At 37.8% G+C, this 72,089-nt stretch overlaps 1 protein-coding gene across 1 annotated transcript; it reads left to right on the forward strand.

The window, feature by feature from the left end:
• The first annotated feature begins 20,261 nt into the window (after nucleotides 1-20,261).
• On the forward strand, nucleotides 20,262-55,093 carry LMNTD1 (lamin tail domain containing 1). The gene is made up of 7 exons (XM_032646967.1): nucleotides 20,262-20,350; nucleotides 29,739-29,974; nucleotides 32,688-32,886; nucleotides 51,209-51,395; nucleotides 51,935-52,054; nucleotides 53,824-54,038; nucleotides 54,641-55,093. Exons 1-7 carry the CDS (start codon nucleotides 20,262-20,264, stop codon nucleotides 54,813-54,815), a joined length of 1,221 nt encoding a protein of 406 aa, XP_032502858.1. The 3' UTR covers nucleotides 54,816-55,093.
• Nucleotides 55,094-72,089: the final 16,996 nt, after the last annotated feature.

Genomic DNA, 72,089 nt, shown 5'->3' on the forward strand with positions numbered 1-72,089 from the left:
TCTTACTTAGATTTTTGATCATTTGAACTAATTTTTGTAATTTAGTTCATACCTGTTTCTTGCTGAAGCTGACAATGAGATTATTCTTAATTATAGAATCTTTTAAGTAAGTGATTGTTGTGATTTTTTTATAGGTTCCTGAGCAATATTGTCATTTGGAGACCGGCCTCCCTAAAGTGAATTATGTCTTTGTATGCAATCTACTGATGAACAGGTATGAAAATAACAGCTGATTTAAGTTAACTGTTAAATTGTAGAATGATAAGTTTGAAAGTAAACTTTGCACATCAACTTGACCATCTTCTGTTGATACAGATATATAGACTGGGCTATTTAGATCTGAATAAATTGTGAAGCAGACAGTACTTAAAGGTGAAGGGAGGAAACCACCAAGTTTTTTGGCCACTCTAGCATCCTTATTAAGTCTTAAAAAACGCGGAGCTAACATATAATCTCCTTTTCCTCAGTAAGGAAACATTTCATATTTGTTGGCTACGGGGCCCATGATGCCAGGGTTTTTATATCTTCACATGGACAAGGAGGGATAAAAGTAGGGTAGCCAAAGAGATCGGGGGAAATAAAAATAAACACATTATCCAACCTAGATTTAATCCTTTTTAATATCAATTATTCCTATCTGTCAATTTTCCATGTTAGAAGTAGATGCCTAGGATAATAGAATTTAATCAAAAGAGTTTGGAACAATTTTTGTTTTCTACTAAACTTTGTGACTTAGAGGTATTCAACATTTCTTTGTCTCAGAATCACCCTTCCTAGTTCTAATAGGTTCAGGGGTCAGAGAAATAAAATAACTATGATTACATTACCAACCTTGACAGTTGACTTACCAACTGCACTACCTAGTTGCTCCTCACATTTCATCAGCAAAAGAGATGCCTCCATTGGAAATGAATTCAGATGTTTCAAAACCAGATTCTTTAGGGATAAAAAATATATATAGTAGTTCCTGTTTTGACAAAGAGAAAGCTGTCTTTGGCCTTTAATTTACCCCTAGTACATAACACCAGCCATATGATTATTTCTCAGCTGCATAATCAGAACTGGGTCAGTAACAGGCATGTCGTCCATCGTGACAGCTTATGTACAGCTTCTCTGGGATGCTACCAGGGAAACTGTACCCCATATGCCTTTTCTTGCTCTTTTTCTGGTTGGAGAGGTTAGTATTCAAAATAGAAAATTTATCTACTAACTTAAATTAGTTCCAAGGAGACCAAAGTTCACTGTTCATGCCGGATTATATCCCATGTCCTTAAATACATGATCTCACCGAGTTCTTGTAACAACTTTGTAAAGGAGGTATCCATTTTCTGTTTTTGAAGAAGAGGAAATAGATCTCAGTTAAGTAGCTAACCAAAGTCACATAGTTTGTGAGAGACAGCTCTCAATTCAGTTTGAGGTTTGTCTGATTCCAAAGGCCAGGCTTTTCCAACCTAGTTTCAAGAAGGAAAAGGCCCGAGGGTACCCAAACCACTTGTTAGAATTGGCCCCTGAACAGATCAAATCCATAGTGTAACTTCGATCATAAAAGAGGTTGATGATCAGTTGGGTATAAATCAGGCAAACTTCATAGTTATTAAGATAAAAGTAATCTATTTTTCAACGAATTACTATAAAGACTAACTGTCTACATATTATTAATCTCACCAAGCATACAGGGCACATCTGTGGTATTATGCCAGTCCCTGGAGATATGAGGATAAATAAGATAGCCCATACCCTTTATCTCACAGCGTCATGATAGAGATAGATCTGAAATAATGTCTATAATCAGGAGTGTCATTCAAGCTGTTTACTAACTATACTGAAAAAGCACTGGCTATCTATAGCTAGTATGGCTGAAGTGCATACTTATTGCCTATCAGCTTTGCCTTTAATAATGTAATTGATACTCAAATAGAGAAATGTAGAGCATAGATGGAGAGGGATGGAAGGCAGGGATGAAAGTGGTCATGTACAACTACAAATGATCTGAACCTTGAAGGATAAGTGGGAGTTTCCGTTGGACAAAAGAGGACAGGACATTTTAGGCAGAGGAAACAACTATAATAAACAAAGGCTGCATATGAGGTATCTAAAACAGTGAAATGTATAGAATCAGAGTGGAATAGTGGTTGCCAGGGCTGGGGAGAGGGGGATGGGGAGTTACTAATCAACAAGCATAAAGTTTCAGTTAAACAAAATGGGTGTGTTCTCAAGATCTGCTGTACAACGTTGTACCTATAGTCAACAATTGTTGACTCTATTATACACTTAATTTGTTAAGAGGGTAGATCTCATGTTAAGTGTATCACAATAAAATAAAATTAAATATAAATAAACAAACAAGCAAACAAACCAAGGATGGGCAGCACTGAAAAATATCTAGTAACCTGCTGTGGTTAGATTATGGGGCTTGTGGGGAGTAATGGCTAGAGATGATGGTGGAGAGTCATTTAGGCCAAATCATGAACTAAGCTAAGGATTTTTTACTTTCTTCCCTGGGCATCAGAGAATTCAAACAATTACATCTCTGCTTCAGACAGTTTTGGTGATATTGTAGAGAATCTACTAGAGGGAGATCATTTAGAGGCTATTTCAACAGTTTAGGGGAAATAGGATGTGAGTCTATAATGGTATTGTTGCAAAGAGAAGGGGATGGAGACAAGAGACATTTTTGACTATCTGCAATGGCTGATTGAGTATACTGAGGTGGAGAAGAAACAATCAAGGAGTCCAAAGCACTTGGCTTGAGCAATGTTATTGATTTTACTTGCGATACTACAGGCAGATGGAGATAAGATCTCCAGTATGTTTGGAAAGTGAGCGAGATAATTATCTTGGTTCTGTACATAGCATGTCATGTGGAACACCCAGATGGTGAAATGAAATAGGCAATTGGAAATACAGATGACGGACAGTACCTGTTCTACACCACATGGATGGGTATCCATATATATCCATATATATATGCATATGCATATTTTTTTAACTTAATAGATGACTCACAGCCTAAGGAGGAAACACTTTAAAACTAAGATATGTAGTTTTACGGTTTGAGTCAATTTATAAATCGCATATCATAATTTGTAAATATCAAAAGTATTCAAAAACTAAGTTTGGCTTATTTGGATATCTCATTGAGCTAACAAGTCCAAGGTTAGATCTTGATTACCTTACAGGTGAGTTTGATTAGCAAATATTCCTGAGACAAGTCTTTGAAAAGTCTTTTTACTATTTTGCTCTAGTGAATTTCAAGATTGCGTGTTGTCATATAGTAACAGATGGCACATAAAACTCCAGTACTCAAAAAAAAAAAAAAAACAGCCTCCAGTACTGACTCAGCAAATGACAACCACGGGAATTGCTCAATATTGATGCATGGTCTGGATCAGCTCTAGTCGACTCCAATGGTAGTGAGTCTTCATTGGAGTATTAAACAGCTTCCTCCTTTACATGGTTTGGCATTAAACCAATTCACATATACATGTAATAGGTTGTGTGATTAGTATCTCTAGTCATACGGAAAGCGTATTCTATTTGTATTTGGTTACCTGTCCTCACGAGGCTCCCCAAGGAGAAAAACTACAGAGCTGAGCAGTTTGTTTTCAGCACATTCTCACCTACCAGTGTCACTGCTTTCCCAACCTTTAGGCTCCTAAGTCCTCAAACTTACTGTGCTTGCCCAAAGGCACCACTAAAGTATTTCACTCAAACCTGCCCTTCCCATGTGCCCGGACCACCTTTCCTCATCCTCTCTGGTGTAATTTAAACTCCCATTTAAGGAAAAATCATGTTTTAGGGATTTAGGTTTATTCACAGTAGTATAAAAATGATCAGCTAATCGTCCCAGTGTGTGTGTGTGTGTGTGTGTGTGTGTGTGTGTGTGTGTGTGTGTGTACATGTACACAGGTGTGGCCCATGATGTAAAATGTCTGCTTGCATAAATGACCTGCTTCCTGTTGGGCTCTGTGTGATGGGGGAAGGAAGACAACTAAGCAGGTGGACAATCAGGCAGGTGAACAAAGCAAGAAGCCTCTCAGCGGAGTGAAGTTGAGGCCCTAGTGGGTAGAAGGAGTCAGTTCACTGGGACTAGAGAATGGGTTTTCACCATCCCCTCCCCAACCCCAAATAGTCTCCCACCATGGGCTTTATAAGACAGGACAATGAGACCAGCAGAGACCCTGAAATGCCCTACCCTCTCGGAATCTATTTTCTGAATGCAGGGGTACTTCCTAATGGGTCTCTGGAAGAGAAGCAATTGGTCCTGGTCAAAATGTCAAAGAAAGAGAGGTTTGGTTTTACTTCCTATCTCCTTCACTGAGTTATTTGCAGACCTTCTCAATACTTAATGGAAACAATGTATTACATCAATTCTACGATGATACTTTTTCACAATTTAACGCCTCTGAAATTGAGATGCATCGTATGATCAATGGCAGTCTATGACATTGGTGTTGCCTGGATTGAATTTCTTATATAAACATTTATTTCCAACAGTTACCTAGGGCCACTACCAACCTGAGACCACTTTAAATTTAATTACCTTCCTGAGTTCTTTTTACAGTACATTGGTGGTGTGAATGCAGACCTCATACCTATGTGAGTAATGGCTGTGGTTCAGAATCTCAGGGGAGAGTTTTCTTTTCTCTCTTACCAGGCTAAGGTTGAAAAATTCAAGATGTCCCTTGGGGATCCCAGCTTTATGCCAGGGTCTTTTATTAGATTCGCTATCTTGGATTTTTTTCTTAGTGGTAGATAAAATAATGGTATATCTTATAGCCAAAAGAATTGAAGAAATTTGATATTGGAATTGAAAAGGTTCACCAGGGACAAACATTCTTCCCAGTTTCTGACCTATGAACAGCAACATTGCCTTCTTCAGATCTTCACTTGTCTTTCAGAGCTGCCAACACCTCCCAGAAAGAACCGGGTAATCACCCTCCGGATGAATGATTCACTGTGCAATTTGTAGGTATAATGGGATTTGTTAATTTGTAATTTCATCAAGATGTAATTTGTGAGTAAAGATGGTGATAAAGCTATAATTACCACTGTGGTGAATCGTTCATTGCTTTTGCAGATACTTATAAGGTATCTATTCTGTCCACTGGAGAAGGAGCAAAGATGCCCAAGAAATGGCCCCTGACCTCGGGGAGCTTAGAGCCTATTATGATTGGATAAGGCATGTGCTAAACAACTGATGTAATGTAATGTAATGTAGAATGTGATAATGCCATGGGAAAGAAATGGAAAACCTATCCCATGGATATTCAGGAGAGAAAGAAATCATTTTTAGTTTGGGAGAATGAAAAAATACTTTATGGAAGATATGGGTAATAAATATTAAGAATAAAAATAATGACCATTTATTATTTTATTAAAAATAATAACCATTTAAAATGCTTTACTTACATTATTTTATGTAGTTATCTATGAAATAGATGTTAATTCCATTTTACGGCTGAGAAAACTAGTTTTGAAGACTGAATAGATTTTTAGAGGCAGAAGCAGTGTTGGGAAGGGTGATACTTATCAGTGGGAATAGTCAGAACAAAGGCATGGATGGGGGAAGGCCAGGGGCACATACAAAGATACTACATAGATCAATTTGATTGGAGCATCAGATGAGTAAAGGCAGGTGATAAGAGAGCTAAAACTGAGTATTTTGTTTTAGCTGGGTAATGGAGGAATCTATGAGAGCTGTCATGGAGGTAGAATAAAATAAACTGATAGGTGATTTATTGAATTCTAACAAAGTAGGAATATTTGTCAAAGATGAGGAAGTGATCCAGAGATTGAGTGTCTGGGTGAAAGTAATACTAGGAGAAGAAATAGTGAGCACAAGAGAATACGGGACATCAAGGTCCTGTCCCAATGAGTTCAATTATAAATGTCCTAATACTGTCTGTGCCAATAGAGTAAGAGCTTAGCGGGGAGGGCTAAGCAAGGTGTGGGATGTAATCAGTGGTGGTAGGGTTTATAAAGTCCTGAACATCAAGGCTAATGTCCATGGAAGGATAATCTTAACCAGAGTGCTTCAAACTCAAATCCAGTTCAGGGAGGTACCATGATGTACCCAAAGTGATCCTCATAGCATGGACCTTGGTGACTCATGAAGTAGGTGAAGACTGACTCTCATCAGGGAAGACTTTCAGTGCCCAGTGAGAGAAGCTGAGAGCAAAACTGAGCCACAAGGAAAAGGACTGATTTATGCTAAAAGGGTTGATTAAAGCCACTTCTGCCCCACTTCTAGTTACCGATTTCCTAGTGTACAAGGTTGACCTTTAACGAGGATACTCTGCATTCTAACATCTGGTAAACTGGCATAAAAATTGGACATCAGAGACCTAAGCAGAAGGACCAGCCAAAAAGCCTTCTTGCTGGGGCTTGTGGTCTTTCAATGAAAGACTGAAATGTTATGCTCTCCACCTATTTATGGATCTGTTAATTTCAAAGCACCCTGACCTCAGGCACGAGGAAGTCAAGAATTACATTATTTCTAGACCTTGTTTGTTCACAGGGAAGGTAGCTGTTTTCTCCTGCCATCCTGAGTTCTCATTAATTCTAGGACTGGGTTGAGCTCTATTTCCATCCAGGAGGTCCTTAACAATTAGGGACAACTGAGTAGGGTTGGAAAAATCTGAAACTTGCAGTAGGCAGTTGAAATTGCTGGATTAGTTTAAGAGGAGAGCATAAACTAGAGATTTTAGAGTCATAAAGATAAAATGGTTGCAGGTATATAAAATAAAAAGGTGAAATTGTTGAAGGAAATAGGAAAGGGAAAAAGCAAAGGGAGGGAGGGCCAAAGACTGACACAAGGTGATCCTCTGAACTTGGAGAAAAAGAGGAGGAAGGGGAGTTGGACAAGAATTTGGAGGAAAAGAGGCCAAGAGAGAATGACATCATATAGAAACAGAGCAGGATTAAAGCCGTTAGATGGGTCTACTAGGAGGTCATTGTGATCCCTAAGAGCAGGCATGATTTATCCATGAAGGAACAAATCATATCACAGTGGATTTAACGTGAGTAAGCAGTAAGGAAATGAAAGCAATATAGCTTTTTCCCCCAAGAGATATTTGGCTGTGGAAGGAAAGAGGGAGGGAGGGAGGGAAGGAGAAATATGCCAGCATAGTAGCTCAGAGTTGAGAGAAGTTTTTCTTTTTGATTTTCAAATCTTTGAAATTTTGTCTTTGAAAATAATTTTCTCAAATTTTCATTGTCTTACTGCTTCTATTTCATGCCATGGGATTAGATTCATAGGGTCCTGGATTCAGTCCCTGCTGCCATGTACTAGCTTTACCTTTTCTATTAAGCACAAGCTGTATGATTTTGACAAGTTACTTAATCATACATGTTTCATGTGCAGATGAACCGTTTCACTTTGTTTACTTTGTGATCCTTCTTCCCAGGAGAAGATCTGAATAAATCAGTTGTCATCATTCAGTACAGAACAATACTTCTTTGGTGGGCCAAATGGCCCACCAAAACCTTCTCAGAGGCGCTAAAATATGTATACGAGGTTTTTACAAGAGAAACGATGATGAATCTAGAATAGTAACACCACCTTATACGTGTATTATTCTTTATACATTTACAAAGACCTTTCACAGGTATTTTCTTATTAAATTTGCATAACACACCGTGAAAGGAGGAGAAGAGTGAAGTAGCCATAAAAAAGCTAGATAATGAGGCCAAATAAAAATTGCCAAGTAACAAAATAAATTTGAATCTCATCTTAAATTTGTCATAGAACATACAGGCTATAGGACCAGCTCTTTTGTCTAAGCACAATACTAAAGAGAATATTTCTTTTATTGACTGACGACACCAATATAGCAAATAGATGAACTAAAAGGCATAGAAATATTTTATTTAAACAATATGAGGATAAGGATTTAGTAAGGGCTGCCCAGGTAATTTGAACTAATTCTCCTACTGAAAGCAAAGAGAAAAGCTGAGAAAATGTAACAGAACTAAAGACACCAGAAAACTATCAAGTCAGTCAAGCATCATGATTCCAAGACCCAGAAGAATGAAAAGACCCAGAAAGATAACCCATCTTTACAGCCATATTTGCCCTAAATTTGTCAGGTTATTTAGGAAGAATTGGTTGAGGAAATGAACAGAGATTTTACAGATTTATGGATATGGCGGACAAAAGTTGAAGTTCAAGGTCCAACAAAGAGTAGAAGCACTGGTAACACCTCCCTCCAGACTTCTGGTTGGAACCTTGAAAGTCAAACCGTTGGAACCTTAAAAGTCAAGCCCTAGGAGTAAGAATAAACCAGACATAGATTGGCCTTCACAGAAACTGAAACCCAGCTTCAAATTGTCTTAACCCCTGACTGAACTGATTTAGTTAATATGGACTTTCTAGTTTCCCTAGCTGCCTAATAGATACTCTCTAAAGGAATGTAGCACTTTAGGCCTAAATTACATCTATAATTTTTTCATAAACTATGTTTGTTACTCAATGAAAAATACTCAAGGGCTTCCGTGGTAGCACAGTGGTTAAGAATCCGTCTGCCAATGCAGGGGACACGGGTTCAAGCCCTAGTCCGGGAAGATCCCACATGCCGCGGAGCAAGTAAGCCCACAAGCCACAACTACTGAGCCCGTGTGCCACAACTACTGAAGCCCACTTACCTAGAGCCCGTGCTCCGCAACAAGAGAAGCCACTGCAGTGAGAAGACCACGCACCACAACGAAGAGTAGACCCCTCTTGCCGCAGCTGGGAAAAGCCTGCGTGCAGCAACGAAGACACAATGCAGCCAAAAATAAATAAATAAAATAAATAAATTTATTAAAAAAAAAATAAGAATACTCAAAAATATGAGGAAACAAGACAGGTGCCTGAACACAGCCAGAAATAATAGATATAAGGAACTTATACTACTCAATAGCAAAAAATATATATATAAAATAATCTGGTAAAAAAAATGGGCAAAGGACCTGAATAAACATTTTCCCAAAGAAGACATACAGATGGCCAATAGGTACACGAAGAGGTGCTCAACATCACTAATTATCAGACAAATGCAAATCAAAATCACAATGAGATGTCACCTCACATTGGCTAGGATGACTTTCATCAAAAAGACAAGCAATAACAAGTGTTGGTGAAGATGTAGGGAAAAGGGAATCCTTGTGCACTTGTGGTAGAAATGTAAAATACAGACAAAATTTGCAAAAAAAATGATGAATTTTCATATACTTCTCTCTGCAATTTTTATAATCAGTAGGGAAAATTGGTAAGGATAAAAATAATTTGAATAACACAATTATTGCAATTAGTCTAACTGAGACATATAAAACACTGTACTCAGCAAATTCAAAGTATGCACTCTTTTCAAAAATACAGAAACCTTTCTACCAAAATGGACCGTATGCTTGCCATGAGGTAAGCTCAACAAAATTTCAAAGAGCTTAAATTATTCAGAGTATGTACTCTGAGCACAGAGGAATTTAGTTAAAAATCACTAACAAAAAAATAACCTGAAAATCTTCATATGTTTGGAAATTAAGCAATAGAGATCTAAAAGATTGTGTAAATTTAAAAAATATATTTAAAGAAATGTTAATTAAAATACTACATAGTAAAATTTATGGAATAAAGCTAAAGCCATGCTTAGTGGGAAATGCCATTAAGCCTTAACTGCCTATATTAGAAAATAAAAATAGGCTGTAAAGTAATTATCTAAATAGCCATCTCAAGTATTCACAGAAATAATAGCAAACTGAACCCAAAGAAAGTTTTAGAACGTATAATAAAGAGGATCAAAAGCCAGTGCTTGGTTCTTTAAAAAGACTGATTAAATTAACAAAGAGGAAAATATATAGAAGAGGCAAATAACCAATATCAGTAATGAAAAGGGAGAAAACATCACAGATTCCTTTTGAAAAAATTTTGGTTAAAATTTTGGTAAAAACACAGCCGACCAGAAATCAACAAAGAAGAAACAAAATATAATCAGTCCTAAAACTGTAATTGAATTTTTCAAACTAAAATTGAATTTTAAAACTACCCAGAAAGTAAAGTCCAGAACCAGAATGTTTCACCAGTAAATTCTGCCCCAGATATAAAGAAGTAATAATGCCAATCTTGCACAATTCCTTCCAGATAATGGAAAAAGAGAAAACACTTACCAACTTGTTTTATGAAACCAGCATGGTCTTTCATTCTTTCTGTTTTTTATTTTTTATGAGGTAATGGCTATAATTCCCTGTGCTATTCAATATATTTTTGTTGCTTATCTATTTTATACATAGCAGTTTTTATCTCTATATCCCATCCCCCTAACTTGCCCCTTCCTCTTCCCTCTCCCCACCGGTAATCACTAGTTTTTTTCCTGTATCTGTGAGTCTGTTTTCTGTTTTACTACATACATTCATTTGTATTATTTTTTAGATTCCACATATAAGTAATATTATACACTATTTGTCTTTCTCTGTCTTTTTTCACTAAGCACAATATTCTCCACATCCATGCATATTGCTGCAAATGACAGAATTTCATTTTTTTATGGCTGAGTAATATTCTATTGTGTATATATACCACATCTTCTTTATCTATTCATCTGTTCCTGGACACTCGAGTTACTTCCATATCTTGGCTATTGTAAATAGTGCTGCTATGAACATTGGGGTGCATATATCCTTACAAATCAATATTTTCATTTTTTTCCAGATATGTACCCAGGAGTGGAATTGCTGGATCATATGGTAGTTCTATTTTTAGTTTTTTGACCATAACGTTTTCCACAGTGGCTGCACCAATTTACATTCCCACCAACAGTGTACAAGTGTTCCCTTTTCTCCACATCCTTCCCAACATTTCTTATCTGTAAACATTTTGATGATAACCATTCTGACAGGTGTGAGGCAATAGCTCATTGTTGCTTTGATTTGCATTTCTCTAATAATTAGCAATGTTGAACATCTTTTCACGGGACTGTTAGCCATCTCTATGTGTTCTTTGGGGAAATATCTATTCAGGTCTTCTGCCCATTCCCTTATTGTGTTATTTGTTTTTTTGATATTGAATTGTATGAGCTGTTTATATATTTTGGATATAAACACCTTGTTGGTTGTCATCTGTGAATATTTTCTCCCATTCTGTAGGTTGTATTTTCATTTTGTTGATGGCTTCCTTTGCTGTGCAAAAGCTTTTAAGTTTAATTAGGTTCCATTTATTTATTTTTGCTTTTATTTCAGAGCCCAGCATAATCTTCATACCCAAACCTGACAAGAATATTACCAGAAAGCAAGATTAGAGATAATCCATTCTTTCCAAATTGATCCGTAGATTCAGTGCAATCCCAAACAAAATATAAGCTGGTATTTTTTTTTAATTGACAAGATGATTCTAAAAATTCACATGGAAATCAAAGAACCTAGAATAGTCATGATAGTATTGAACAAATTTTTTGAAAGACCTATATACTATACTATAAAATTACCCTAATTATGACAGTACAGTAATGGCACAAGGATAGACAAATAAATTAATAGAACATAATAGAGACCCAAACACATATGGCCACATGATTTACAACTGAGGTACTCTTGTCTTTCAATGGGAGGGATGCTGTCTTCTCAGTAAAGAGTGCAGGGTCTACTGGATAACTCTGTGAATAAAAGAACTAAACCTTGAATCCTTCTGCGTATTATGCACAAAAATTAATTTAAGGTGGTTCATAAATATTAAAGGTACAAAAGTAAAACTTCCAGGAGAAAAAATAGTCTAATATTTCCTCAATTTAAATAAATATTTCTTACATAGGACACAAAGTCATTAAGAGAAAAGATTGATAAATTGGACTTCATTAAAGTCAAGAATCTCTAGTCATAAAATGCACCTTTCAGAGAGTAAAAAGACAAATTACAATCTGAGAGAATATATTTGTAATACATAAATCCAGCAAAGAACTTTGATCTGGATTAAATAAAGAACTCTTATAAATCCAAAAACAAAAGGAAAAGAAAAACATACACACACACTCTTACATACAAATAGAAGCAAGAAACTCCTGAAATATCCAGTAATTAATATAATTATTGAGCCATTAGGAACAAGTAAATGGCTAGCTAATGCATACTGAGAATATATTCTACTCCTTGGCCTGGTTCACAGCCCTCCCTGATCTGGTCTCCCCTATCTATCTGACTCTACCTAGGACTGCACACCCAGGCCATCTCTCTGCCTCAGCCATTAATATGCCTACCCCATGTCTACCCCTGGATTTTGATGCTCGCCAGAAAAGTACATTCAACACTGTCTAGTCACAATAGACAATTAATATGTATTTGTTGAGTGAACACATGCATGAAAATATAAGATAATAAATGCCTTCCTTCCTGTTTCTCTGCTTTTCCAAATCCTATCTATCCTTTGAGGTCCACACATATCTCATCTCTTCTGTGAAGTCTTTTCTAACCACAACAGCAAAAGTACTAATTCTTCCCTGAGTTCTTCTAGTTAACAGAACTATCCTTTGATTTTTATCACATTCTGTCATGCATTATTTTTTCATATTCACAGATACTACTGCCCCATCAAAACAATAAATTTCAGAAGAGCAAGGAACATGGCTGTCACCTATTTATATCATTATAGAGTGTTTGTCCAATAGTCTTTTTTTTTTTTCTGCGGTACGCGGGCCTCTCACTGTTGTGGCCTCTCCTGTTGCGGAGCACAGGCTCCGGACGCGCAGGTTTAGTGGCCATGATTCACGGGCCCAGCCGCTGCGCGGCATGTGGGATCTTGCCGGACCGGGGCACGGAACCTGCATCCCTTGCATCGGCAGGCGGACTCTCAACCACTGCGCCACCAGGGAAGCCCTGTCCATAGTCTTTTAAACAGTGGTGCTCTGTATTTTTCAGAGAATGATGGAGTATAATGATGAAGAATACAATCTCTAGAGTCAGACAGACCTGAACTCTGGCCCTGGTTCTGCCACTTCATAGCTGTGTGACTCTGGGCAATTATCTGACTGCTATAAGTGTCAGTTTCATCATCTGTGAAAGACGGATAATTACACATCCTTAAAAGGATGAAATGAAATAATATACATAGAGTACTTAACACAAGTAGGAAATATATGTTAAATGATAGCTAGTAGTAGTAGTATTCACTATTGATTATGGCTCTGAATTGTAAAAGCATTTACTCAGAAAATAAGGGAGAAACAAACATGAACACAGAATAACAACAAAACTAAGGATAATAGAACAGCCAATGAAAATCTCCAGTGTATAAAAATGTCCAGCTTGTCTTTCTTCTCCTACAAACTACTCTACATGTGGCCAAAGGTTAGAGAGTTCCGTTCCCTCACACTGCATGAATTTTCTCGTTCCATCTCAGATGTCTGGTTTCTCGCCTCTTTCTAACAGGCAGGGTCTCAAACAAATGACACAGGGTAATTTCAGGTACAGTATTATCCACCCTGATAATTTATTTTCTGTTCCTAGTGAAGGTTAGAGGTGTCCTTTTCTTGCAAAAGACGTAACGTGAACCTCGGGGTCCTTAATATCCTTAGGAGCCTCTCAGTTTCTTCTGTTCTCTCATGTGCACATGAGGAGAAAAGCTGCTAGCCAACTTAAATTTAATTTACCAGTTTAAATTTGCTTGTACTTCACACTGTCGGGAGAATAATGAAAGCAGCTTCATTTATGTAGACAGAACTATCGGGGGGGGTCTCAAGAGTAACGAATCCACCCTTAGTGAACTGTACCCCTCATTGCCACCTATTGCCATCATCAGTCATGAATAATGCTGGCAGTAACTACAACTGATCAAATTTGTTACGTGTGCCCTAACCAGGGAAGAAGGGTTGAGGCAGGGTTGAGGCCCCTCCTTGCCTGGGTGTGCTTCCACAGTGAGCTGGGGCCAGGCTCCATTCAGTCTTCTATTTGTGCCTGATGCCATGGGTAGGGCTCACATTCAGGCTTCTAATAACTCTCTTTCATATTCCTTTAATCCACTGCTGCTCGTACTTGTTCCCACGGGGCACTAGTGTTCCATAAGCTGTAGAGAGGGAGCGTTCGACTGTAATATTGAGTAATGATCGCCTTTACCCTGTGTGCAAAAGAAAAAAAGTTAATGGATCGCATGTTCTCAATTGAAATTGTTCTCCAATCCTTTTTTACAAGTCTTTGGCTCCAGACACCACTTTTCTGCTTAAGGTTGCCAGTCGATGAGAGAAGAAACTGAAACTGCAAATTCATATCCACAGGAAAACTCAAAACCAATCGTTTATTCCTGGCTCAGCAGTTTGTTGGGTGTTTTATTTTGTTTTAAAATGTGTGAGCCGGTGGTTATGAGTTTACATGGTATCCAAATAATATGAAGTGCATTTCTTGTTGCTAGTAAAAATATATAAAAACGGTGTGTAGATGAAGTAAAAAATATATTGATTTGTATTTTTTTAAGTATTTTACAGGAAAATGGTGTTCTGCAAATAAGAGCGTGTGTTCTGGATCTCGGCCTTTCTGAAAAAGTCTGAGATGCCCTGTCTTAGAATAAGTATTTTATTCCTCTAAAGAACATGTGTAGAAATGATTCGTGGATAAAGGCTGAGCCTCAGTACATGTACCCTGTGTGTGAAGTAACCATGCAGTTATTTATGAACCATCGCTAAAACTGGTACGTATGTCTGAGGATTCAAACCACTGTTTGACGTTTAGTATCATGTTTGCAGACGTTCTTAGTGCTGTTTGGCAATAGAATTTTGTGATTGGGAAGGGCCATGAAGGTATTTGAGCAAGCTATCTGAAACTCGAACCTCCCAATAAGTGGTCCTTTATCCTCTCTGTGAACACGTCCTGTAGGACCTTCACATGACCCTGACGTCAAGGTGAAATAATAGCATCTCTGTTCAAGGCTGTGTTATTTACACGTGGTTCTGTGTGAAGGAAATGAAGAAATACAGTATATTTTTAGACTAGTAAGATGCTTCACAATAGGAATTTATACTATAATATGGGTGCAAATATGAAACTGTATTCCTATATATACAAACTCTTTGAATCTTAGTGGAACATGTCATGTTTTAAATTGTAATCTTCAATTGCATATTACTCAGTTTGGAAATTTCCATCCATGGCCTGAGAGAGGAAGAAAATTCTCTTTATATATACAACCTTCATTCACACAAGACATTTTATTTATATTACTGATTTAATAAAAAAAATCCCCTACTGTGCAAATGTTCTCCATATGTGGAGACAGAGGTCCAGGATGCATAAAGCCAGTTCTTTGTGTTTTTCAACTTTTAAAAAATTATGGACATAATATTTTGGGGGTTTTTTTGATTACTGAATATGTTGGTATTTTGCCACTTTTAATTTTTTCTTAAGGTAAAAGCTCATAATATAAAACTCAGTTTTCATCATCTTATTTTGCCCTATATCTACTCTTATGGGGCTTCAATTTCTCATGCAAAATTCTGGTGTTTTCCCAATAGAGGATAAGGCCAAAGAGAAATGACACAGAGTCCGGAAGTTGGGAGAGAGTGATTTGAGACCAGTGCAAAGAGAAAGAAAGGGACAAAGCTGGTTCGGGAGTAGGTAAATGGTTAGGCGGTTAACATGGAAGGAGCTAGGAAGACATTGGACAGGAATTACAGCAGAGAAACAGGGAGTATAGTGAAGGGGATTTTTTTTTTTTTTCTTTCGGTACGCGGGCCTCTCACCGCTGCGGCCTCTCCCGTCGCGGAGCACAGGCTCCGGACGCGCAGGCTCAGCGGCCATGGCTCACGGGCCCAGCCGCTCCGCGGCATGTGGGACCCTCCTTGACCGGGGCACGAACCCAGGTGCCCTGCGAACCCGTATGCCCTACATTGACAAGCGGACTCTCAACCACTGCGCCACCAGGGAAGCCCCGTTTTTTTTGCGGTACGCGGGCTTCTCACTGTCGTGACATCTCCCGTTGCGGAGCACAGGCTCCGGACGCGCAGGCTCAGCGGCCATGGCTCACGGGCCCAGCCGCTCCGCGGCGTGTGGGATCCTCCCAGACCGGGGCATGAACCCGTGTCCCCTGAATCGGCATGCGGGCTCTGAACCACTGCGCCACCAGGGAAGCCCGTGAAGGGGATTTTGTAACAAATGGATGTGAGACCAAATCCCGGCTCTGCCATCTATTGACCATATAACCTTGGAAGAGGTATTCATCTCTCTGAACTTCCACTTCCTCATTTGGGAAAACGGGGAGACTCCCATCTTCCAGAGCTGTGGTGGAAGAACCTGTGTGAAGGCTACTGAACCTCATAAACAGTAAGTGTTTCTGCTTTTCTGCTTTCAGCTCTATCTTGTTTTTTTTTTTTTTTTTCTTTAGCAGTACGCGGGTCTCTTACCGCTGCGGCCTCTCCCGTTTCGGAGCACAGGCCCGGACGCGCAGGCTCAGCGGCCATGGCTCACGGGCCCAGCCGCGGGTGGGATCCTCCCGGACCGGGGCGCAAACCCGCGTCCCCCGCATCAGCAGGCAGACTCCCAACCACTGCGCCACCAGGGAAGCCCTTTAGCTCTATCTTGACTCTGTCCTTCCTGAATTAGAGACAGCCATGAAGATGATGCTATCAATGTGTGGAGTCTACACATTCCCAAATGATCCTCCGTTTTTTTTTTAAAGAAGATGTTGGGGGTAAGAGTTTATTAATTTATTTATTTTTGCTGTGTTGGGTCTTCGCTTCTGTGCGAGGGCTTTCTCTAGTTGTGGCAAGCAGGGGCCACTCCTCATTGCGGTGCGCAGGCCTCTCACTGTCGTAGCCTTTCCTGTTGCAGAGCACAGGCTCCAGATGCACAGGCTCAGTAGTTGTAGCTCTCGGGCGTACCTGCTCCGCGGCATGTAGGATCCTCCCAGACCAGGGCTCGAACCCGTGTGCCTTTGCATCAGCAGGCAGATTCTCAACCACTGCGCCACCAGGGAAGCCCTGATCCTCCCTTTTTACAACAGAGAATTTCAGACATTTATAGAAAAAATAAACATGATGTATAACAAACCTCCAGTACCCATTATCTAGCTTCAACTATTACAAGTCAATTCCATCATTTTCATCCACAACTCCATCCACTCCCTACCCTCTGTATTATTTTGAAGCAAATCTAGACATCGTATCATTTTATCTCTAAATGTTTCAGTATGTATTTCTAAACAACAAGGAATCTTGTTTAAAAAATACAATCATAATACCGTAATACACCTTAAATATTTAACATTTATTCCTAATATCATTGAATATCCAGAGTACTTAAATTTCCAATGTCACGCACGTTTTACAGTTTGCTTGAATTAGGTTATAAATTATATCCACAAATGACAAAGGGTGTCTTTTAAATCTCTTGATCTATTAGCTAACGTGCTTTTCTGTTCTCTGTATTTTATGTAAGTTAGAGGATTCATCAGATTCAGGTTGATTTTGTTATTGTTGCTACGGTTATTACCTATATCAGATGTTATAACAGCCACATGAATACACCGAGTGGTATTGCCATTGATGATGTAATTTTTCCAAACTGATGAAAAATTATTGGAAAAGGTCTGAACAAACCAATCTATAATCTTCCCTCAATGTAAGTAATTGTGTACAAAATAATTAAAAGTGTACAAAAATATTTTGCATTTATATTTAATATGGAGCTAGGCTTTAGGCTCAAATAATTATAAACTATTTTTCATCTACATGAATGTCTGGCAAGTCATGTGGTATGTGGGAAAATTCTTTGCCAAGTAGGATTATCTGCCACATTTCAGAAAATCTAGCATTTCTGGATCCTGTCTGCTAAATGCCAGTTAACACCCCAGCAAATCTTTATGACTACTATTAATGTCCCTTCATATTTACAAAATTCCCCCTATGATTCACTTCAACTCCTTTTGAAAACCACTGGCTTAGTTTGAGAAGCAGTAAAAGAGGAAATTGATTTTAATTGCATATATGCTCTAATTTGGAGAAGGGAAATAAGGAAAATATCCTGTATGGGAAATAACTATTGAAACGTTCACAATTTCAAAGCTTTTCAAAGTTTTTCTCAGTTGACAGAATTTTGTTTCTCCAAACTATGCTGGAAAATATGGATAGGTGCTCTGATAAAACAAATGAGGTCATAATGACATCATGCTAACATATGTGGTTCAAGTACAGAAATTTTTACAGCTAGGAAACCATCCAGACAGGTAGATTTAGGGAAACTGGGACAGTGGCACAAAATTATAAATCCATTTTTAATTCTTTTCTAAACATAAGTATAAATTTATAAATCTCTTTATGCTGTATTTATGCAATTGGCCTATAATACTGATAAGGAATTTCTCTTTATCTCTGAGATGAAGAAAATAGTCAAATGTTTACTCTCCTCTCATTTACTTGCCTCATTATGTGATATACTTCTTGCCTTTTTCTTTTATTAAAAGTTACTTTATTCATTGTCCTTTGTATTTAAATACTGTTCATCATTCCAAGATGGAAGCCATTTTCCTTTTTTTTTAAGATATACATCTATATATTTTATGGGTTTTTTAAAACATCTTTATTGGAGTATAATTGCTTTACAATGGTGTGTTAGTTTCTGCTTTATAACAAAGTGAATCAGCCATACATATACATATATCTCCATATCTCCTCCCTCTTGCGTCTCCCTCCCACCCTGCCTATCCCACCCCTCTAGGTGATCACAAAGCACCGAGCTGATCTCCCTGTGCTACGTGGCTGTTTCCCACTAGCTATCTGTTTTACATTTGGTAGTGTATATATGTCCATGCCACTCTTTCACTTCGTCCCGGCTTACCCTTCCCCCTCCCCGTGTCCTCAAGTCCATTCTCCAGTAGGTCTGCGTCTTTACTCCTGCCCTTAGGTTCTCCATGACCTTTTTTTTTTTTTTTTTAGATTCCATATATATGTGTTAGCATATGGTATTTGTTTTTCTCTATATGACTTACTTCACTCTGTATTACAGACTCTAGGTTCATCCACCTCACTGCAAATAACTCGATTTCGTTTCTTTTTATGGCTGAGTAATATTCCATTGTATATGTATGCCACACCTTCTTTATCCATTCATCTGTCGAGGGACACTTAGGTTGCTTCCATGTCCTGGCTATTGTAAATATAGCTGCAATGAACATTGTGGTACATGACTCTTTTTGAGTTATGGTTTTCTCAGGGTATATGCCCAGTAGAGGGATTGCTGTGTCATATGGTAGATCTGTTTTTAGTTTTTTGGAAGCCATTTTCTAATCTAAATTGGAAGATATTTTATCATTATTCCTTGAAGTGGGAATTATTTGTTCATAGTAACTTGCTGGTTCCTGGTGCACAGTAGATGCTTATTTAAATATTTATTGAATGAACTTACTCATCCAGTAATCATCATCATTCTATATCTTATTACTGTGTACAATCATTGACTTTCATACGGGTTAATTTTATTCCCATGCCATTATTATCATGACACATTGTGTGGATCTTTTACTCAAGATAGAATCTGAATTAAGTGATTTCTTCTAAATCATATTGCTGGTGTAACTAGAAGAATTTAGAACTCCTGGCTTTGATTTCATTGTTTCTACCAATAGGTTTCTTTTCGCCTTAAAATATACAAGTTTTCTGTTCCTGTTGCCTAGCTGTTGCCATGTGCTCAAAGAGCATTTGTCAAAACAAAACAAACAAAAAGACAAAAAACAGTGATTAACTCCCCCAGTATTTGCATACTGGCCTTAATCCTAAGAAATCCAAAATAGTGTATCAAACATTTTGATGGCACAGTTTGTCTGGTAGGATAAACAGCTCTCTTAAAAGCAAGTTACTCTTATTTGATGTCTGCAAACTGCAAAGCAGGTGCAGCATTAACATAGTAATTGTTCAGAGACCGGAACTTTGTAACTATGGAGACATTACTTCACAGTGTTCTAACAGGCAGTGTTGGCCAGATGTAAAAGTTGTAATCATAAAGGTAGCTTTGCTGGCTTACTGCGCTGCCTCTTGAGTTGCTTCCAGTGAGTGCTACACACCTCATCTTGATTTGTTTAATATTTTTAGCCAATATCAGTATTGGCTATATCAGTGCTTACATATTCATATTAGAATCCTGGTTCTGGCCCCAGCTTGGTTAAGAAATCATGAAGTCTGGCAGGTGCTTTAAGGTAGTTAGATTAACAAGTGAGGTCACTCAAAAAAGAAAATCTGCCTTGAAACTCAGCTCTATTCACTGACTAATGTCATGATTTGTTTTCCCAGAAAAGAAAAGAGACTTCTCTTCCAGCCAAGATGAAAGACACACAAGCCACTCAGGAAATTTCGGCGGTCCTGCAGAGTGAAGTCCATGAGCAGGAAGATAAAATGGAAAATCAAGCACAGTAAGAAAGGCACAAATGAGTTTTAGAAGTTGAGGTTGGAGTATTTGACCTCTTTGTTTCAAAACAGCTTATAAAAAGTTAGAACTAGAATCAAGTCTACAAATTTCCTAAAATTAGTTAATGATAACATACAATTTCCCCAACCACCGTTTTATAAGGTATAGTCTTTGAGTAATGTAAAAATTCACCTAGACAGATCTCCATCATATCAGACCTGGTTGAGATTCCAAAGCTCATATCTAGCATGTTAATTGTTTCTTTAAGGTAATTGGCAGACAGTTTCTTTAAAACTACTTTATTAACCTGGGGACAGAGAACTGCTAGAGAATTTTGGTTTGGGAAATGTCCGTGAGGATGTTAAATAAAAGCTACAACTCTTTTTTTACTACTAATGTAAATCATTCTATCAAATAAAGCATTAGCATTTGTTTTCCAATGTTTTCTAGAAAATGATCTCTAATATTGAATATACACAGTTTAAGGCTAATGTTACTTTAGATCTAGATGCCCTGTGTTTACTGATCAGTTCAAGTCTATTTTTTTTTTTTTTTTTTTTTTTGCGGTACACGGGCCTCTCACTGTTGTGGCCTCTCCCGTTGCGGAGCACAGGCTCCGGACGCGCAGGTTCAGCAGCCATGGCTCACGGGCCCAGCCGCTCCACGGCATGTGGGATCTTCCTGGACCGGGGCATGAACCCGTGTCCCCTGCATTGGCAGGCGGACTCTCAACCACTGCGCCACCAGGGAAGCTCTCAAGTCTATTTTTTTAAAGTGTTTTTATTAGTTATCTGTTTTACACATATTAGTGTATATATGTCAATCCCAGTCTCCCAATTCATCTCACCACCATCACAATCCCCACCCCCCGCTTTCCCCCCTGGGTGTCCATGCATTTGTTCTCTACATCTGTGTTTCTATTTCTGCCTTGCAAACCAGTTCATCTGTACCATTTTTCTAGATTCCACATATATGCGTTAATATACAATATTTGTTTTTCTCTTTCTGACTTACTTCACTCTATATGACAGTCTCTAGGTCCAACCACGTCTCTACAAATGACTGAATTTCATTCCTTTTTATGGCTGAGTAATATTCTATTGTATATGTGTGCCACATCTTTATCCATTCATCTGTCGATGGGCATTTAGGTTGTTTCCATGACCTAGCTATTGTAAATAGCTGTGCATTGAACATTGGGGTGTCTTTTTGAATTATGGTTTTCTCTGGGTATATGCCCAGTAGTGGGATTGCTGGGTTGTATGGTAATTATAATTTTAGTTTTTTAAGGAACCTCCATACTGTTCTCCATAGTGGCTGTATCAGTTTACATTCCTACCAACAGTGCAAGAGTGTTCCCTTTTCTCCACATCCTCTCCAGCATTTGTTGTTTGTAGATTTTCTGGTGATACCCATTCTAACCAGTGTGAGGTGATACCTCATTGTAGTTCTGACTTGCATTTCTCTAATAATTAGTGATGTTGAGCAGCTTTTCATGTGCCTATTGGCCATCTGTATATCTTCTTTGGAGAAATGTCTATTTAGGCCTTCTGCCCATTTTTTGACTGGGTTGTTTGTTGTTTTTAATATTGGGTTCCATGAGCTATTTATATATTTTGGAGATTAATCCTCTGTCTGTTGATACGTTTGCAAATATTTTCTCCCACTCTGAGGGTTGGCTTTTCATCTTGTTTATAGTTTCCTTTGCTGTCCAAACGCTTTTAAGTTTCATTAGGTCCCATTTGTTTATTTTTGTTTTCATTTCCATTACTCTAGGAGGTGGGTCAAAAAAGATGTTGGTGTGATTTATGTCAAAGAGTGTTCTTCCTATGTTGTCCTCTAAGAGTTTTATAGTGTCTGATCTTACATTTAGGTCTTTAAGCCATTTGGAGTTTGTTTTGTGTATGGTGTTAGGGAGTGTTATAACTGCATTCTTTTACATGTAACTGTCCAGTTTTCCCAGCAGCACTTATTGAAGAGACCATCTTTTCTCCATTGTATATCCTTGCCTCTTTGTCATAGATTAGTTGACCATAGGTGTGTGGGTTTATCTCTGGGTTTTCTACCCTGTTCTATTGATCTCTATTTGTGTTTTTCTGCCAGTACCATATTGTCTTGATTACTGTAGTTTTGTAGTATAGTCTGAAGTCAGGGAGACTGATACTTCCAGCTCCATTTTTTTTTCTCAAGATTGCTTTAGCTATACGGGGTCTTTTGTGTCTAGAAGATGTTTTGTTCTAGTTCTGTAAAAAATGCCAGTGGTAATTTGATAGGGAGTGCATTGACTCTGAAGATTGCTTTGGGTAGTATAGTCATTTTCACTATATTGATCCTTCCAATCCACGAACATGGTATATCTCCATATGTTTGTGTAATCTTTGGTTTTATCATCAGTGTCTTATAATTTTCTGAGAACAGGTCTTTTACTGCCTTAGGTAGGTTTATTCCTAGGTATCTTATTCTTTTTGTAGCAATGGTGAATGGGATTGTTTCCTTAATTTCTCTTTCTGATCTTTCGTTGTTAGTGTATAGGAATGCAAGATATTTCTGTGCATTAATTTTGTATCCTGCAACTTTACCAAATTCATTGATTAGCTCTAGTAGTTTTCTGGTGGCATCTTTAGGATACTATGTATATAGTATCATGTCATCTGCAAACAGTGACAGTTTTACTTCTTCTTTTCCAGTTTGTATTCTTTTTATTTCCTTTTCCTCTCTGATTTCCATGGCTAGGACTTCCAAAACTATGTTGAATAATAGTGGCAAGAGGGGATGCCCTTGTGTTGTTCCTGATCTTAGAGAAAATGCTTTCAGTTTTTCACCATTGAGAATGATGTTTGCTGTGGGTTTGTCATAAATAGCCTTTATTATATTGAGGTAGGTTCCCTCTATGCAAACTTTCTGGAGAGTTTTTATCATAAATCGGTGTTGAATTTTGTCAAAAGCTTATTCTGCATCTATGGAGATGATCATATGGTTTTTATTCTTCTATTTGTTAATATGGTGTATCACATTGATTCATCTGAGTATATTGAAGGATCCTTGCCTCCCTTGGATAAATCCCACTTGACCATGGTGTATGATCCTGTTCATGTGTCATTGGACTCTGTTTGCTACTATTTTGCTGAGGATTTTTGCATCTATATTCATCAGTGATATTGGTCTGTAATTTTCTTTTTTGTAGTATATTTGTCTGGTTTCGGTATCAGAGTGATGGTGGCCTTGTAGAATGAGTTTGGGAGTGTTGCTTCTTCTGCAAATTTTGGAAGAGTTTGAGAAGCATTGGTGTTAGCTCTTCTCTAAATGTTTGACAGAATTCACCTGTGAAGCTTTCTGGTACTGGACTTTGGTTTGTTGGAAGATTTTTAATCACAGTTTCAATTTCATTACTTGTGATTTGTCTGTTCATATTTTTTATTTCTTCCTGGTTCAGTCTTGGAAAGTTATACCTTTCTAAGAATTTGTCCGTTTCTTCCAGGTTGTCCATTTTATTGGCATAGAGTTGCTTGTCATAGTCTCTTATGATATTTTGTATTTCTGTGGTGTCTGTTGTAACTTCTTATAATTTCTAATTTTATTGGTTTCAGTCCTATCCCTCTGTTTCTTGATGAGTCTGGCTAAAGTTTTATCAATCTTGTTTATCTTCTCAGAGAACCAGCTTTTAGTTTTATTGATCTTTGCTATTGTTTTCTTTGTTTCTATTTCACTTATTTCTGCTCTGATCTTTATGATTTCTTTCCTTCTACTAACTTTGAGTTTTGTTTGTTCTTCTTTCTCTAGTTCCTTTAGGTGTAAGTTCAGATTGTTTATTTGAGATGTTTCTTGTTTCTTGAGGTAGGCTTTTATTGCTATAAACTTCCCTGTTAGAACTGCTTTTGCTGCATCCCACAGGTTTTGTTTTTTTTTTTTTTTTTTTTTTTTTTTTGCGGTACGCGGGCCTCTCACTGTTGTGGCCTCTCCCGTTGCAGAGCACAGGCTCAGCGGCCATGGCTCACAGGCCCAGCCGCTCTGTGGCACGTGGGATCCTCCCAAACCGGGGAACGAACCTGCGTCCCCTACATCGGCAGGCGGACTCCCAACCACTGAGCCACCAGGGAAGCCCTTTCCCATAGGTTTTGGATCATCGTGTTTTCGTTGTCATTTGTCTCTAGGTATTTTTTGATTTCCTCTTTGATTTCTTCAGTGATCTCTTGGTTATTTAGTAATGTATTGTTTAGCCTCCATGTGTTTGTGTTTTTTATGTTTTTTCCCTGTAATTGATTTCTAATCTCATAGCGTTTTGGTTGGAAAAGATGCTTGATATGATATCAATTTTCTTAAATTTACCAAGGCCTGATTTGTGACCCAAGATGTGATTTATCCTGGAGAATGTTCCATGTGCACTTGAGAAGAAAGTGTCATCTGCTGTTTTTGGATGGAATGTCCTATAAATATCAATTAAATCTATCTGGTTTATTGTGTCATTTACAGCTTGTGTTTCCTTATTAAGTTTCTGTTTGGATGATCTGTCCACTGGTGTAATGAGGTGTTAAAGTCCCCCACTATTATTGTGTTACTGTCAATTTCTTCTTTTATAGCTGGTAGAGTTTGCCTTATGTACTAGGGTGCTCCTATGTTGGGTGCATATATATTTATAACTTTTATATCTACTTCTTCGATTGATCCCTTGATCATTATGTGTGTCCTTCCTTGTCTCTTGTAACATTCTTTATTTTAAAGTCTATTTTATCTGATACAAGTATTGCTACTCCAGCTTTCTTTTGATTTCCATTTGCATGGAATATCTTTATCCATCCCCTCAATTTCAGTCTGTATGTGTCCCTAGGTCTGAAGTGGGTCTCTTGTAGACAGCATATAGATGGGTCTTGGTTTTGTATCCATTCAGCAAGCCTATGTCTTCTGGTTGGAACATTTAATCCATTCATATTTAAGGTAATTATTGCTATGTATGTTCCTATTCCCATTTTCTTAATTGTTTTGGGTTTCTTTTTGTAGGTCCTTTTCTTCTCTTGTGTTTCCCACTTAGAGAAGTTCCTTTAGCATTTGTTGTAGAGCTGGTTTGGTGGTGCTGAATTCTCTTAGCTTTTGCTTGTTTGTAAAGCTTTTGATTTCTCTATTGAGTCTGAATTGAGATCCTCGCCAGGTATAGTAATCTTGGTTGTAAGTTCTTCCCTTTCATCACCTTAAATATATCATGCCACTCCCTTCTGGCTTGCAGAGTTTCTGCTGATAAATCACCTATTAACCTTATGGGTGTTCCCTTGTATGTTATTTGTCATTTTTCCCTTGTTGCTTTTAATAATTTTTCTTTGTCTTTAATTTTTGTCAGTTTGATTACTATGTGTCTCAGCATGTTTCTCCTTGGCTTTATCCTGCCTCAGACTCTCTGTGCTTCCTGGACTTGGGTGGTTATTTCTTTTCCCATGTTAGGGAAGTTTTCGACTATAATCTCTTCAAGTGTCTTCTTGGGTCCTTTCTCTCTCTCTTCTCTTTCTGGGACCCCTATAATGTGAATTTTGGTGCATTTAATGTTGTCCCAGAGGTCTCTTACGCTGTCTTCATTTCTTTTCATTCTTTTTTCTTTATTCTGTTCCTCAGCAGTGAATTCCACCATTCTATCCTCCAGGTCACTTATCCATTTTTCTGCCTCAGTTATTCTGCTATTGTTTACTTCTAGTGTATTTTTCATTTCAGTTATTGTATTGTTCATCTCTCTTTGTTCTTTAATTCTTCTAGGTCTTTGTTAAACATTTCTTGCATCTTCTCGATCTTTGCCTCCATTCTTTTCTGAGGTCCTGGATCTTCTTCACTATCATTATTCTGAATTGTTTTTCTGGCAGGTTGCCTATCTCCACTTCCTTTAGCTGTTTTTCTGGGGTTTTATCTTGTTCCTTCATCTGGTCCATAGCCCTCTGCCTTTTCATCTTGTCTATCTTTCTGTGAATGTGGTTTTTGTTCCACAGGCTGCAGAACTGTAGTTCTTATTGCTTCTGCTGTCTGCCCTCTGGTGGATGAGGCTATCTAAGAGGCTTGTGCAAGTTTCCTCATGGGAAGGACTGGTGGTGGGTAGAGCTGGGTGTTGCTGTGGTAGGCAGAGCTCAGTAAAATTTTAATCCCCTTGTCTGCTGATGGGTAGGGCTGTTGGTTCGCTTCCTGTTGGTTGTTTGGCCTGAGGCGACCCAGCACTGGAGCCGACCCAGGCTCTTTGTTGGGGCTAATGGTGGACTCTGGGAGGGCTCATGCCAAGGAGTACTTCCCAGAACTTCTGCTGCCAGTGTCCTTGTCCCCATGGTGAGCCACAGCCAACCCCTGCCTCTGCAGTACACCCTCCAACACTAGCAGGTTGGTCTGCTTCAGTCTCCTATGGGGTCACCTCTCCTTCTCCCTGGGTCCTGATGTGCACACTACTTTGTGTGTGTCCTCCAAGAGTGGAGTCTCTGTTTCCCACAGTCCTGTCCAAGTCCTGCAATCAAATCCCACTCGCCTTCAATGTCTGATTCTCTGGGAATTCCTCCTCCCATTGCCAGACCCCCAGGTTGGGAAGCCTGACTTGGTGCTCAGAACCTTCACTCCAGTGGATGGACTCCGGTGGTGTAAGTGTCCTCCAGTCTGTGAGTCACCCACCCAGTGGTTATGGATTTTGATTTTATTGTGATTACAGCCCTCCTACTGTCTCACTGAGGCTTCTCCTTTGTCTTTGGATGTGGGGTGTCTTTTTTGGTGAGTTCCACTGTCTTCCTGTCGATGATTTTTCAGCAGTTAGTTATGATTCCAGTGCTCTCGCAAGAGGGAGTGAGCTCATGTCCTTCTACTCTGCCATCTTGAACCAATCTCCCTCAAGTCTATTTTTTAAATATTTGTTCTTAGAGGTCATCTGAGAAATAACTGTTGTCAGTATTACCAATGCAGCGTTGAAATAACATTGAAATGCTGGAATTGAACTTTTATAACTGCCTCTGGTTTAGTGCTAATCAATTACAGAGGGAGCAAAATACCAAGTAAGGGCTTGGAAAATTCCACATGGGAAAGGGAAACCTCACTAAGCACTAGGAAGAAAATCTCTCATCTTCCAAAAGGAGTCTAATAGGTGGGTGAGTGCAGGGCTCAGACAATGGGCTACATCACGCTTATCTCTTCCTGAAATGTTTCAGCTCTTCCAACGGTGTGTGCTGCCATTAGAAATTTCTTATTCGACTATAAAAACAAGAATCCCCTGTGGCCCTAAACTGAAGTTCTTTGATCACAACATTTGCAAAGGCTTATTGGGAATCTTTTGTGGAATTAAATTTATTTGGAAATGCTATTGTTTTACCAGTGGAAGAAAAAAATTCAGAGCTTATAAAATGAACATGCTGAAAAGATGTAGCCAGTTGTCTGTAATGAAACCCAGATGTAAGGAACTTTGAAAGAGAAAGGTCCTTTTCCTGCTTATTCTAGACAGTATCAGGGAAAAATTATGTCATATGATCTGTATCAGTTTAGACAGAGATGAAATATTTGTCATTTGACAATAGACCTCTGTAGTCTCCTTTTCGTTACCACCACAGTCATTCTCAAGAGCATATCTTCATGGGTTAGAGGTTTTTGACAGAGATGAGTGGTTGGGTAGTCAGTAGAATGGCACGTGCTCAAGCTTGATAAGCTCTGGGCTAATAATAATGCCGTTTCCAAAGCCAATGCCATTTAATTATTTTTTAAAATTGCCTGAGATATCTGTGCCTTGTGAGAGGCACACTTAGAGAATTCTGATTTTGAATACAGAGCTCTCCAGATATAATATTTCTGATGAAGGAACTTACAAATTATAGAACAAAACGATTGTGAATACCTCCTGGTAAACAAAGAGATTGAGAGTAACATCAGCAAGATGGCAGATTAGGAAGCTTCAGGCCCTTGTTCCGTTATGGAAAGATTTGGAAAAACAAAAACAAAGAACAGAAGACTGGCTAAAATAACATTATAGGAACTCTGGAAAACAAAGAGATCAAAATAGAGACAGTGCTTGGAGGCAAAACACTTAGTTCCTGACTTATAGTGGATAGACGTTTGGACCCCAGGAAGGCAGGGCTTGGGCTGGCCAAGTGTCTGGTTTTTCAGAGAGCTAAAGGGTTGGACCCCAGGACTTTGTTCACAATTCAAGCATTAAACACACACACATTCACACACACATGGAGTGCTTTGAAGTTACTGAGAAGAGCCTCAGTGTGACTCATAAAATGCAGTTGTCATAAGCCTTTTCATGAGCTACTCCGTGAGAATATTGTTTTACTTGTAAAATAAGTGTACTGTAGTTTAGGGATTTTGTTTAAATGATTGCACACTATACTTTTACATTTATAAAAAAGAAAGAAAGGAAAATCTTTATTCATATAGTAGGATTTACTTACAAAAATAATACTTGGAAAGTAAGTCTTTCTTCTCCCTCTTTTGTGCTAGTCCCTTCAGCATTCAGACATACACATACACAGATACACACAAACATACACATGTGAGCTGTATTTATAGTTATTAATTTGTAAAGTGCATTCGAAAGCACACATTAACTCTAGAATCTTTATAAATACAGGAAAATTAGTTAAGCAGCAGGAGAAATTAAAGGAAAAAGTATAGTAAACCATTACATATTAAACAGGAATGATAATCATGGTTTTCATGTTAATGGAAAGGGGAAATATAATAAGTGATAAAAGTGGGTTATAAATGGTTTATAGAGTCTCAGTTTTGAGTGAAAAAAATGCATTAGGGCTTCCCTGGTGGCGCAGTGGTTGAGAGTCCGCCTGCCGATGCAGGGGACACGGGTTCGTGCCCCGGTCCGGGAAGATCCCACATGCCGCGGAGCGGCTGGGCCCGTGAGCCATGGCCGCTGAGCCTGTGTGTCCGGAGCCTGTGCTCTGCAACGGGAGAGGCCACAGCAAGGAGAGGCCCACGTACCGCAAAAAAAAAAAAAAAAAAACAATGCATTAAAAGGCCTGGAAGGAAAAAATACTGAATCACTATGTTGTACACCTGAAATTAATATAATATTGTAAATCACTATATTTCAATTAAAAAAATTTAATAAAATATAAAAAGCATGGCAGGAAATGGTAAAAGTTTTAGTTGGTGGAATATAGTAATTTTTATTTTCTTCTTTCAGCATTTACACTTTTGAAAAACTATCTGAAGTAGGAGTTTATTGATTTTTAAATAGAAAAGAGAAAGCATGACCTGACACTAAAGGGTTTTATTTAGATTGTTAAAACTAGAAATATAAGACGTTCTTGCGCTTGTGTTAGATGCATAATATCTTTGAAAAGCAAAACCCTGAGTAATAATGATAATTAATGCTTCTTGTGCTCACAGTCTATCATTTTGACTTTCTCACTGTTTATAATACTAATTTTTGTACACAGAATTGAAGACACATGTGACAATCTCCCAGAGACACAGCGATCTTTAGTACATTTTTTTCCAACGTCAACGGATTCAGATACCACTACACTGCCATGTTCATGGTCATTATCCAATGAAATACCTCTCAGTTACTATCTGTCCAGCCCTCAGGTTAGTGGAGTAACTTTTTCAACAACTGGACCAAAGCCTCTTAAACCTGCTCTAGTGAGCCATTCCCAATCAGAAGACAGCTTGGGTAAGCAAAACATGTACCAAGTTTTTTAGACTACTTTTAAAGCATATAGTTCAATAGTCTTTATGTGCCTAGAAGCCAGAATGATGTTTTATTATTTGTCTCCAATAATACTAATTTATTAATGTCATATGCAGAATAACTTGACTCTGCCCATCATTGATTCTAGCACTGGAGTCATATTCAAGTCACGTAAACATATGTGGCCAAGTACATCATCTCTGTGATTAAAATATCTTGAGTTATCATAATAATTCATGGGTTGACCACTTAGATGCTCTAGAATTGCTAAATGATTAAAAATTCTAATGTATAGCATTAATTGCTCTTCCTCTGAATGCTACCAGAAAGATTAACAATGTCTTATGTATGTTATGCTTTAGGAGACTATGGCTTAAGTAAGGAAAGACGGGTAGATAAGAGAAAGAAGAAACATAAAGTAGGTAATAAAATGGTGGAGAGAAAAGGGAAAAACAATGAAGAATTTGGAGAAGAGGAAAATGAAAACAGCAGTAAAGTTTTGACAGTTGCCAACAATGCACTCAGCAGTGCTCACACTATGAGGTGTATGTTCCTCACCATGTTTAGGGAACTCTGAGGGTATATTATCAAGGTTTACTGAAAAGAGCACTGCCCTTGGAAACAGAGGACCTAGGTTCAAACCCCCTTTCTAGTCCCAATAACATGGGACATTAAGTAAGGTATTTAGCATCTCTGAGTCCCATTTTCCACACCTACAAAATGGGGATTAAAATATCAACTTCACAGGGCTATCCTAAGAATTAAATGAGATATTTATGAAAATCACCTAGCACATAGTAAGTGTGCTCAATAAAATTAGTTGTGAATCCGAATGTATCTCTAAGTACCTTCTCATAGAATGGGCTAGATTTGGGGTCTGTATTACCAGTCAACTAACAGGTTTCAAAATTGTTAACACGAATACACCCATGACTACCTGATGTCTTCATTTTCCTCTACCATTCTGTGGACATTTACAGCCTTGCTCCTTCCTATCTACATTTCATTTTGTTCCTGGTATTTTCCTAAGCCTTTGACACAGTGTTATGTAGGATTTTGATCTACTGCCATTATTGTCATATTCCCTGTGCTTCATTGTTTGTATGCTTAAGATACATTTTTTGAAGAAGCCTCCTAAATTCACAATGACCTTTAGCAATGACCAAAATGTATATGCTTAAAAGTGAAAATACACATTTTATATCTAAGGAGGTAATATTTCTCATCCTTTGGCACTGTATCATCACGGTATATGTTCTATATTTGAGTTGAACTGTGAAAGCTCCTAGTATTTGGGGGGGGGGTAACAAATATACTGGTTTCACCTTGCAAGATGAGAGTTGTGCTGGGATGAAGTCTTCTTCAGTTACTGTAGGTTCTGACTCTGTAGATAGATGGCTGAGTCTACCAAGACTTGTTGCATTTGGTTCATTTCATTTCTAGATGAGATAATAACTGGAACTAAAATCAATGTGTCTTCTTTCCTTTTAGAATACAAAGATTTTCATCCCTCAGGATGAGCTATTAAGGATGCTATATATTCTCTTCCCCCAAAGGAATTTAAAGATTAAGGAAATACTCACTTGAATGGGAATGAACTAACTTAATTCCAAATATTTCTTCTAAACAAAATACTCTGAGGAATCCTCTTTAGGAACTATATGTTTATTTTTTTCCACTTTTCACATTGCTTTGGCTTTGTTAAAGACATAAGAAGATAAAGCACACTCTAGATTGTCTTAATCCTTTGATGATTTTGGATTCAGGGTCACATTGACCAAAGTCCCTGTGCTACAATAATAGCTATCATTTATTGAGTACCTGCTAAATGCCAGATACTGTGCTAGACACTTACCTATATTATCTTCAATTCTCACATCGCCTCACACAAAGTAGTATTATCCTTATTTTATTTTCAGGAAAACTGAGAATTGGAAGGTTTAAATCATTTGGCTTAGTAAGTGACAGAGCTGGGGTACAGATGTGTCTAAATCCAAGACACATTGCTCTATCTATTTCATCATGATGCCTGTCTGTACTGTTACTCTCTCTTTGCAGATACATAATTAGATTTATCCAGCATGATTCTTTCTATGCAAAGTCTTGAAACTTATTTTGTATTTGAATCTTACTACTGAGAATTTTAAAAGAGTAAGAGGTTACAAGAATCTGATTAAGCATTATTTTATCTTTTTAATAAAGTATTTTAGTTAATTAGAGGAAATTTAAGTCTTTACCTGGCCAAATACAAACCATTGGTAGGAAAGGACTCATTTGAGACTTTAATTTATGAGTAGCAATTTGGGGAGAAAAGCTAATACAAAATAGAATAAAGTTGTACTTACATATAATGTACCAAATTTGAGAGACTCAAATGTTTTACCTACTCAAAAACTTATGATGCTCGTAGTACTACTTAATCAGCTAAATTGTAATTATGCTGATGATACAATTGATAGTTTAAGATAGCTGCAATAATCTCTAGGAATTGAGTGTCACTAAAAATAATCACTTACTGGTGATTTTATAGACTGGTTTAAAGCTTCGAACTATCCTCACTTAGTTTGACTGTGACAGTAAAATGTATAAAGAATATCATTTTGTAGAAGCAAAGAATAAAGATAGTAGCTTTGGTTTCTTTTAATCTTTTATTTACTTCTCTCTGTATTGTTTCCTTCTTTGGTTTCTTCGAAAGGACTCAACAACTTCAAACTTCCAAAGAAACACACTATGCCGGTGCTTGCTTCTCAGCCAGCTGTGGTTGGGGAAGGGGAGGATTATTTCCTGTCTTTGTTTGGTGATTCAGAGAAACTTGTCGTGCACTCATTCCACACCAAGAAAACGTGGAAGCACTTTTCTATGATTCTTGAAGAAGTGGGCCAATCTAGATCCAGGTAAATACTCTATTTGAATTATTTAATATCTTCTATTGGGGTAGGAGTAATAAATTAGTAGGAAATAAAAGTTCTAAACTGTTGTTAGATCCATGATCTCCTCTAAGACCCTAAGCAATCCATTAAAATATAACTGTTTCATATTCTGGGCAGTTAAAAGGAATCAATATAACTTTCTAGGGAACCAAACAAGGAAAGTTAATTCTTCAAAGCACTACATAAGGCTTACCAATAAAGTTAACTCAATTATTCAAGATAATTTTCATTATTGGCAAATCAATCAGATGGATTTAGAAGCCTTTTTTATCTGTCTTGAGTTCAAGACAGAAGGAAAAAGATGGACTTACAACTTACTGATCCATTTTTATGGTTACTAGTATCTGTAGAAAAAAAGAATTGATCAGGAAGAAAGTTGATATTAGAACTAAAATACAAGCTGACGCATCTATGCATTTACTTAACCCTGCTTTTCTTGTTGCACAAACAACAGATTAAATTGTGAATTTTTAGTAATAAACACACATTTAAAAAAATTTTTATTGAAGTATAGTTGATTTGCAATGTCATGTTAATTTCAGGTATACGGCAGAGTGACTCAGTTATACATATATATACATTCTTTTTCATATTCTTTCCATTATGATTTATCACAGGATACTGAATATAGTTCCCTGTGCTATACAGTACAACCTTGTTGTTTATCCATCCTATGTATACTAGTTTGCATCTGCTAATCCCAAACTCCCAATCCTTCCCTCCCCCACCCCTCCTCCCCCTTGGCAACCAAAAGTCTGTTCTCTATGTCTGTGAGTTTGTTTATGTTTCATAGATATGTTCATTTGTGTCATACTTTAGATTCCACATATAAGTGATACCATATGGTATTTGTCTTTCTCTTTCTGACTTATTTCACTTAGTATGATCATCTCTCAGTCCATCCATGTTGCTGCATATGGCATTATTTCATTCTTTTTTTATGGCTGATGTATAGATAGATAGATAGATAGATACCCCACATCTTCTATATCCATTCATCTGTCAATGGACATTTAGGTTGTTTCCATGTCTTGGCTATTGTAAATAGTGCTGCTGTGAACATTGGGGTGCATGTTTCTCTTTGAATTATAGTTTTGTCTGGATATATGCCCAGGAGTGGGATTGCTGGATCATATGGCAACTCTGTTTTTATTTTTTTGAGGTATCTCCATACTGTTTTCCATAATGGCTGCACCAATTTACATTCCCACCAACAGTGTGTGAGGGTTCCCTTTTCTTCACACCCTCTCCAACATTTATTATTTGTAGACTTTTTAGTTATGGCCATTCTGACCGGTGTGAGGTGGTACCTCACAGTTTTGATTTGCATTTCTCTAATAATTAGTGATGATGAGCATCTTTTCGTGTGCCTTTTGGCATCTATATGTCTTCTTTGGACAAATGTATATTTACGTCTTCTGCCCATTAGTGATAAGCATATGTTGATAGAGGGTGTTTGAGGACTAAAAGAAGTTGTTAGCCAAAGTTAAGGGTCAAACATAAAGGAAACCTTTTCCCCCTTATGTCAGATTTCCTAAAATCAACCACTTTTGCCACTTAATTGTAGTGAATACCCAAGTGTTCTCTCAACCATCTAAAAGCACTTCATCAAATTATTCATACAGTACTTACCATGTTAAAAATGATGACTTATTTTCAGCAAAACTTCAAAAAAAAACTTATGAATATGGTTTTAAGAAACTTTACTCAAGCAGATCATGAAGACCTTCAGGTAAGGATCAAGAGAGAAGCAAGTAAAGTAATAAGGCATTCAGAGGATAGCTTTCTTCCCAGCAGAGATGGTCTGGGAAGATTTTGTGAAGGAGTTATCATGGAAAACATCTTGGAAAGATAAGTACATTTTGGATATGCAAATTTGGAGTCTCTGAGAATATTCTAGACCATTGGTTTTCAACTCTACCCACAAAATTGAATCACCTGGGGATTGTCCTGACTCTACACCAGACTCTTTGAATCAAAATTTCTAGTGGAGTTGGGCATCGTATTTTGGTTTTTGTTTTAAATGCCATGGTAATTCTAATGCACAGCCAGGGCTGAACAAAGGAGCAGCATAAACAAAATGAAGGAGGCAGAAAAGCTAAGATCAGATATGAGTATAAGCATGGCTGTACTGAGCAGTGCATGAAGAGGTATAACAGGGTTGTAGGCGTCAGGGTTGGAGACAGATCACAGTGAGCATTGAATACCAGACTATGTAGACTTCACTATGGGCAATGGGAAGCAATGGGAAAGTTTCAAACAAAGGATTGACAGGATTCTGATTCAGAATATTTGATCTGTGGCAATGAATATATGAATGAATGCTGGATTTTGTCAAATGCCTTTTATACATCTGTTGAGATGATCATATGATTTTTTATTTCTTAAATGTTAAAGTAACCCCGCACTCTTAGAATAAACCTCCCTTGGTCAGAATGTTTATCTTTTTCATATATTGTTGAATTCAATTGGCTAAAAATTTTTGCATCTATGTTTGTGAAGAATACTGGCCTGTAGTTTTCTTTACCTGTTAATGTCTTTGTCTGCCCTGGTATCAGGGTAATACTCAACTCATTAAATGAGTTGGGATATATTCCCTCCTCCTTTACTTTCTAGAAGAGTTTGTGTAGAAGTAATATTATTTTTTCCTTAAATATTTTATAGAATTCATCAGTGAAGCCATCTGGGCCTGGAGTTATTTTGTGAGAAGGTTTTTACCTACAGATTTTACTTCTTTAAAATAGATGTCAAGATAGTCCGGTTACCTATTTCTTCTTGAGTGAACTTGAGTAGTTTGTGTCTTTCAAGGAATTTGTCCATTTCATCTAAGTTGTCAGATTTATTGTTGTAAAATTATACATAATATTCCATTATCCTTTTAGTATCTATAGAATCTGTAGTGATGTCACATTTCTTATTGCTGATAATGGCCATATGTATCTTCTATCTTTTTCCTGATAAATCTTGCTCAAGAGTTATCAATTTTGTTGAGCTTCAAAGAATCAGTGTTTCATTTAATTGATTTTCTCTAATTTTTTTGCTTTGGTTTTCTATTCATAGATTTCCATTCTGATCTGTATTCCCTTTCTTCTGCCTACTTCAGGTTTCATTTTTTTTTTTTCTAGTTTCTCTAGGTGGAAGTTGAGATCATTGATTTGAAAACATTTTCTCTTCTAATACAAGCATTTAGCACTGTAAAATTTCCCCTAACTACAGCTTTTAGTGGAATCCCACAAATTTTGATGTGTTTTTTTTGTTTTTTTTTTTTTTTTTGGTACATGGGCCTCTCACTGTTGTGGCCTCTCCCGTTGTGGAGCACAGGCTCCGGACGCGCAGGCTCAGCGGCCATGGCTCACAGGCCCAGCCACTCCGCGGCATGCGGGATCCTCCCGGACCGGGGCACGAACCCGCGTCCCCTGCACTGACAGGCGGACTCCCAACCACTGCGCCACCAGGGAAGCCCTTTTGATGTGTTTTATTTTCATTTTCATTCACTTCAAAATAACTTTTTTTAAAAATTTAAGTAGAGTTGATTTACAATATTTTGTTAGTTTCAGGTGTGTAGCATAGTGATTCATTTTTAATTATATTCCATTATAGATTATTACAAGATAGTGAATTCCTTGTGTTATACAGTAAATTTTTGTTGCTTATGTATTTTAGGTGTAGTAGTCTGTATCTGTTAATCCCATACTCCTAATTTGTCCCTCCCCTGCCCTCCCTCTCCCCTTGATAACCATAAGTTTGTTTTCTATATCTGTGAGTCTCTTTCTGTTTTATATATAGATTCATTTGTATTATTTTTTAGATCCCACATGTGATATATTATTTGTCTTTCTCTGACTTACTTCACTAAGTATAAAATTCTCTTGGTCCATCCATGTTGCTGCCAATGGCAATATTTCATTCATTTTTATGCCTGAGTAATATTCCATTGTGTGTGTGTATATATATATATATATATATATATATATATATATACCACATCTTCATTATCCACTCCTCTGTTGATGGACACTTGGGTTGTTTCCATCCCTTGGCTATTGTAAATAGTACTACTATGAACATTGGGGTGCATGTATCTTTTCAAATTTGAGTTTCCACATTTTCCAGATATATGCCCAGGAGTGGGATTGCTGGATCATATGGTAGCTCTAATTTTAGTTTTGAAGGAACCTCTGTACTGTCTTCCATAGTGGCTGCACCAATTTACATTCCCACCAACAGCAGGAGGGTTTTATTTTCTCCACACCCTCTCCATCATTTATTATTTGTAGACTTTTTAATGATAGCCATTCTGACAGGTGTGAGGTGATTCCCCATTGTGGTTTTGATTTGCATTTCTCTAATAATTAGCAATGTTGAGCATCTTTTCATGTGTCTTCTTTGGAAAAATGTCTGTTTAGGTCTTCGCCCATTTTTGGATGTAGTTTTTTGTTTCTTCACTATTGAGTTGTATGAGCTGCTTATACATTTTGGATATTAACCCCCTGTTGGTTGCATCATTTGCAATTGTTTTCCCCCATTCCATAGGTTGTCTTTTCATTTTGTTGATGGTTTCCTTTGCTGTGTAAAAGCTTTTAAGTTTGGTTATGTCCCATTTGTTTACTTTTGCTTTTATTTCTTTTGCCTTGGGCGACTGATCTAAGAAAATATTGCTACAACCCATGTTAAATTATGTTCTGCCTATGTTCTCTTCTAGGAGTTATATGGTGTCATGTCTTACATTTAGGTCTTTAAACAATTTTGACTTTACTTTTGCATATGGTGTGAGGAAATGTTCTAATTTCATTGATTTACATCCAGCTTTAGCTGTCCAGCTTTCCCAACACCACTTGTTGAAGAGATGGTCATTTCTCCATTGTATATTCTTATTTCCTTTGTCGTACATTAATTGATAATAGGTGTGTGGGTTTATTTCTGGGCTCTCTATCTTGTTGCATTGATCCATAAGTCTGTTTTTGTGCCAATACCACAGTTTTGATTACTGCAGGTTTGTAGTACAGTCCAAAGTGTGGAAGAGTTACACTTCCAGCTTTTGTTCTTTTTCCTCAGTATTGCTTTGGCAATTCTGGGTTTTTTGTGATTCCATATAAATTTTAGGATATTTGCTCTGGTTCTGAAAAAAATGTCACGGTATTTTGATAGCGATTGCATTAAATCTGTAAATTGCTTTGGGTACTATGGCCATTTTAATATTAATTCTTCCAATCCAAAAACATGATATATCTTTCCATTTCTTTGAATCATCTGCACTTTCCTTTGTCACTGTGTTATAGTTTTCAGCATATAGGTCTTTTACCTCCTTGGTTAAGTTTATTCCTAAGTATTTTATTCTTTTTGATGAGATTTGAAATAAGATTTTTAAATTTCTCTGTTACTTTATTATTAGTGTATAAAAATGCAAGAAATTTCTGTTTATTAATCTTGTATCCTGCTACCTTGCTGAATTCATTTATTAGTTCTAATAGTTTTTGTGTGGAGACTCCATATAGAGTATAATGTCCTCTGCAATACTGACAGTTTTACCTTCTTCCCTTTCAGTTTTTCTTGTCTGATTGCTGTGGTGTTGAACATCACTTGAAGAGGTGTTTTTATGTGGGAACATCCCTGTGTAGACTTTGTGTGTCCAGCATTTTTGGTGTGAGGACTGCTTTTGATATGGACATTTGCCACGTCTTTCCTAAAGGTGTGCTGGCCATTATCCCCTTGATAGGGGTGTGGTTGCTGTTGTAGTGTGTAGAGCCTGTGTAGGTTGTGAGGCTGGACTTACTCTCTGCTCCATGGCTGTTGCTGCCCTGTCAGGAGCAGGGTCTACTTTCCAGTTGTTGGAGCAGAAGCCCTGAGGATCAGGTTCAATCAGACTCTGTTGCCCTTGAGTGCACACCCTGCCCCAAAGGAGGTGATTGCTGAAGCAATGAGGTCTGTGCAGTCACAGAGGACCTATGCACCGCTTGTGTAGGTGTCCATGGTTCTGATCAGAAGCAGCACCAAGGTCACTTACCTTTCTTTGTTGTGTTTGTCCTAAATCTAGTGCAAAGCTGTGATGTGAAGTAGGCTGGGGCTGGGGGTTGAGGTATTGTGGCTGCAGGAATCGAGGTGGTTCAGCTGCTGCCTGAGATCTGGGCTGCCTCTGTGGCAGTCTTCTTCCAGGACCCAGATCTAGTGCTAAGCTCACTGGGAGAGCTGCTGTGTACTCCTGAGTGTGCTGACAGTGGCCACCGCTGCTCCACCCAGAACACACTCCAGGCTCTCCTTGCTATCTCTGCATAGCTAGATTGAGTCCTCTCCCAGGGACAGTCTGCCCAAGATTCAGCACTTAGCTGTGGCATCAATATAGTTTCTAGTTTCCATTTTTATTTCTTCTTTGATCCTTGAGTAATAAGAAGTCTATTATTTAGCTCCCAAATATTTTACAGATTTTTCCAGTTCTGATGATTTTCCAGATATCTTTTGTTACTGATTTCTAATTCAGTTTCATAGTGGTCAAAGAACATAATTTATATGACTTGAGTCCTTTTAAATGTATTGAGACTTGCTTTATAGCAGGTATTGTCAGTCCTGGTAAATGTTTTGGTAAATATATTTATTGTTGAGTGGAGTGTTTTGTAAATATTGATCAGGTCAAACTGATTGATGGTGTTAAGTCTATTGTCTTTTTTGTTGATTTTATGTCCATCAATTATTGAAAAAGGGGTGTTAAAATTTCCAACTATAATTGTGGATTCACTGATTTCTTCTTGCAGTTCTATCAGTTTTAGTTTCATGTATTTTGAAGCCCTGGTTTTAGGTGTATAAACATTTAGGATTGTTATATCTTCTTCCAGTATAGAATTGATGTCTATATCATTATGAAATAAACTTCTTTATCCATGGCATTATTCTTTGCTCAGAAATCTGCTATGTCTAATATCAACATAGGCATTCCAGCTTTCTTTTACTGGTGTTAGCATGGTATATCTTTTTTTAATCCTTTTACTTTTAGCCTATTTGTGTCTTTATATTTAATATTATGTTTTGTATCGACAGGTAGCATGCAGTAGGCTTGCTCTTTCATCTTCTGACAATCTCTGTCTTTTAATTTGGGCATTTAAACAATTTAGATTTAAAGTAATTTTTAATATGGTTGATTAATTCTATTATCTTGTTATTCATTTTCTATTTGTCCCAACTGTTCTGTTCTCTTTTTCTTCTTTTTCTGTCTTCTTTGAAATTAATCATTATTTATATTCCATTTTATCTCCATTCATTGTTGGCTGATTAGCTATAACTCTTTTATTTTAGGGGTTCCTTCCAGGTTTATAGGATACATCTTGAGCCTATTACAGACTACCCTCATGTTATATTTTACCACTTCACAAATAGTATAAGAGCCTTAGAATACTATAATTTCATTTCTCTTTTCCCAGCCATTGTGCTTCTGCTGTCACGTATTTTACTTCTACATATGGTGTAAATCCCATACTCCATAGTTATTTTGGCTTAAATAATCAATTTTTAAAAGAAATTTAAATAAGAAAAATATTATATATTTACCCTTATGTATTTTCACTGCTTTTCTTTGCTTTTTAGTTCTTTTTGTTTATTTGTTTTATTTTTTGATCTATAAATTATATTTCCATCCATTTAAATTATGCTTCCTTTAACGTTTTTTGTAGTATGGATCTGCTTATAACCATTTCTTCTTTCACTTTTTTTAGACAGTTTTATTGAGATATCATTGACATAATTGCATATATTTAAGGCATACAACTTTTTTTATCTTTTGGGTGTTTTTATTGAGATATAATTGATAAATAACATTGTGTAACTTACATAATGATGATTTGATACTCATATGTATTGTGAAATGATTACCATAATAAAATTAGTTAACACATCCTTCACATAATTACCTTATTTTTTTTTTCTGGTGAGAACATTTAAGATCCACTGTCTACTGTCTTAACAATTTTCAAGTATATAATACCATATTTTTAACTATAGTCACCATGCTGTTCATAAGATTCCCAGAACTTATTCATCTTATAACTGGAAGTTTTTATCCTTTGACCAATATTTCCCCCATTTCCCCTACCTTCTATCCCCTGACAAACACTGTTCTAATTTCTGTTTATATGAATTCAGCTTTTTAAAATTCCACATATAAGTGAGACCATACAGTATTTGTCTTTCTCTGTCTGATTTATTTCACTTAGCATAATGTGCTCAACATCCATCCATGTTGTCACAAATGGCAGGTCGTCCTTCATTTTATGGCTGAATAATACTCCATTTTATATATATATATATATATGTGTGTGTGTCTGTGTGTGTATATATATATATATATATACAGCTGACTCTTGAACAACACAGTTATGAACTGCATGGGTTCACTTATAGGTGGATTTTTTTCAATTAATACTCCAGTACTACATGATCTGTGTTTGGCTGAATCTGTGGATGTGGAATCATGGATATGGAGGGCTAACTATAAAGTTATATGCTGATTTTCCACTGTGTGGGTGGTCAGCATCCCTAACCCCTGCACTGTTCAATAATCAACTGTATTTATAAAATAAATACCACATTCACTTTATCCATTCACCTGTCAATGGACACTTTGTTTCTGTATCTTGGCTATTGTGAATAATGCTGCAATGAACATGGTGGTGCAGATAACTCAACAAATGGTAATTTTATTTCCTTCAAATACCTGTAAGTGGGATTGCTGGATCATATGGTAGTTCTATTTTTAATTTTTTGAAGAGCCTCCGCACTGTTTTCCATAGCACTGCATCAATTTACATTCCCACCAACAGTGCACAGGGTTCCCTTTTCTCTATATCTTCGCCAATACTTATTGTTGTCTCTTTGATAACAGCTGTTCTTACAGGTGTGAGGTGATATCTCATTGTGGTTTTGATTGCGTTTCCCTGTGATTAGTGATGTTAAGCCCCTTTTTATGTACCTGTTGGCCATTCACATATCTTCTTTGGGAAAATGTCTATTCAGGTCCTTTCCCATTTTTTATTTGCATTATTTGATATTTTGCTATTGAGTTGTGTGAGTTCCTTATATATTTTAGATATTAACCCCTTATCAAATATATGATTTGCAAATATTTTTTCCCATTTTGTAGGTTGCCTTTTCATTTTGTTGATTGTTTCCTTTGCTGTGCAGGAGCTTTTTAAATTGAGGTAATCCCATTTTTCTATATTTGCTTTTCTCACCTGTGCTTTTGGTGTGTTAGCTAAGAAATTATTGTCAAGATGAATGTCAAGAAGGTTTTCCCCCATATTTTCTTATAGGAGTTTTATGGTTTTGAGTCTTGCCTTTAATAAGTCTTTAACCCGCTTTGAGTTGATTTTTGTGTATGGTGTGTGATAGAGGTCCAATTTCATTTTTTGCATGTGGATATCCACTTTTCCAGCATTTATTAAAGAGACTATCCTTTCCCCATCTTGGCACTCCTGTTGAAGAGCAGTAGACCATAAATGTGTGGGTTTGTTTCTGGGTTCTCTATTCTGTTCCATTGGTCTATATGTCTTTTTTAATGCTGGTACCACACTGTTTTAGTTACTTTAGCTTTATAATATAATTTGAAGTCAGGAAGTGTCATACTTCCAGCTTTGTTCTTGCTCAGGAATGCTTTGGCTATTTGGGGTCTTTTGTAGTTTCACATAAATTTTAGGATTTTTTTTTTTTACAGCTTCTGTTTAAAAATGCCATTGGGATTTTGATGGGGATTGCACTGAATCTCTAAATCACTTTGACTGGTATGAACATTTTGACATTACTTCTTCCAATCCATGAACATGGAATGTCTTTCCATTTATTTGTGTCTTTTTAAATTTCCTTCACCAGTGTTTTGTAGTTTTCAGTGTATAAATCTTTCATTTTTTTGGTTAAGTTATTGCCTAAGTATTTTGTTCTTTTGTTGCTAATGTAAATGGGATCGTTTTCTTAATTTCCCTTTTGGTTAGTTCATTGTTAGTGTACAGAAATGCCACTGATTTTTGTATGTTGATTTTCGCATCCTACAATTTACTGAATTTGTTTTGTGGTGTTCTTAGGGTTTTTTACCTGTATGATCATGTCATCTGCAAACAGAGATAATTCACTTATTCCCTTCTAATTTGGCACCTTCTGTTTCTTTTTCTTTCCTGATTGCTCTGGGTAGGACTTCCAGTACTAAGATGAATAGCAGTGGTGAGAATAGGCATCCTTGCCTTGTTGTGGATCTTAGAGGAAGTTTTTCCTCATTGATTGTGTTAGCTGTGGGCTTTTCATATACGTCCTTTATTGTGCTGAGGTATGTTCCTTCTTTACCTATTTTTTGAGAGTTTTTATAGTGAAAAGATGTTGAATTTTGTCAAATGCTTTTTCTGAATCTGATTAAAAAGTGTGATCATGTGGTCTTTGTCTTTCCTTGTGTTAATGGCAACTATAAACACAGGTGCCAATTTTCATAGATAATGTTAGATAGATGCATATTGGAAGAACTGAAATGCTAAAGATAAGTTTAATAAACTTTAGAGTAGCAAAAATCTAAAGTAAGATAGGTAAAGTAGCATGGAGCTATCAAGTAGACTCCAACAACTAGAGAAATCAGAGCTTAAATAATGAAAAATTGTCATTTTTAAAGAAGTGATATAGCCATTTGTCTTTTCAATCTCTATAAATCAAGACCATGCAAAGGCTACTGACAGAATGATTGGTACATCACTCTACACTCTCAGCCAGTCACAACTTAGAGGTTTCAAGTCATTTTCCTACTAAGGAAAAATGGGAAGGCTTACAGGGAAGAAAAAAAAGATGACTACAGAAGGTTGTGTGATAGCAGATTAACAGCCCTGGCTCAGTGAATTTCCATGTATTATTGTGAGATATTTTCCTGTAACTTTTGGCCTTATATCAAAAGGAAGGCAAATGAAGTGGCTAGCCCTGATATGAACAATGGTATTTTTTCTTTCAGACAAGCTAATTTATTCTACTTATATGCATAAAATAAAAAATTTAACATGAATGAATAAACGTTTCACTTGAATAATGAAATGTTTTTGAAAAGCAACTGTACATATCCAATTACATATATGATAACAAAGAGATAACTGAGCTATTCTAGAGTCTTATCTGGTTAAAAGAAAAACTCAAACTACTGCTCATCTTCCCAGGCAGAAAAAGCAAGTCTCAAAAACAAAAGGGAATTCTGTCAAAAAATAAAAACATCCCACAGAGAATTCAGTAACACTAGAATGAAGATGACATAGAGAAATTCTAGGGCTATTAAATAAGAGTAAAAATGTTATATCTACAATTTAGTAAGAACCATAACAGTAATGTAAAAGAAAGGAACAGGGATATACATTGCTCAAGAGTGAACCTCTCTACAAAACAGCCAACCTCATACAATGTAGTATGGGTATAAAGTGAGACCACTGAAGGCAGTTTGGTAGTGTAGATCAAGGTTTCATAGATTGGGACTTACCTGGTGGCACAGTGGTTAAGACTCCACACTCCCAATGCAGGGGACCCCAGTTCGATCCCTGGCCAGGGAACTAGATCCCACATGCATGCTGCAACTAAGAGTTCTCATGCCACAACTAAGGAGCCATGTGCCATAACTAAGGAGCCAGTGAGCTGCAACTAAGGAGCCCATGAACCACAACTAAGGAGCCTGCTTGCCACAACTAAGATCCAGCACAACCAAATAAATAAATAAATACATAAATATTTCATAGATTTTACATCTTATATTCTTACAAGTCCTCTTCTAGGAGAGGAAACTCAAAGTGATAACTTGACATTTGGAGCCACTTTTCTCCTCAAAACAGTTGTCAATTTGAAAGCAGCAGCTAAGAGGCTGAGAAGTTATTCAGAGATTTTGGCAGTCTCACGGGACTGGGTGAATAAAAATTGGCTTGATTCAGGGCCTGTCAAGAAGGAGGGTCACTGATAAACACCCCAGGCTTTCAGTTGTAACTTCAAAGGTACACACAGTATTAAGGCTATCTTCAAAATAAACCAGCCTAATTGGGGCCAAAGCCTAGTGTCAAATTATTTCACACCCTGATTGGATTAAAGTGGTTTCCCCCCAATGTAGATGGCTGCCAGAAGTTAAAGTAAATCCTCTCTGGATCAAGAAAAAATTAGACATAGCTTTAAATTACCTCTGCAATGTTTAATCTATCATACTAGGCACTAAGTCAAAAATAACAAGGCATACAAACAATAAAAGTTGACCCAAAACTAAGATTAAAAATGGACAATAAAAACAGGCCTAGGTGATCCAGATATTATGGTTATCTGACAGGGATTTTTAAATAACCTTGACTAAAATAGTCAAGGAATTAAATGACAAGAAAAATTTTTAGCATAGAACTGGAAACTAAAAATAAAAGAATCAGTAGGAAATTCTAGAAAAAAAAATCCAAAATTACTATTTCAAAAGTAGATGAGTTTAACAATATATTTGATGCAACAGAAGAGAGAATTATTGAACCGGAACATTCTCAGAAGAAAACATCCAGGCTGAATTACAGAGAGCAAAGAGATTAGAAAAAACAAGCGTAAGGAAAAATTAGGGCAAGATTTTTAAAAATCTAAATGCTTGTAATTGAAGTCACTAAGGAGAGTAGAGAAGGACTGAGGTAGAACAGTATTGGTGGAAATACTGGCAGAGAATTTTCCCAGAAATGAAATACATCAAGCCACAGGTACAAACAACACTACCAACTCCCAGCAAGAGAAAACATAGGGGTAAAAAAAAAACAAACAAAACCTTAGGTACAATGTAGAAAAACTTCTAAAACAGAAGTAAGGAAAATCTTAGTCAGCCAGAGAAAAAGGACACTTACCTTCAAAGGAACAACAAAAAGATTGGTAGCTGGTTTATCAACAGAAAAATAGAAAACAGAAAACTCTGGAATAAATCTCTGGTGAGGGCACCGAGACCAAAACTGCAAGCAATATTTTTAGCACTGTGATTCTACAATTCATAAGAAGTGTATGTTAGTTTTCTCTTGCTGTCATAGGAAGTTATTACCAACATAATAACTTAACATGGATAATACCCACTTATTACCACACAGTTCTTTCAAAAATTTCTGTATATATTTAAATACTATACTATAAATCCATCATAAAAATGTAAAACAACCCTATAGAAATGGACTAATTTATATGAAAGACAATTTTCAAAAGAAAACTGAGTAGCCAATAAGTAGCTTACTCAACTGCACTATAAACAGGGAAAATCAGGTTAAAATAACAATGAGATATTTTGTACCCAAGATATTAAGAAGTCTGAAAATTTCAAGTGTTGTGGAACAAGAAGAAGGAATAGCGCATGCATAGGCAATGGGTGAAGCATGCAATGACATGAATTATCACAAGTCTTGTGAGAAATTCTTGTGGTTTTGCAATTTAAGCAAAGATAGGAAGTAGGGAAAAAAAGAAATTAAAGAGGCTGATAGATTACGTAGGGCCTGGTTTCCATGCTGTGACATTGGTGTTTTCTCTAGAAAGAAATGGTCAGACTTTGAAGGATTTATCCTTGTACAAAGATTGCTCTGGAAGCAAAATGTTGATTGGTTAGGAGGGAGCAAGACTGGAGAAACCAGTTAAGACACTGTTACACTGTGACACAGAGGTGATAAGAGCCTAATGAAGACAGCAAATAGGGATGGAGAGAAGGCACTATATACAGAAGCTACTAAAGAGTAATATTAATAGAACATCATCACAGATAAGGCAAGAAGGATAAAAGAGCAGGAAAGTAATAGAAGTTTCAGGCGTGGCCAACAGGATAAATGATGATGAAATTTCCTGGAATAGGTTTTCTGCTTTTCTAAAATGATGAATTCATTTTGGGGCATGTTGATTTAGAGGTATCTCTGGGGTCTTTCTTTCTACGGGGTCAGTTGTTTCTATGGGTCTGGAGCTCAGCAGGAAAAGGATTTAGATTTAGCAGTCATCAGTGTATTAATGGTTGCTGAAAGCCCTGTTTGTGGGTGATATCATATATATAGAGTGTGATGGGAATGAAAGAGGGTTAAGGGCAGAATCCCAGGGATTCACGTCTGAGAAATGGATGAAGGAAGAGAAATCTGAAAAAGAGACTATAAAGGAACAACCCGACTGGCAGAAGAAAAACAGTGGACTTGGGGAAACAAGGAGAGAAGGACCTATCTGGCAGAGGCAGGTATCACAGAGACATTAAGACAAAGACTGAGTGGTGGGAATGTAACTTGAATCACTATGGAAAACAGTATGGAAGTCCCTCAAAAAATTAAAAACAGAGCTATCATATAATCCAGCAATTCCACTTTTGTGTATTTATCTGAAGAAAGCAAAACCTCTAATTCAAAAAGATATATGCACCACCATATTCATTGCAGCATTATTTACAATAGCCAAGATATGGAAACGACCTAAGTGTCCATCAATGGATGATTGGTAAATAAAATGTGGTATAAATATAAAATGCAATATTATTCAGCCATAAAAAAAGAATTAAATCTTGCCATTTGCAACAACATGGATGGACCTCGAAGGCATTGTGCTAAGTAAAGTAAGTCAGAGAAAGACAAATACCATATGATCTCACTTATCAATGAAATCTAAAAAAAAAAAAAAAGAACTCATCAATACAGAGAACAGATTGGTTGCCAGAAGCAAGAGGTGGGGAGTGGGCAAAATGGGAGAAGGGGGTCAAAAAGTACAGATTTCCATCTATAAAATAAATAAGTCATTGGGATGTAATGTACAGAATGGTTACTAATATAATACACAGTTACTAATACTGTATTGTATTGAACGTTGCTAGGAGAGTAGATCTTAACAGTTTTCCTCACAAGAAAAAATAATTATAACTATATATGGTGATCAGTGTTGTTAACTAGATTTATTGTGATGATCATTTTGCCTTATATACAAATACTGAATCATTATGTTGTACACCCCAAACTAATATAATGTTATATGTCAGTTATACCTCTATTTAAAAAAAGACAAAGACTGAAAAGTTACCACTCAATTTACTAATTGATGACCAATTTAAGAGGGCCTTAATCATCTTGGTCTAAGGCAGAAATATATGGTCGTGGGTTGAGGGAGTGAATAAGAGATGAAGAACTCATGCCGTAGTCTTTCCAAAAGCTCGGTTGTGATGGCAATAGGAAGTGGAAGCCAGAGGAGGATTGTGTTTTTCTTTTTTAAGGTTATAGCACTTGGAAGATATGTACATATTTGGGGGAAAGAGGCAGTCTGGAGGGAGAGGTTGGTGTGAAAGGAGAATGGGACTGAAACTCCAAAGCAGCAGCAGGGGGTGGTAAGCAGAGTTTCACTTTAGACGGGAGAAGGGTTCCTCTTGCACTGAAACGAGGTGGCTAGAACGAAGAGTCAGTGTGGGCATGGGTGAAGCTGCTTCTACGTGGAAAGCAGGAAAACACACTTCTTTCTGATGGCTCTATTTTCTTAGTGAGATCATTTTCTGACAATAAAACTGGAGATGTGAGGCAGGGATTTGAATGTTGTTGAGGGAATGACAGAAGGTGCTGGCTCAGCTCATGAAGAACACAGTTTGCTACCAATCACTAAGGGCCCACATGTGGCTGGAGACCACTAATTCACTTGGTGGCAGCAGTCTATACTGTGTGTGTGTGTGTGTGTGTGTGTGTGTGTCTTCTAGCAGTGCTCAACCACCAGGGTGTATACAAAATTTAAACAATTTGAATGGTTGGATCAAACTTCTTTGAGATTTTACTAGTTGAAAAAGAAGAACAAGAACTGACATTTATTGAGAGAACTGGGACATGGCAGTTAATCTCTCTAAACCTCAGTTTCCTTTTCTATAACGTTGGACTAAAAATAGTACCTGTCTCACTGGGTTTTTGTGAGAATTAAATGAGATAATATAGTTTTTTTCAAATTTTTTATGGTGAACTTCAATAAGAAATACGTAGCCTTTTGTGAGAATTAAATAAGTAACTACCAGTCCACAATGCCTTTACCAAAACATTTGGAGACTTACATGTTTCCAAATTCAGAATTTGGAGGATTTTAAGAAAGTAATATGGTGACTAGAACACATATTACATAACACCCCAATAGGGCTTGGAGAAGTATCCAAAATCAAACAGTAATCTTTCCACAGCCAAATTTATGAATAGTTACACAAATCATGAATGAAGACAGTAACTAGCCTCTCCTCAGTTTCAGCTCAGGTTTTGCCACCAAAGGAATTCAGGTCAGATTTTGCTTCAAGTGTGTTTTTTTAGGAATCTTTTGGTTTTTCAGATATGTTTGCATTTTGGAATTATAGATATGAAATCATAGATTTATTGATAATATGTTAAGAGTGCCTGGCACATCATAAGTATTGGTTCCTATTATTGGTAGGGGTATATTTCATTTTTAAAATTATGTCCCTAACCCACCAAAGGGATTTCATGGCTTATTGGGTTGGCCAAAAGTTTCATTCGTTTTTTCTCTGTAAGATGACTCTAGTAGCACTTAGTTGTCTTTAACTTCATTCAAAACAATTTTGTTAGATTGTATGTGACAGCTGTCATATAAGCATGCATTTAAAAAAAGACATCAAAATTGGTGAATTTTTGTGTGGCCATTTTAATATTGAAGATGGAAGAAAAAAAGCAACATTTTTGGCATATTATGCTTTATTATTTCAAGAAAAGTAAAAATGCAACCCACATGCAAAAAAAGATTTGTGCAATGTATGGAGAAGTTGCTGTGACTGATTGAATGTGTCAAAAGTGGTTTGCAAAACTTTGTGGTGGAGATTTCTCGCTGGACAATGCTCCATGGTCAGGTAGACCAGCTGAAGTTGATACTGATCAAATCGAGACATTAACTGACAGCAATCAACGTTATACCATGCGGGAGATAGCCGACATACTCAAAATATCCAAATCAAACATTGAAAATCATTTGCACCAGCTTAGTTATGTCAATCGCTTTGATGTTTGGGTTCCACATAAGTTAAGCAAAAAAAACCTTCTTGACTGTATTTCCACATACGATTCTCTACTGAAATGTAATGAAAATGTTCCGCTTTTTAAACAAATTGTGATGGGCAATGAAAAGTGGATGCTGTACAATAATGTGGAATGGAAGTAATCGTGGGGCAAGCGAAATGAACCACCACCAACCACACCAAAGGTGGGTCTTCATCCAAAGAAGGTGATGTTGTGTATATGGTGGGATTGGAGGGGAGTCCTTTATTATGAGCTCCTTCCAGAAAACCAAACGATTAATTCTAACAAGTACTGCTCCCAGTTAGACCAACTGAAAGCAGCACTCAACGAAAAGCGTCCAGAATTAGTCAACAGAAAACACATAAGCTTCCATCAGGATAAGGCAAGACCACATGTTTCTTTGACGACCAGGCAAAAACTGTTACAGCTTGGCTGGGAAGTTCTGATTCATCTGCCGTATTCACCAAACATTGCACCTTCGGATTTCCATTTATTTGGGTCTTTACAAAATTCTCTTACTGAAAATTTTCAATTCCCGGAAGACTGTAAAAGGCACCTGGACAAGTTCTTTGCTCAAAAAGATAAAAAGTTTTGGAAAGATGGAATTATGAAGTTGCCTGAAAAATGGCAGAAGGTAGTGGAACAAAAGGGTGAATACGTTGTTCAATAAAGTTCTTGGTGAAAATGAAAAATGTGTCTTTTATTTTTACTTAAAAACAGAAGGCACTTTTTGGCCAACCCAATACTTATAGGTTGTGACCCACACTCTGAAAAATGCTGATATATAAATGTTTAACCTGGTCCTTGATACATACTAAGCCCTCGAAATGTTAGAAGGGGAAAAAATACCATCTTATATGTGTATGTTTTAAGTTTGCAGAATTCTTTTAAGCATATAGTTGCAATTCATGTTCATAGTAACCTTATCAGAAATAAACTAAATAGTTTAACTTTCCTCTTGATCTACTTGAGAGTTTCACGTCTCAGTATTTCTTGTGAAGAACAGTAGGAAATTTAAATAATAATAATAGTACCTCCCAATGGCATTTTTATCTTGATACCTAAAGCATTTTTAAAGTTTATTTTATGTGAAAGATCATTTTGTTGCACAGATAACCAAACAGAACTAAGAAATCAAGCCATTTGCTTAAGGCACAAAATACACTATTTCTACATGGAATTTGTCCAACAGAATATACAGCTTAAGAGCAACTTCCAAAGCATATTTATTATCCAGTCCTTAAAGTGAGCTAAAGACACGCTCAGCTGAAGGCACCTTATAATCTTTGAGTTTTATTTTCTAGTGCTCTTGGAGACATTAAAATAGCTGAAGTGAATGTCAAAGGTTTATGCGTGAAGCTCATTAACTCTTCCCTTGACAAAGAACTGGAAATCGGAAATCATATTCTCCAACAAAATGTGGATGGACAAACAGTCTCTCTGTACCAATTCCTTCCCAATATCATAATGCAGGCCAATTCCACAGTAACAGTGAGTATAAGATATAAATACTATGAACTAGATTTGTTCAGGAAAAACTCATTTACCCTGTCAGACCGTGGCTTAGCACCAGTGGTTTCTTCATCCCTTGATCTCTCTGTTAAATGTGATTTTTTTGGTTGTTGTTGGTTAATTGTGCCACTTCGTCCATCTCTGGATATAAATGAATACCCATAATTAAATTTCCATAGCTTTCTTCAATTTGGCATACAATACTTTGTGCTTTTATGATTTAACTATCAAAATAAAATACCTAAGTTCCTAAAACTAAGCAAACATAATCTTTAAAGAAAAAACAAAGAGAGGGTTTGTTTAGGCGACACTGGAGAGTTCCCCTCTCTTTCTTGGGCTTTACTCTAAACCACATACAGTAGCTGTTCAGTTACACAGCTTGACATTACATATTATACAGTCATTACATTTTAAAAACCTCACCTGTTTAGAAAGATGTGTTGCAGTAACCCTCTGACATTTATAAAACTATGTTGAACTCCAATGGCAATTGTTATTAACAAACTATTTTCTTTCAGGTCTGGGCAGCAGCATCTGAAGCAAAGCACCAGCCGCCATCAGAGTTTCTTTGGAAGGAACAAAACAGATTTAGGACAAGCCCAAATTGTACAACAATCCTGTGCAAACCTAATGGTGAAGTCAGTGTCCTGTTCTTTTTTTTTTGGCTGCGTCGGGTCTTCGTTGCTGCATGCGGGTTTTCTCTAGTTGTGGCAAGCGGGGGCTACTCTTCGTTGTGGTGCGCAGGCTTCTCATTGCGGTGGCTTCTCTTGTTGCAGAGCACTGGCTCTAGGCTCTAGGCATGTGGGCTTCAGTAGTTGTGGCTTGCGGGCTTAGGTGCTCCGCGGCTTGTGGGATCTTCCCGGACCAGAGCTCGAACCCATGTCCCCTGCATTGGCAGGTGGATTCTTAACCACTGAGCCACCAGGGCAGCCCCGAGTCTACTGATTTTTAAACAGGGCTAGATATTTTTCACCAACCACATTGTTGTCCTATATGATTTGCAGCCTCTATATTACATGTCAGAAATTTAATAGGCATCTTATATGATTCAACGCCTGGGACTTTCCCAATACACTGTTTTCTATTAGAGATTCAGATATGGAACAGACCGCTCCTGTGCCATAGGAACTCAAAAGGCTATTTATATGTACATTATCTCCTTTGATTCTCAGATTATTTAAGCATTTTACAAAGGAAGAAAATGGGGCTTGGAAAGTTAAATGGCTGGCTCAAGGTCACATGATAGGCAAAATGGCAACAGTAAAATAAAACCAGACAAAAGAGCCTACAGGGTTCATATGGTCAACATTCCAGAGGTGAATGTTTTCCAGAGGAAAACTTGTCATTTTATCACATTATCACTGTCATTATCATCAGACGTTTTTAAGCCCCCTATAGTACAGGAAGAAATAAAATATTGCCCTTGGGTAAGAAAGGCTTACAATCTAACTGAGAGAGATTGCACTCAAAAGATCATAAGCCTATTTTCCACGCAAATACCTATGTTTGAGCTGCAAAAAAGGAGAATCCCTAACTGATGAACTGAACCAAAAGTGGGGTTTTCCTGCTGTGAGCCATGAAATTAAACCTTTTAAGAAAGATTGCATCTTTCTCTTTCTTTGCTGTGGGCCTAGCCTAGCTGCACTTGCCTTGTGTTGCCTTTATGTCTGTTTAGCTGGCAAATAAAGGGTTTGGCAATGGTTACAGCATCAACCCAAACCTCTAATTTTATAAACTAAAAACAGATCACGAGAACAAGTAGAATGATAGGGCACACTTTGGTGCCTAACTTTTCTCATGTTGAACAAAAACATAATTATTAGTCCCTACACATGATTTTTCTGAATAATTTTTGCACATATATGTGCACATATATGCCACATATTCAGGAAACCAAAAAAAAAAAAAAAAAAAAACCTGCCCACCTAGGATTCTAACCTGGAGGATGTGGTTTCCTCTCCATGTCTTTAGTTCTAATGCCCATCCCCCATCTCAAATAAGACTAGATAGATGATAGATAAGTCTTAACCATTAAAATTTAACTTATTAATATTACAACTACTGTTGCATAGTTCTTTATAGTTACAAAATTCAGTAGCTTAACTGAATCTCACCACACCCTCATAGAACACCCTCACCACCACCCTCCCCATTTTACGTATGAGGACACAGCCCAGGACAGTAGGTGACTAATCTGCCTGAGAGTATACAGCTTGTAATTTTCACAACTGGAAACTAAGGCCAGGATGTCTTACTACAGCCTCATCATGTGTTTCACTAATCCTTACACAGGACGTAAATGACATCACAGTTTGACTTTGAAATTTTATTGCAATAAGCCTATGTCATTTAAAAAAGAAAAACCTAACTCCAATAGTATTTCATGTCAATAAATCGTTTTTGTTAGGCTGTTGCCTGGTACACTCCTATCCACTGGAAGCAAGCATGGGAGAAATTAGAGACTGACATTGAATGTGACAGATGCTCAGTAGTAAGTCCAACATCTCAAAGGCACATGTTTCATTGGCCAGCAGCTACAACTACAACTAAAGAAAAACAAGACCAATCTAAGCAAGATATCTCAAAATATCAGGTGGAACGAGTTCAAGCTTCTCTTACAAGGTAAAAGTTGCTTGTTTTCTTTTTTTTTTAAATTAAGTCCTTCCCACAATTAATAAGGGCTGAGCCGGTGGGAGTGACTGGGTGCGATATATGATGAATAGGTAAATCAATAAAGACCAAAACACTCCTATTTTGAATAAGACCATAAAAACCATAATAGCTTTTATGTTTTAAAATATAAAAACACAGAGCTAGTAGGGTAAACTCGTGGGATGATAAAGGCTGTCAATTTCCACTGGGTGATATCAAGACCCCTCTGGTCATTTCATTCCACAACAGCACTGCTGTTAGAGGTAAGGCCGTGGAGTAGTGCAGAGATGAAGTTATCACCACACCTTTGGCAGTGCTTAGGTGGAGGAAGATTTGCATCGTCTAGAATTTTCATCTTGGATCAAGAGCTGGCTGTGGCTGAAAGAACGGAATTTATGTTATTCATTTGTAGGCAAATGCTTCTGATGTGATAATGGGGCTGCCCACAAAGTCTAGAAAAGCCATATTCTCTGGTCTTGGAACATGCTTTCACTCTAATTGAGCTTTCATTATTAATGCCACTGTATGAAGTGCCTTTGGGGTTCAATTTGGGCTTAATTTTTCTTTTACAGAGAAAAAGAAATCCCACCAACCCTTTTCCCCAATCGCAGCCCCTGGTGCCACAGTCCTCATGTCTCTGCACATCCTTACTGTCCACTGATTGATCCTTACAACACCTACATGACTGAACGCAGCTTAGACAGACAGCCCAGGTCTCAGTCAGCCAAGCCTGATCCAGCCAGGTAAGCCAAAGGGATACTTATTCCAGTGGAGAGTAAGTGGTGAGTGTGTGTGTGTGTGTGTGTGTGTGTGTGTGTGTGTGTGTGTGTGTGTGTGTGTAGAACTGGTGAAAAGGTGGTTAAGTTGTAAAAGTCTCTAAGTATTAAAAAGTATTCATATCCTCAAGAACAGACGGCCTCTAAAGCAAGTACCGTGAGCTGTTCACTTATTTGCTCTAGCACAGTATCTGAGTGCATCAACGAATCCAAAGAACAGCATGGCCAGCAAGAGTACGTAGGCTTGGGCTTCCCTGGTGGCGCAGTGGTTAAGAGTCCGCCTGCCAATGCAGGGGACACGGGTTCGTGCCCCGGTCCGGGAAGATCCCACATGCCGCGGAGCGGCTGGGCCCGTGAGCCATGGCCGCTGAGCCTGCGTGTCCGGAGCCTGTGCTCTGCAACGGGAGAGGCCACAGCAAGGAGAGGCCCACGTACCGCAAAAAAAAAAAAAAAAAGAGTACATAGGCTTCTTGAAGTTTGGTCAAAAGTATAATTTGTTTTTCATTCGGCAGGATAAATTGGTCCGATAAGTTAAGGTGTGCTAAAAACTATCCATCTTTTCCAAACACACTCTAATATTATTCCCAAATTCTTACTCTATTTCACCCAGAAATTTCTTATTTAAATCCTCTAAATAAAGCTTTTAGACTTGGTGTTATTAGCCCAGGATCTGTTAATGGACTTCAGGAAGTCCATGAATCTGGCTAAACTTGGAGAAAAAAATGTATGCCTACATGATGCTTTCTGGCAAGAAAGTCCATGAGGTTCACCAGACGCTGCCAAATGATTAAGAAGAACTGATTAGACACAGTGCAGATTCTAAGCTGTGGAGAAAGACCTTCATGGAGCAGCTGTATCCTGGTGAGGTTATAATGATTTACAAACCTATACTTAGCAGAGGGATGCTTTTTTATTTTATTTATTTTGTTTGTGTGTGTGTGTGTGGTACGCGGGCCTCTCGCTGTTGTGGCCTCTCCCGTTGTGGAGAACAGGCTCCGGATGCGCAGGCTCAGCGGCCATGGCTCACAGGCCTAGCCGCTCCGCGGCACGTGGGATCCTCCCGGACTGGGGTACGAACCCGTGTCCCCTGCATCGGCAGACGGACTCTCAACCACTATGCCACCAGGGAGGCCAGGGATGCTTTTTTAAATGAAATCTTTGCAGAATCCCAGTATATGAAACGGATAAAAGGAGACCCGTCCAAGGTGAAGAGTGATTCCCACTACCCACCACACCCATCTTCTTTCCTCCTTCCCTGTGACCTTTGAGACACCTCTCTGGAATCACAGGATTCTGTACACACAGTATAAGAACCACCATGTTAGTATGCTAACACATGTTGGGAAATAGCACCCTCCAAAATAATACCTTTTAGAAGTGGAATGATGGAAATTCTGTAAATTCCTGAATGTATTCCATTGCATAAAATTAAGTATCCTATATCTTTGTGCCTGAGTTTCTTCATCTGTAAAGTAAGAGACTTGTGTCTGATATTTAAAGAGCTCTTTCAGCAATGTTTTATATACACATATACATTTAATATACATATATATACTTTATAGACACACATATTTAGTACTTCATGAGTTAGATTTGAGATTTCCAAGAAGTACATTCATGTTTTTTGCCAATTAATGATAGCCTTCACTCTTTTACTTATTTTGAACAACTTGTTTTCCAGAGAAATTTAACTTCAAATTTTCTTGTTGCACCTTTCTATAGTGGTGGCAACTCACCTTGATTATTCAGTAATTTTTCCTATTCAACATAAATGTCACTGTATTTGTATATTTTTTTATAAATTTATTTATTTTTGGCTGCGTTGGGTCTTCATTGCTGCGTGTGGGCTTTTTCTGGTTGCGGCGAGCAGGGGCTACTCTTCGTTGTGGTGCAAGAGTTTCTCATTGCGGTGGCTTCTCCTGTTGCGGAGCACGGGCTCTAGGCACACGGGCTTCAGTAGTTGTGGCTCACAGGCTCTAGAGCACAGGCTCAGTAGCTGTGGCACACGGGGTTAGTTGCTCCACAGCAAGTGGGATCTTCCCGGACCAGGGCTTGAACCCATGTCCCCTGCATTGGCAGGCAGATTCTTAACCACTGCACCACCAGGGAAGTCCTGTATTTGTATATTATGTAATGATAATTTTATTTATTTATTTATTTATTTTTGCGGTACACAGGCTTCTCACTGTTTTGGCCTCTCCCGTTGCGGAGCACAGGCTCCGGACGTGCAGGCTCAGCGGCCATGGCACACGGGCCCAGCCACTCCACGGCATGTGGGATCCTCCCAGACTGGGGCATGAACCCGTGTTCCCTGCATCAGCAGGCGGACTCTCAACCACTGCGCCACCAGGGAAGCCCTGTAATGATAATTTTAAAAGAGAGTTGCTTTGATACCTTCAGGGTCTCTGTTCATCATTACATACTTTTAAAATTTTCTATTCATTAAATTTTCAATATTAACAGATATACATCAGAATTTTAAGAGTTTTTCTTTGATTTCAATTGAGAAAGATGGCCACAAAGAGACAGATGTTATGAATGACTTGTTGATCATTGATTGGGTAACAGCAGTCCCTGAATCAACAGTTCATTTCCTTGAAAAAATATGTAACATGATTCTTCAAGCGAAAGTTACCTTGTCTGCTAATTAGCCAGTCTCTTTTTAATTTGCTTACCATTGAGCTATTTGCTATCAGTAGCACACTCCTCAATAATTGACAAAGAAAAAAAGAGATAAAACAAAAATTCACCAATTTTACTCAAAATTTCTTCAATCCTGCTTCTTCCCCTCTACAGTGATAAATAGGCTAGTTTGCTGAGTTACAGAAGAAAGAATCTCAGTTGCATGTGACTCTTCTACTGGGAATAGCTGCCTTGTTTTTAACTGCGCCTCTCAAATATATTATAGAAGAGCTTAGAGACTAACAATTAAGATAATTTTAAAGAAACATCTACACATCTCATGCTTACTTTATACCAAGCACATTTTGTTTTTTAAACATGTTAAAATACAGAAAGTATAGAGGATAACGTTAAAAGCACCCATGTACTTATCCTTCAAGATTAACGCATGCTAACATTTTGTCATATTGCTTCACATTACCAAAAATCCCATAAATTTGAAATCCCCTTTGATCTTCTTTTGAGTTCTGATATAAAATAGGAATAAGTCATTCCGGTCCTCATTATCACACTTTAATTACATATATATTCATAAAACATGTATAGTATAATTGATGTATTTTTAATTTACATAAATGGCACTAAATACAGCACATGACACATAATAGTTTAATACATGTTTGATGAAGGACAGACAGAATAGGAGACACTGAAGGTTTTTAAACAGGCATCTTATAGAGTTATATCTGCATTTTAAAGAGAATTTTGGAAGCAGTGTTGAAAATGAAGTGGAGTGGAAAATATTCCAAAATCTAGGAGGAAAGAAGGAAGGAAGGAAAGAATAGAAAAGTAAGAAGAAGAAAAAGAAGAACAAAGCAGGTTAGAAAAAGAGACTGGGGACAAGTTGGTCTTGTAGAGTTATAATTTGAGTCCCAAAAGGACAGGAGAGCAAGACTGGGGCAGAAGTAATATTTAAAGAAATAATGACAAAAATCTCAAAAATTGATGAAAGGCATCAAGCCACAGAAACAAGAAAAATAAATTCTAAGCAGCACAAATCCAAAGGAAACTACACCTATATATTATAATAAAACTTCAGAAAACCAAATAATGGAAGTCAGAAGACAATGGAATGAAATCTTCAGTGCGCTAATGTACTAAAAAGAACTATCCTAGAGTTCTATACCAAGCAAAAATCAACTTCAAAAAATGAGGTGAAATAAAGACATTCTCAGGCAAACAAAAGCTGAGAGAATTCATCAACAGCAAACCCACATTAAGGAAATACTTCAACTAGAAAGAAAATGGTCTTAGAAGGATGCACAGAGATGTTGGAAGAAGTGAAAAAAAATGCAGAGTCAAAACATGGATCAACATAAGTGAATATTCACTACACAAAACAATACTAATATTGCCTCATAGGGTTTAAAATATAGAGAGAATCTAAATACATGACAACTGTATTCGTTTCACAGGGCTACCATAACAAAGTACCATAAACTCGGTGGCTTAAAACAACAAATCTATTCTCTCACAGTTCTGGAGGCTAGAAGTCAAATCAAGTTGTCACCAGGGCCAAACACTCTCTCTCTGAAGGTTTTAGGGGATTATCCTTCCTTGCCTCTTCTTACCTTCTGTTGGTTGCTGGCATTCCTTGGTATTTCTTGTCTTGTAGATACATCACTCTAACCTCTGCCTCCATCTTCACATGATCTGTGTATCTGTGTCCATACTTCCTTCTTCTTTTAAGGACACGAGTCATTGGATTAAGGCACACTCTAATCTAGTATGACATCATCTTAACAATATCATCTACAAAGACCCAGTTTCCAATTCACAACCTCAAGGGGTTAGGACTTCAACATATATTTAGGAGGGACAAAATTAACCTATAATAACAACAGCAATAGCACAAAAATTGGTAGGGGAGTAAATGGAGTTAAAGTACTGTAAATCCCATGATTTGTCCAATAAGTTATAAAAGTAACAATTTATATTAGACTTTAGTAAATCAAGTATGCATGCTGGAATCTCGGATAAATACTGCAAGAATAGTATACGAATGTGTTTCTGACATATATTTCATACTTTCATCATCATTCAGTTCAAAATATATTCTAATTTTCAATGTGACCTTCTTTGAGACATGGGTTATTTGGGGATAATATATTATAAACAAAGTGGATGTATTTCAAAAATGCAAAGTTGGTTCAAGCTTTGAAAATTAATTAGTTAACAGAATAAAGAAGAAAATTATAACCATCTCAATAGATATAGAAAAATCATTTGATAAAATTCAGTACCCACCCATGAGGAGAAAACCTTAGAAAATTAGGATTATAAAGAATTTCCTTTATATCTACAAAAATCCTAATGCAGACTATCATACTAAATGGTGAAGTGATTGAAGTTTTCCCCTTGAGATTCAGCTCAAGGCAAGAATTCTCTTTATGCTTACTTCTGTTCAGCATTGTACCAGAAGTCCGAGTGCAATAAGGCAAGAAAAATGAATTTACAAATATCCCGTAATTCATCAGTTTTATTCCCAGGAATTATATATGCCTAACAAATACATACACATGTGGACCAAATGACAAATACAATAATCATAGCAACTCTATTTGTATTAGCCAAAATGTAGAAGCAATCCAATTGTGCATCAACAATAACATGGATAAATTATGATATATTAATACAATCCCATAAGCAATGAATACTAACTACTGTTACATGCAATAACACCATTGAATCATATGAGCATGATATTGAACAAAAGATGCCATACCGAAAGGAACATATATTATACGATTCCGTTTATATAAAATTCAAAAACATACAAAACTATGCCATGGTGTCAAAGGTCAGAATAGTGTTATCTCTGGAAGAAAGAAAGGACTAGTACTTGAAGGTTACACAAAACTGCTTCTAGAGTACTAACAATGTTCCATTTCTTGATCTGAGTGGTGTTTACATGAATCACTGTTTTCATCGTGCTGTGCAGTTATGACTTGTGAACTTTTCTGCATGTATGTTATAAAAGTTTATTTTTAGAAACTTGATGACAAAGAAAAGGAAAATTAGAAAGGGAAGAAAGCATAGTTACAGTAATGAGCACTGACAACTTATACCCTGACAAGGAAGGAGAAAGAAAATCTAAAAAAATAGACTGATGAGCTCAAAATAAATGTGAATAATATGAGGCTTATTTAGTGTAGGAGAAAAATAGTCTTAATTTTCTGAAATATGTCTAATCATATCAATATATTGCAATGTATTCGTCTTATTATATTTCATCAGAGCGCAGTCATTTCCAGGAACATCTCATGGCAGAGATGGCTAATTACTGCCCCTAAACCATTGTTCCTTTATTTTTTTTTTTTTTTTTTTTTTTTTTTTTTTTTTTTTTTTTTTTGTGCGGTACGCGGGCCTCTCACTGTTGTGGCCTCTCCCGCTGCGGAGCACAGGCTCCGGACGCGCAGGCTCAGCGGCCACGGCTCACGGGCCCAGCCGCTCAGCGGCACGTGGGATCTTCCCGGAACGGGGCACGAACCCGTGTCCCCTGCATCGGCAGGCAGACTCCCAACCACTGCGCCACCAGGGAAGCCCCCCATTGTTCCTTTAGACACAAGACCCATAGGTCCGGGGAAACCTAAACTCATGGCCACCAAGAATAAAGCCTGTTTTTCTCAGTCTCTGTATCTAGGCGGAACCATGTGTCTACATTCTGTATGATAGAATGTGGACAGAAATTGTGTACACAGCATCTGGATCATGCCCTTGGACAGTGTGCTCCTCTGTGTCACCTCTGTGCCATGATTACAGGGTGGAGCTGCCATCTTTCAAGTCAGGGATGAAGCCATGTGTTGAGGATAGAAAAGCCATCCTAAATGCCCTGTACTGGCACATCTGCAGACTAAGAGAGAGAGAAACCATCTTGTGTCAGCCATCGTTAAGTCTAAACGAGATGGCCCACATGGGATCACTACCATTTAGTTTCACTTAACAGACTACTGATCAAAAAGAAAACAAAAATCTCAGCTAGAAAGGACATTTTTAAGACAATTGGGTAAATTGAAATATAGAATGAATGTTAGATATTGACAAATCACTGTTCTTTCCTTAGGTGTGTTAATTTTATTGAGGTTATATTCGTTGTTCACAGATCCATACAGAAATCTTTACTTGATTCCTAAAGGTTTGGTATGGTATAAGCATAGATAGATAATGCAAATGTGCCAAAATATTAATTAGTGAATCTGGGTGACAGGTATACAGATGTGGTTGTATTATTCCTTCATATTTTCTGTATGTATGGAACCTCCCACAATAAAAATTTTAAAAAAAAAAGACACTTTTGATAGAATGTAGTATGCACTTGGAGATATTAGAGCAGGAGTCCTCAACCCCTGGGCCATGGACTGGTACTGGTCTGTGGCCTGTTAGGAACCAGGCCACACAGCAGGAGGTGAGCGGCAGGCGAGCAAGCGAAGCTTCATCTGTATTTACAGCCACTCCCCATCGCTCACATTGCCACCTGAGCTCCGCCTCCTGTCAGATCAGCGGCGGCGTTAGATTCTCATAGGAGCGGGAACCCTGCTGTGAACTGCGCATGCGAGGGATCTAGGTTGTGCGCTCCTTATGAGAATCTAAAGCCTGATGATCTGAGGTGGAGCTGAGGCGGTGATGCTAGCGCTGGGGAGCGGCTGCAAATACAGATTATCCTTAGCAGAGAGGTCTGACTGCACAGAGACCACAATAAATCAGCTGCTTGCAGACTCATATCAGAACCCTATCAGTGAGTGGCAGGTGACAGTTAAGCTGCATCTGGTGGCAGGCTTTCAGTCAGAATCTGACACGTATTTTACTCCGTGCGTGGCCCACCCATTGTTTTATTTACCTCTTCCATCCGCGCCTCTTTCCCACACTGTGCACTTCTCTCAGTCACAGTTTTGGTAAGCCCACAAGCTAACCCTAGCCAAAATGAGTAAAACACAAATGTCGCTGGAGAGCTTCTTTGAAAAGGGGGAAAGACCCAATGATGAGACAGCAGAAGACTCTAAGACTGCCAACAAAATGAAAGCTGTATTTAAAAGAAAATACCAAGAGTCCTATTTAAATACGGGTTCATTGCAACAGGTGTTTCACATTCTCCAAGCCCATTTTGTATAATATGTGGTGACCCGCTATCCAACGAAGCCATGAAACACTTCGCCACATAGAGACCAAGCACCCTGCATTAAAAGACAAGCCTTTGGAGTTTCTCAAAAGAAAAAAACATGAACACGAAGAACAGAAGCAATTATTGAAGGCCACCACTTCCTCAAATGTGTCTGCACTGAGAGCGTCATTCTTAGTAGCTAACCACATTGCTAAAGCTGAGAAGCCCTTAGTATTGGTGAAGAGTTGATCCTGCCTGCTGCTAAGGATATTTGTCATGAACTTTTAGGAGAGGCTAGCACCATAATTAGACGAATTGATGAAATAGCAGAGGATACTGAGGCACAATTGTTAGAGCGGATTAATGAGTCACTGTCATACTCAATCCAGGTTGACGAGTCTACTGATGTTGACAAGGCAACAATGCTTGTTTTCGTGCGATATATTTTTCAGGACGATGTGCATGAGGATATGTTATGTGCACTTTTGTTGCCAACCAACACCACAGTCGTTGAATGATTACATAACAGGAAAACTGAATTGGTCACTTTGTGTCGGTATATGCACAGACGGAGGTGCTGCCGTGACTGGACAGCTTTCTGGTTTCACTACTCAGGTCAAAGAGGTCACTTCTGAATGTGAGTCTATGCACCGTGTCATCCATAGAGAAATGCTGGCTACCCGAAAAATGTCACCTGAACTTAACAGTGTTTTGTAGGATGTGATTAAAATTATCAACCACATTAAAGTACATGCCCTTAACTCACGTCTGTTCACGCAGCTCTGTGAGGAGATGGGTGCAGAGCACACACATCTTCTCTTATACACAGAAGTGAGATGGTGTTCTAAATGTAGATCACTGGCCAGAGTTTCTGAGTTACAAGAGCCGCTCCAGAGATTTCTTTTAGAAAAACCGTCACCACTGGCAGCACATTTCAGTGACACAGAATGGGTCGCAAAACTTGCTTACTTGTGTGACATATTCAACCTGCTCAACGAACGCAATGTCACTTCAGGGGAGAACGACAACTGTGTTCAAGTCGGCAGATAAAGTGGCTGCCTTCAAAGCCAAACTGGAATTATGGGGGTGATGAGTAAATATTGGGATTTTTGACATGTTTCAAACATTAGCAGAGATTTTGAAAGAGACTGAGCCAGGGGCTTCTTTCTCCCAGCTGGGGCATGATCACCTGTCTCAGCTTTCAGAAGAGTTTGAGCGTTACTTCTTAAGCACAGAAGACCCCTGAATTGGGAAGGAATGGATCTGCGACCCATTTGTGAATAATCGACTTTGTCCATGCTAGAAGAGGATCAACTGCTTGAGATCACAAATGACAGTGGCCTTAAAAGTATGTGTGAGACAACTTCAAATCTCCATACGTTCTGGATTAAAGTCAAGCCGGAATATCCTGAGATTGCCGCAAAAGGAGCCTGCTTCCATTTCCAACATCCTATCTTTGTGAAGCAGGGTTTTCTGCAGTGACGGTGACCAAAGCGAGATCATGGAGTAGACTGCACGTAAGTAACACACTTAGGTGTCACTGTCTCCCATCCCCCCCAGATGGGACCATCTAGTTGAAGGAAAACAAGCTCAGGGCTCCCACTGATTCTGCATGATGTGAGTTGTATAATTATTTATATATTACAGTGTAATAAGAATAGAAATAAAGTGCACGATAAACGTAATGCGCTTGAATCATCCCTAAACCATCCCCCCACCCCACCCCCCGCCGTCCGTGGAAAAATTGTCTTCCACGAAACGGGTCCCTGGTGGCAAAAAGGTTGGGGACCGCTGTATTAGAGCACAGAGGCAAGGCACTGACCACAGCATAACAGAGTCGCTCTTGGAAAGGCTATGGACCCTTTAACAATGCAGATGTGTTTGCATTGTTCTGCCGCCATTGTTCCCAGTCCAAGCATGCGCTTTCTTCTTGCTGAAAATAGCTGACAGACTGTGGACAACTTTGTCAGATCCCTTCTGTAACTCGAATCAAATGGCAGAAACTAGCCGGCGGAGATTATCCTACAGACATTGCTTTAAGCTAACAGTGTGGGGGTGTGCCCTGTTTAAGGCACTGTATTTGCACACTGTCTAATATGCTTGCCTATCATCTGACATCCATGTTACACACTGCAGTGGCATTCATTTTAATTGTGGACTCGACCGCTGCTACCGTCTTCCATAAAAATGTTATTATAGTAATAATAACAATAATGTTCCTTAGTTTCTGAGGGTTGCAAAGCCACACTTTAAAAGTCAATCTGTTAGAAAACAAATGAAACTTGAACATAGATAACAGTATACAGGAATGGAACAGTTAAAATCTCATCAGGGGGCTTCCCTGGTGGCGCAGTGGTTGAGAGTCCGCCTGCCGATGCAGGGGACACGGGTTCGTGCCCCTGTCCGGGAAGATACCACATGCCGCGGGGCGGCTGGGCCCGTGAGCCATGGCCGCTGAGCCTGCGCGTCCGGAGCCTGTGCTCCGCAACGGGAGAGGTCACAACGGTGAGAGGCCCGCGTACCGCAAAAAAAAAAAATCTCATCAGTGTAAGCTCTATAGTAAGATCACATTCATGGAATTTTACTTTAGTTAAACTGTGGGTCTGACTCACTGCATTTCAATAGATCCAGTCTATCTGTTCTGGGATCAAAGTATTTTTTTCCCATAAGAATATACTTCCAGAGCTTCGCTGGTGGCACAGTGGTTGAGCATCCGCCTGCCACTGCAGGGGACACGGTTTCGAGCCCTGGTCCAGGAAGATCCCACATGCCGCGGAGCAACTAAGCCCGTGTGACACAACTACTGAGCCTGCGCTCTGGAGCCAGTGAGCCACGGCTTCTGAGCCCACACACCACAACTACTGAAGCCGGCGCACCAAGAGCCTGTGCTCTGTAACAAGAGAAGCCACCGCGATGAGAAGCCCGCGCACCACAATGAAGAGTAGCCCCGTTCACCGCAACTAGGGAAAAGCCCTCACGCAGCAATGAAGACCCAAAACAGCCAAAAGTAAATAAATAAATAAAAATTTAAAAAATATATATATACTTCCAATCCATGATGGTAACAAAGCAAAACAAATACAAGTTTGAAATAAATTTTCTTTATGCATTCTTCATATTAGTATCTGTTCTGTTTACTCTTGTTTAGACCTGTATTGCATTGTTTACATTTCGCAGATTAAGAATTTGGAACGTCGAATGTCACTTATATGACTGGCCAGATTTTCAGTTAATATATGTGTGTGTATGTATGTATATATATATATGTATGTATATATATATATATATATACACATATGGCAGTATTAGTCAACAATATAACTAGAAATTGTATGAATTGATATATAGAAATTTTAAAACAAAATACCTGACTATTCTCTGGAATACAGAAGGCCAAATACTTGGACCTCTTACAATCACACTAAATAGAAAATAATTACTTGTAAGAACACTACAAAATGCCAAGGGTTTCAGTTCATTTTTTATTATAAAATAATAACATCAAAAAAGTAGGAACTCTTTTATAAAGGAAAATCATATTAAATCATGTATTTAAAAGTAATGATTTTTCTCTTCTGTTGCTTGATTTCAGAAAATTCCGATTGCAATATCACAATACTTCTGTAGGAGTTTCTTTTTTAAAAAAATAGACAAGTGAGGGCTTCCGTGGTGGCGCAGTGGTTGAGAGTCCGCCTGCCGACGCAGGGGACACGTGTTCGTGCCGGGGTCCGGGAAGATCCCACATGCCGCGGAACGGCTGGGCCCGTGAGCCATGGCCGCTGAGCCTGCGCTCCGCAACGGGAGAGGCCACAGCAGTGAGAGGCCCGCGTACCGCGAAAAAAAAAAAGACAAGTGAGAACCACTTATATGTCTCTTCTTAGAGCTGAAATAAAGGTTTCTTGAATGACGCTATAAAGAATTCCAAGATATTGGTCTTTTTTTTTTAATATTTTGTTATAACCTTAACTTTTTTGTTTTTTTTAAACATCTTTATTGGAGTATAATTGCTTCACAGTGCTGTGTTTCTGCTTTATAACAAAGTGAATCAGTTATACACATGTTCCCATATCTCTTCCCTCTTGCGTCTCCCTCCCTCCCACCCTCCCTATCCCACCCCTCTAGGTGGTCACAAACTACCAAGCTGATCTCCCTGTGCTATGAGGCTGCTTCCCACTAGCTATCTATTTTATGTTTGGTAGTGTATATATGTCCATGCCACTCTCTCACTTTGTCACAGCTTACCCTTCCCCCTCCCCATATCCTCAAGTCCATTCTCCAGTAGGTCTGTGTCTTTATTCCCGTCTTACCCCTAGGTTCTTCATGACCTTTTTTCTTTTTCTTAGATTCCATATATATGTGTTAGCATACGGTATTTGTTTTTCTCTTTCTGACTTACTTCACTCTATATGACAGACTCTAGGTCCATCAACCTCCCTACAAATATCTCAATTTCGTTTCCTTTTATGGCTGAGTAATATTGCATTGTATATATGTGCCATATCTTCTTTATCTATTCATCCGATGATGGACACTTAGGTTGCTTCCATGTCCTGGCTATTGTAAATAAGCTGCAATGAACATTTTGGTACATGACTTTTTTTGAATTATGGTTTTCTCAGGGTATATGCCCAATAGTGGGATTGCTGGGTCATATGGTAGTTCTGTTTTTGAAGGAACCTCCATATTGTTCTCCATAATGGCTGTACCAATTCACATTCCCACCAACAGTGCAAGAGTGTTCCCTTTTCTCCACACCCTCTCCAGCATTTATTGTTTGTAGATTTTTTGATGATGGCCATTCTGACTGGTGTGAGATTATATCTCATTGTAGTTTTGATTTGCATTTCTCTAATGATTAATGAAGTTGAGCATTCTTTCATGTGTTTGTTGGCAATCTGTATATCTTCTTTGGAGAAATGTCTGTTTAGGTCTTCTGCCCATTTTTGGATTGGGTTTTTTTGTTGTTGTTATTGAGCTACAGGAGCTGCTTGTAAATCTTGGAGATTAATCCTTTGTCAGTTGCTTCATTTGCAAATATTTTCTCCCATTCTGAGGGTTGTCTTTTGGTCTTGTTTATGGTTTCCTTTGCTGTGCAAAAGCTTTGAAGTTTCATTAGGTCCCATTTGTTTATTTTTGTTTTTAATTCCATTTCTCTAGGAGGTGGGTCAAAAAGGATCTTGCTGTGATTTACGTCATAGAGTGTTCTGCCTATGTTTTCCTCTAAGAGTTTGATAGTTTCTGGCCTTATATTTAGGTCTTTAATCCATTTTGAGCTTATTTTTGTGTATGGTGTTAGGGAGTGATCTAATCTCATACTTTTACATGTACCTGTCCAGTTTTCCCAGCACCACTTACTGAAGAGGCTGTGTTTTCTCCACTGTATATTCTTGCCTCCTTTATCAAAGATAAGGTGACCATATGTGTGTGGGTTTATCTCTGGGCTTTCTATCCTGTTGCATTGACAAGATATTAGTCTTAATGACAGAATGATTGTGTAAGTTCATGACTAGGTCTTTTATTTCAAAACATTTCAACATTACAAAACAAAAGTATTTTAAAGTTATGAAAGATTATAATCTCATTTATGGAAATATGTCGTTAATGATCCATTTCTTCACACAAGTAAAAAAAATACTATTTTAGGAAGTCAAAGTTTTCAGATTAAAGTTACTAAGTGTTAAATATTTGGGGCTCAAATAACCCCAAGAAATTACCATCGCACTGTGTAATGGAAACAAACACCACTACCAGTGATAATCCCATCATTAAACTTGAAGAAATTATAGATGGGAATTTTCTATAAGTGTTTTTAGCTCTAAAATATAGTACTTTGCTGAAGAACTCACTTTCAGGGTGCAATTCAAAACCTTCATCCTCAGGCTAGTCAGTCTGGAAGGACACACATAAAATATTTAATCTGTTTCAGGCCAACAAATTGCTCCAGAAGATGAGAAGTGATGACCAGATTGTTCTATCTAAACCACCGCCTATGTAAGGAAAATATCTTAGAAGCCTGTTTATATTCCAGGTCCATAACTCACTATTCAGAAAGTTTACCCTGTGCCAAACAGCATCCTGATTCATTGGATTTAGAACCCCATTAGTGGCTGAGGGAAACACTGTGTTAACTAGAAACACCCTGCATTTTTGTTACTCTTCCTTGCCAATCACATTTTCACATCCAGCTTCTGGATATTGTTTCTTTGTAATCAAATACTAGCAATTTCACTTGATAGTTCTTCTTTTGAGCTCACAGAGAAGAAGAAAGGGTTGGGTATAATTGAAGAGCTTTCCTGTAGTGGTTTTTTCCAGAGGAGCTCATTGTTGTCTGTACCTAGAATATTATTTTTCTTTCCTTTCATATTTTACAAGAATAAAATAACATCTCATCACTGGGTTGGAAGTAATTTGTACTTGGGGTCATCCATCCAGCACTATTTCAGTGTGATACACTTTTTTTTTTTAATGTAGGAATTATATTTCAACAAAGTGACTTTCAATCCCTGCCTAAATATATGGAAGTGAGGGAAGCCACCACTCTACCCTGGTGATGAATCAGTCACCTCATTCATCACCAGAGTAGAGCCGCCTAAATTGGCCGGCTAGGCGGTGTCTGCTTCTTTCCACACATCTTGTATATCCCTCCGGATGAAGCCTTATTCCTGTACCTCCCTTCACTAGCTACTTCATCATTGCGGCTGCTGGAATTGTAGAAAGCATTTGAGGAATTTTACAGGCTGGTAAAATTATTCTGCAACATCAGTTTTAAAAAATATATCTTCCAGATATTTCTTCTCTCAAAGTTTTAATTAATTATATCTTGAAATTTATGTTTCCTTTTAAAATGACTCATTGAAAACTTGGACTTAATAATCAAATAATACTTTTCAAGTGGTATTTAAACCCTTTAGTTCAAGTTACCATTATATACTGTCCTTAAACCTTAGATTTCTTCTTCAAATGAAAGATAATCCTTTTGTTGTTAGTTTATTCCATGGTTTGTTTCAATGCAAAAAATCAGTGCTTGGCATATAGGACTGGATCCTGCCCATCCCCCTAACCGCCCCCACCCTCCTTTTTGGGTTTGCAGAGATCAAGGAAAAACAGGACGTCTGAGTTACAGAAGCAGTAGGCAGTCAATTCAACTTTTAAAGGTAAGTATCTAAAGATATTGCAAATTTGCCTTCTTTGCAGAAAACTAATGACTAAACTAATTTGTAGCTACATCTTTAAGAGCCATCAGAACATGGATTGTTCTCATATATCCTGTAGTGGTTAGTTTTCTGTTAAATATTTATGTTGCTTTTGGAACCATCAGTTTTTGTCGTCTCTGTTGTATGACAAACTTTTTAAGAATGGGAAACAAAGAAACATCCCATCTTTACTTTTTGCCCTCTATCCTCATCCTATCCTTGTTGATGGACAAGTAAGAGTGACTGAAATCCAGAGTCAGTTCAAATACTAAAAAATCAATTTTACAACTATACCAGCACATTTTAATTCCAATGAGCAACAGATTATTAATAGCATAACAGAAGTTATTCTGGTTAAAGAGACTGCAGAAGCTCTCTAGTTGTGTGTCTTTTAAATGGTGATGAAAGGGAAGATTAAGAACTCTGGCCTCAGCTACTCAGTTGATAAATGAGTTTGCATCATTTAATCAGTCACTTCTTGCATTGCCTCATCTTTTTCGTGCTGATAACATCTAAGTAACTAAGGAAGATTTCAATGGCTTTCTGTTTTGTAAGTGGTTGTGTTTAACTCTTCCCCAAAGTGCTGATGACAAGGTGTTTTTTGGTCAAGGAATCCTTTTGGTCCGTGTTCTTCTCTAGTTGGCATCCTTTGTTGCCCTAGTCCATGACTAATCTACTTATATGTCTTCTTGCTCTTTTTTTTTCTGACTAAGCTTTAGATTCACTCCTTGATTTAAGAATAAAGTTACAGCCACCCGATCACCAACTTCTTAGTATTCTAAACTCTGCTGGCAGAAGTGACTTTACTTCTCTACACAGCCTGCTGGCCTTGCATGGTCCCACTAGCTACCCACATCTGTGTACCAACCTTTCCAGTTTTCTCTGATTGCTCAGCTGTTCAATTTCTTTCAGCTTGTCTCTTCCTAGGTTTTTCCTAATCAACATCTATTTTTCTGAAGGTTACCTACTTTTTTACAAGCCCACTCTCTCCATTTCTATAGCCTCATTATCCTTGAGCTTCCAAACTCTTAAACATGTGATGGCTACCTCTTCCTATTCTTCTGAGAACCTTTCTTCTCAGACACTTCTCGTAGAACATTGGGACTGTAAAGGGGTTTATTACAGCCACTTCATTTTAGAGCGAAACAGAAGTCTGTAGAGACAAGTTACCAAAATTCACCTAGTAATCAACCACAGGGTCAAAATTAAACTAAAGATTTTTTAATTGCAAAAAGCTGAAGAATCCAGCCTTGGCCTCCACTGACATAACCTCTGCTCCCAGAAGTCTTAGAGTTTTATCTATACCAAGATCCATTTCTTCCAGTTGGCATAGCCCTAAGCAGCATGTCGTTGAAATGCAAAGGATGGGATCTGAAATCTGCCATAGACATTAGCAACCAGCCCTTCTACAATTCAATTACCCTTCACTTCTGTAGCCAGAAGGGAATTATACTGAATACTGAATGTGCAGTTGAGTTTTATTATATACAAAATCAAGGATTTTTTGTTGTTGTTGGTTTTGGTTGGAAAAAAATGTTCTGAATCCTCTCATGGGATATTGAATAACATAATTTTGGCAAAAGTTTTTAGCCTCTGTTGGTCTTCCTCAGTCATTATTCTGCTTAACTACCATGGTCACAGATTTGTTCACTGAACCTCTCTGTGGGAGATTCTTTGGTAGTTCTGATTTTTTTTTTTTTTACCCACTCTGTTTTGAAAAGTTCTAGGTTCCTTGGATGCCTTACTGTTGTCTTCTCTGAGCCTCCATCCCCATCTGGTGACATCTTTAGGATGGACCATCAGTGCGCTCTCAGAATATTTCTGAGGTCTTTACTAGGAGCAAAGTTTTACTTCATTTGTCAGTGAATAATTTCTGTATTACAGTCAGCTCCTGAGTCTGGTATATCTATTCATGGAAAACTGTTTAGAGACAAAGTCATTATTCAGTTCTCAATGATATTCACGACCATTCCTTGGTGACTCGTATTGTTACACATTTGTACATGATTTCACGGTTTTCACATTATCTTGTTTGAACCTATGAGGTAGGTAGGGCTGATATTATCTCCCTTTTATGGCTGAAGAAACTTCAGCTCAGTGAGATTCAGTGACTTTCCTAAAGTCACTTAGATAGGAACTGGCAAAGTGAAGACGAGAATCTTAGCCTAATGCCAATGCTCTTCCACATCACTCTGCTAATCAAGCATTAAGATTGTCTTGATTGGGACTTCCCTGGTGGTGCAGTGGTTAAAAATCCTCCTGCCAATGCAGG

Source organism: Phocoena sinus, chromosome 10 (assembly GCF_008692025.1).
Source record: "Phocoena sinus isolate mPhoSin1 chromosome 10, mPhoSin1.pri, whole genome shotgun sequence".
Classification (NCBI taxonomy): domain Eukaryota; kingdom Metazoa; phylum Chordata; class Mammalia; order Artiodactyla; family Phocoenidae; genus Phocoena; species Phocoena sinus.

Coding starts and splice junctions, on each gene's coding strand:
- LMNTD1 (XM_032646967.1), top strand. CDS start 20,262: ATGAAAGACACACAAGCCACTCAGGAAATTTCGGCGGTCCTGCAGAGT. Junction 20,351..29,738: donor AAAATGGAAAATCAAGCACA/GTAAGAAAGGCA, acceptor TTTTGTACACAG/AATTGAAGACACATGTGACA. Junction 29,975..32,687: donor CCAATCAGAAGACAGCTTGG/GTAAGCAAAACA, acceptor TTTCTTCGAAAG/GACTCAACAACTTCAAACTT.